The 72,089-nt window shown below is 42.1% G+C and overlaps 1 protein-coding gene across 1 annotated transcript; it reads right to left on the reverse strand.

Annotated features, from left to right (window-relative positions):
- Window positions 1-14,999: 14,999 nt before the first annotated feature.
- Window positions 15,000-47,038, reverse strand: LOC141098104 (5-hydroxytryptamine receptor 3A-like). The gene is made up of 9 exons (XM_073585673.1): window positions 46,943-47,038; window positions 44,864-44,908; window positions 41,486-41,595; window positions 25,928-26,097; window positions 24,617-24,774; window positions 23,564-23,774; window positions 21,098-21,328; window positions 17,463-17,698; window positions 15,000-15,122 (listed from the first exon to the last, which is right to left on the reverse strand). The coding sequence occupies exons 1-9, from the start codon at window positions 47,036-47,038 to the stop codon at window positions 15,000-15,002; spliced, it is 1,380 nt and encodes a 459-aa protein (XP_073441774.1).
- Window positions 47,039-72,089: the final 25,051 nt, after the last annotated feature.

Consider the following 72,089-nt stretch of genomic DNA (forward strand, 5'->3'; position numbering starts at 1 on the left):
AAAAATGCTACGTGTGAACATAGCCCAAGTGGTGGAGGAACATTTTTGTTTTGGGTTATTTATTTGGCCTTACATACAAATTATTACCCTGGAAAGGATGTTCCTTAACATATTTCCCAGGAAAATCCATTTTGGTTTCTTATTTATATGTTTTAGTGTGCGCCTGTAAAAGTGGCATAACACTCTGACAACATTGTTCACATCTGTGACCTGGGAGTCAGAAATGCTTCCAGGGTATTCCACATGATGTCCCCTTGTCATTTGAGCCATGTTCCCATCTATTTCAGACGTTTTTAGACCCTAAAAGGACACCCAGGGAGGATCGCTGCAAAAATGCTTGGTTTTCCCATAGACTTACATTGGTCTCGTTGTTGGGGTCGAGCACCCTAGCATTCCAATTTGCTCGAACCAAGCAACGAGCACCCGAGCATTTTAATGCTTATCCATCACTAATGATTATGGCATACAGACCATGAAAACCCAAAAGTCATTATCTCAGTAAATTAGAATAATTAACAAAAAACACCTGCAAAAGCTTAATAAGTGTTTAAAAAGGTCCACTAGTCTTTTTCAGTAGGCTCCACAATTATGGGGAACACGGCTGACTTGACAGATGTCCAGATGGCAGTCATTGATGCGCTCCACAAGGAGGGTAAGCCCCTCCTTTTTAACCACAAAAGGGTCATTGGTAATCGAATGTTTGAGTTTTTCTTGCAAGTATGTGTTGGATTTATTTGCAATTCACCTTCAAGTTTATCAGGTGTAAAAGAAAATGGTGAGACAAGAGCAAAGCCAAAATGTATGAAAGGCCATTGACCAGGAATCAGTACATTAATAAATGGAAGGGAATAATTTAAGGATCCCTGGTGGTCCAGCTGCTTGGACCCTACTGTTCCCAAGAACCTGACTGAAATATCCTGTTGCGATGGAGAAGGGCCTACTGGACTTCCAGAAAAAAACAAAATCAAAACTCAACTCTTGTTAATGGTGTAAGTCCCAGGCCGTGTTGGAATAGGACTTTTTGTGACACTATTCTGTTGTTTAATTGCATTGTCATCTCAATTAGTGCCAATGTAAGAAGAAATATCATTAATAACGTTTAATAGATTACTTGTTTAACTTCCCACCATCTCCTCCCCAAAGGAAGCTAGACCATAGAGGCAAATGTTTTTCTTCAAATACTTCTCCTTCCAAGGTTGTCTTCTACTGGACTTGTGGAGTCCTGTAAGGGACCCATTTTTGTTTTCGAAACTGAAACCAGATGAAGATAATCTGGGACTCTGATTGAGCCAGGAAAAATCCATAGTAACCTGAATTTAAATGCTAATTTTTATTTTACTCCCATCTCTACAGGATAATTGTTTCTAAGGTTGAAAAAAGACACAGGTCCATCAAGTCCAACAGATATTCCTAATGTGTTGATCCCCAAGGCAAATGCTGATTACTTTGTGTGCCACAACTGGGATTCCCCCTGGATCTCATGAGCAGGGGTCTAAATGCCCCACTGGAAAAGAGGCACATGCATTCATAGTGGTTTAACCTAAAATTCATAGGACCATATGTAAAATATCCAACTAGACCCTCAATTAGCTCGAGTATTTAATAGTAATGGTCATTTTATATGGGACAAAGGAACCTTTTGGGCTCATCTACGCTCCAAGACATGCCTGATACTACAACCACTGCACCCACTGTAGTTTCACCTGTGTGGTCATCACTCTATTCATTGTCTATATGTCACCAGCATTCCTTTCCAGTGGTGTGACCCCCAACACTTGGCAAGTTATCAATGATCCTGGTAAAAAGTGACAACCCGCCAAGATGTAAGTAAGCCTTTAATGACTTCATGGTAACATAAAGAAAATAAACATCCTGACCCACACAGCATATAGATGAAAGAAAATACCAAGAGACATATAGTATGACTTCAAGCATTTATGATTTAAGATGTAATTATGATCTTAAGTATCGAGAATTTAAACTGATTTTCAACCGTTCTTTTCCTACTAATGAGGATACAGTTATGTGGCCGGATGCATTCTGAACTTATTGTAAGCTTGTGCACTTGGTCTTTGGAGATGTTAATTTACATTACCGAAGTTTTTAGAACTTTCTATTTTGTGGTCTGTAGGACTGCATATAATGTGACGCATTAAAAATTCATGTCACAAGTGCAACAAAACATAGAGGAAATATTTCTAATTTGAAATGATTACGATAAATGATCAGATAATGAAATTCCCTAATATTGTAAGTCTTGAAAGTGGAATATTATTTACAAATAAACCCTTATCGTTTAATTGTTTGCTATCTTGGTTGCCTAAAATAATTTCTTTTAGATTCTAAGAAGGTGATGCACTCATGAAATTTCTTCTAAATTTACACTAGCAAAAATTTACATTAGCAAATATATTGAAAACTTTTCCTTAAGATAGATCATCAATATGAGAACCAAGGGGTCTGTCCTCCAGTCAGCATCTCCACCAATCTGCTGATATGATATTTGCTCCTGCACTTGCCTACTTTGGACATGTCACGACTCTATTGTCGGATGTCCCGGGACCAGGGGCTCCTTCCCTGTCCCTAAAGCTAGGGGCGCTCTAGCTCGCCCTGTTCCATGGATTACTTTTTTGCAGTTAGGGTTAGGATGGGGGCTAGGGTGAACGTTGGGGCTAGAATTAGGGTTGGGGTTAGAGCTAGGGTTAGGGTTGGGCTAGAGTTAGGTTTGGGGCCAGGGTTAAGGTTGGAGCTAGGATTAGGGCTGGGGTTAGAGCTAGGGTTAGGGTTGGGCTAGAGTTAGGGTTGGGGCCAGTGCTAAGGTTGGGGCTAGGGTTAGGGTTGTCTTAGGGTTGTGTTGGGGTTACGGTTGGGGTGGTATTGGGATTTGGAGTTAGGGTTGTGGTTTGGGTTATGGTTGTGGTTAGGGATGGGATTAGGGTTAGGGTTGGGATGAGGGTTAGGGGTAGGACTGTGTTAAGGTTGGAGATAGAATTTTGGGGTTTCCACTGTTTAGGTACATCACGGGGTCTCCAAACGCGATATGGCACCCGCCAATGATTCAAGCAAATTTTGCGTTCAAAAAGTCAAACAGTACTTTCTCCCTTCTGAGCCCTGCCATGCGCCAAAACATTGGCTTTCCCCCACATATGGGGTATCGGCATACTCTGGAGAAATTGCACAACAAATTTTGTGCTCCATTTTCTCCCGTTATCCTTGTGAAAGTATAAAAGTTTGGGTCTAAAGTAATTTTTTTGTGAAAAAACTAAACTGTCCATCTTTTCCTTCCACATTGCTTTAGGTCTCGTGAAGCACCTCAAAGGTTAATAAACATATTAATTGTGGTTTTCAGTAATTTGAGAGGTGCAGTTTTTAGAATGGTGTCACTTTTGGGTATTTTCCCAAACGCACTTCAAATGTGATGTGGTCCCTAAAAAAATGGTTTTTCAAATTTTGTTGTAAAAATGAGAAATTGTTTGTTAACTTTTAACTCTTACAATGGTCTAACCAAAAAAATATGTTTACAAAATTGTGCTGATGTAAAGCTGACATGTGGGAAATCTTATTTATTAACTATTTTGTGTGACACGACTCTCTGATTTAAGGGCACAAAAATTAAAAGTTTGAAAATTTCAAAGTTTTCAAAGATTTTGCCAAATTTCTGTTTTCTGTTTTTTTCATAAGTAAACCAAAGTCAGAGCAAAGAAATTTTACCACTAACATGAAGTGCAATTAACAAAAAAATGTTCTTAGAATCAGTGGGATCCATTGAAGCGTTCCAGAGCTATAACCTCATAAAGTGACAGTGGTCATAATTGTAAAAATTGGCTTGGTCATTAAGGTCAAAATTGCTTGGTCACTAATGGGTTAATGCATTTGCGATTTTGCAGATTAACCAGGAAACTATGCGGCCCCTAATATTCTTCTGTCTTCATTGCTGCATGCTGTCAGATGCCCAGCAAGCATCGTGCATTTGTTTTCTTCATTGTGGAAAATCATAGAATCATAGAATGTTAGAGTTGGAAGGGACCTCCTGGGTCATTAGGTCCAACCCCCTGCTCAAAGCAGGATTCACTAAATCATCCCAGACAGATGTCTATCCAACCTCTGTTTGAAGACTTCCATTGAAGGAGAACTCACCACCTCTCGTGGCAGCCTGTTCCACTCATTGATCACCCTAACTGTCAAAAAGTTTTTTCTAAAATCTAATCTGTGTCTTCTCCCATTCAGTTTTATCCCATTGCTTCTAGTCTTTCCGTGTGCAAATGAGAATAAAGATGATCCTTCTACAATGTGACAGGCCTTCAGATATTTGTAGACAGCTATTAAGTCTCCTCTGAATTTTCTCTTTTGCAAGCTAAACATTCCCAAATCCTGTAACTGTTCCTCATAGGACATGGTTTGCAGATCGGTCACCATTCTGGTCGCTCTTATCTGAACTTGCCCAGTTTATTGATGTCTTTTTTAAAATGTGGTGCCCAAAACTGGACCCAGTATTCCAGATGAGGTCTGACCAAAGAGAAGTAATAATGACTTCACGTGATCTAGACTGTATGCTTCTGTTAATACATCCCAGAATTGTATTTGCCTTTTTTGCAGCTGCATCACACTGTTGACTCATATTTAGTCTGTGATCTATTAGTATACCCAAGTATTTTTCACATGTGCTGTTGCTTAGCCCTATTCCTCCCATTCTGTATATGCTTTTTTCATTTTTGTTGCACAGATGTAGGTCTTTGCATTTTTCACTGTTAAAAACCATTCTGTTAGTTGTGGCCCACTGCTCCAGTTTATTTATATCTTTTTGAATCCTCTCTCTCTCTTCTCTAGTATTAGCTATCCCTCCTAGCTTGGTGTCATCAGCAAATTTAATCAGTTTACCCTCAATTCCTTCATCTAAATCATTGATAAAGATGTTGAACCATACAGGGCCCAGGACAGAGCCCTGTGTACCCTACTTGAGACATTCTTCCAACTGGATGTGCAGCCATTTACGACCACTCTTTGGGTCCGATCACTAAGCCAGTTATGAATCCACCTAACAGTTGCCTTGTCCATTCCTTACGTAGTCATTTTTTTTAATAAGGATTGTGTGAGATGCTTTGTCAAATGCTTTGCTGAAGTCAAGATATGATCAAAACAGGATAGATATAAAGCGATACTTCACTGTATTTGTAAAGTTTCTTTTTACGCAATAATATATAAAGCGTGAAGCAATGTTTGGATGGTTTGCATTTGCTGATGTTACTGAACAAAGCACCACCGTGCTGGTTGTAATGACACCTTTGTTTTAGGTTTGCTCGGGTGCTGTTATTATTTTATGTGAAGTGTTTGAGGTGTTAAAGACTTTGCAGTGTGAGACAGTTGTACAACCTTTTACTAACATTTTTGTGAAACCTGCTAATCTTTGTAAAGTCTATTTTAAGTGTTTGAGTATTCGCAGTTCAGCTTTAAAAGCCAAACAACTCCTAAAAAAAGTATTAACTTTCAATATGGCCACCATTGACCCATAAAGAAACTGGTGATGAATCCCATTATTTCTCTAGTTGTATCACCTTTGGACTATTCCTGTATTTTGCTTTATTTAAATTATTTATTCTTATTAGCTTTAAAGCAGAAATACAGATTTAGATAAATTACTAGTTAAGGTGATAATTGCAGACACCTTCGTAGGTAGTCTAAGATATGCTCTCCTGAACATATATTGCAGCCCTCCCAAACCCTGCAAATAGAGAGGGTATATCTAGGTCAGGACTGGCCATCTAGCATTTCTGGCAAATACTAAATGGGTCAGTCCTACATTGGCCCACAATACTTTCGATAGTAATGGTCTCTTAAGGATGCCGATACTGTGGAAAGCCATGGGCTTCCTGCTCTGCTGCTTACTAATGCAGGCAGTGGCTGGAGTGGAGGAGTGCATCACTGCTCAGCACGGGAGTGGGGTGAGGTGCGTTTTAGTTTAGTGTGATTATTTGACAGGCACAGATGGACTTTATTACTATAAAGTGGCGCAATCATTCTTAATAGGATCAACATGTAAGGGGGTGAAGAGTAAGAAGAGCCCAAAGGAGGTTACCTTCCCTGCTCCTTAATCAGAACCACTTAGTCAGACAGCAGGTTTGCAGGGGGAAGACTTTCTGCCCTGGACGTACTGGACCATGTGACTGTGAAAGGCAGAGAGGAACAGGAAGGGGAAGTGGACCGGAAGGTGTCCAGGCAGAGGGCGCGAAAGCAGAGCGCACCAGGGACTGAGGGGAGCATGCCAGAGGGAAAGCAAGCTGCAGCACCACGTTCCCAGAGAGAGAGTAGTCCCTGTCACAGCACTGAGACTGAGGCTGAGATACGAGCCATAGTGAGAGCTGTAGTTGAGTACGTGGATTCTGAAGCCTCCATGACCAGAGGAGACTTTCCCCCTGACAGTGCAGAGACAGTGACCCGTGTGCTCAGCCCCGGTGACCGCAGTGGCAAGCCGAGACCCCTGAGTGTGGCAAGTAGACTGTTCAGTGTGCGCAGCATCGTTACTGCAGAATGACTGTCAGACTAGCATACAGAGACTCAGAGCAGGAGAGACTCCATTCAGCAGCATCTTCCTTCTTCCTGCTTCCAGCTTCACCCTGAGTAGAGACTGCAGAGATTTAACCCTGGAGTTCCCAGTTTCTGGGAGACAGAGGAGAGACTATAAAGTCTTCAAGTGCCGCTGTTAACGGCACCAACGTTGGAATAAAGGACCCTTCAATCAAGACTTCACTGGACTGATAAGTTACAAGAATTCTCATTAACCATTTCTATTCTGCTTAACTGTTACACAACTTCACTTAGCCTTGTTGTGTACTGTTTTACCCTTTCTCTTTTAACCCCCACTGCTCTTACCTGCGTGGAGAATCTATCACCTGTAAATAAACCCTTTATCCCTTGGTCTGTCTCCGATCCGTGGCGACATACTTAGCACATTATTACATACAATGGGGGTCATAATTAACAAGACGCACAATGGGGGAGTGGAGCCATAAAGGGGGGCATTATTAAGAGGAGACACAATCTTCGTCATTACTAAGAGGAGATTCAATGAGGGTCATTCTTAAGACGAGTGTCACGGATGTGTCAGAGTGTGCAGACCCTTGCACTGCATCTGTCTGCAGAAGGTCTCAGTAGTTTGCTTTGCAGACTAGTCACCACCTCCCCCGGTGCTAATGGCCTTACCTGGACCTGGGTGTTTATAACACCCAACTTCCTGTTGGGAGTTGCGGGTGATATTTTTTATTTGCACTTTTCTGTTGAGGCTTGGAGCTGAAGCAGTCTACTAGCATCCTCTTTGTAGTACATCAGTGTTTCTCTCTGAGTTTACCCAAGCTAAGTGTCTCCCTTGTTTTGTTTATCCTAGATTTCTTTAGTGATAGTGGGGTTTCACCAGCATTTACTCCTTCCTTCCCTGAGCAGGGCTTACTGATAGGGTCTGACAGGGATTAGATATCCTGCTCGGCGATTTGTGCGGAATCTATTTAGGGTCTGTTAGGGAAGATAGGGTGATGTTACATCTGCCTAGGGGTCTCCACTCCCTGCTTCCCTAGTGTTGGGCCCCCCTTTCCCTTAGCTCTTTGTGTTGCACTTAGTCTGTGCCTGACAAGGAGACACAGTGGGTTCATTGTTAAGATGAGACAGCATGGGGGTCTTTATTAAGAGGAAACACAATGAGAGTCATTATTAAGAGGATATAAAATGAGGGTCATTGTTAAGAGGTGCCAAAATGGGTTGACTATTAAGAGGAGATACAATGGAGTCATTATTAACGTAAAGGCCCCGCTACACATGATGATGTCCCAGCGATCCCACCAACGATCCGACATGGATGGGATCGCTGGGACATCGTTAGGCTGATCTCTGGTGAGCTGACACATAGACAGCCCCTCCAGTGATCAGGACCAGCGAGCAAGCTGGTATCTAAGGTAAACAGCGGGTTTTAAGAGCCGCACGGCTCTTGGATACCCGCTGTTTACCCTGGAAACCAGCATGCACACTGGTATCTAAGGTAAACAGTGGGTTTCTAAGAGCGGTGCGGCTCTTAGATATCCGCTGTTTACCTTAGATACCAGCGTGTAGTGTCGCTGATTGCTGGTCTCTTGCTGCCACATGCAGCGATGCACGCTGGCCAGCGGGAGACCAACAATCAAAAAATGGCCCTGGACGATCCTGCACGATCAGGTATTCCCGGCAGGGGAGCCGGTCACTGATGTGTGTCACACACAACGATGTCGCTGGTGAGATCGCTGATACGTCACAAAATCAGCGATCTCGCTGTGTGTGATGGGGCCTTAAGGCACAATAGGGTCATTATTAAGAGGAGACACAATGGGGGATTCATTATTATAAGGAAGTGCAATGGGGATCATTATCATTATAAGCATGCACTGACCCTGGCTGATGCTGCAGGTAATTATGGAGGCAATTTTGCCATTAGATTGCTGGGGATTTACCCAGTAACTTGTTTAGCGCTCTAGACAACCAGATGTAAACACAAACCCATTCATTGCCACAGACTAGAAAGGAATTAAAGGCCCCATCGCACATAGCGATATCGTTATTGAGATCGCTGAAGTGTCACCGATTTTGTGATGCAACAGCAATCTTGCCAGCGATCTCGCTATTTGAGACAAATATAAAACAAAACCATATGGAACCAATTAATATATACCCCAATAGAGTCACCTAATTTGTGGTATTGACTCAAGGGGAATTGAAAATGGACACTCCAGGACAGTGTCCATTTTCATTTCCCCTTGAGTCAATACTACAAAGTAGGTGACTCTATTGGGGTATATATTAATTGGTTCCATATGGTTTTGTTTTATATGCTTGTTATCTGTGTTTTCACAGTTACCATTAAGGAACACATGGATTTCCGTGAATGCGAGAAAGCGTGGCAAACTGAGCTTGATAAAGTGTTTAATGAAGGATCTGGTACTAATACGGATTGTAAACTTGGTGACACTAGTACCTTGATTGTGAAATATAAAGAGCTACTTAACAAACGTACGCGGTTATGGTGGAATAAGGCATTCATGGATAAATACCTGGTCTGTGGCTTCATACCTAGAGGTTTACGGATACAGGTATTTCCATCTTTTAATATTAATGACAGTGACTTTGTCAATCAAAGGGAAGATGCTGCTTCCACATGCTCAAAGAAATATATGGAATTGTTGTCCAAATATAATGAAAAACAGCTTAAAGATTTGGATGTGGAATTGGATCTATACAGGATGAGATCAACAAAGGTCTCACATGTGAGATGGTAACTAAGGTTAGAATGGAGGTGGATGCATCCCTAAAGAAATGGGAAGCGGAGATTGCTCAGAGAAAAATGAAAAAATATCAGCGTGATTTAACTGATCGACAACCAAATCGTATGTATAGGTGGCAGGTTCGCCAAATAAATAACAAAAATCCCACACGAGGAAGGTCCACTTCAGTATCATCGGTTTCATCTATGGAAGAATCTACGAACTATGCAGATGGTGTTAGATCTTTATGGGATAAGAGGGATCATGTGAGGGACGGACGTTGGAAAAATGGAAAATCCATTAAAAGAAAAATGGTTAATTCACCTAAGGGTGATAAAAAGGCTCGTACAAACACATTAGAGGTAATTAACCTCTCCTCACATGTTCTCTCTGATCTTCATAAAAATGTGTTACAATTAGGTTTATCTTTCTCTCCAGTGAGTAATTTTGATTATTTTACAGCGGTAAAGGACCTTCACCTGTTTTCCCGAAAGATCATCCTTAGAAGATTACACTCACGTCATATGCCAGATCAGGGATTGTCAGTCTCAGAAGCTGAGGCAATACGTGCTCTGGAGGAGTTGGAGAATGAATCCATTACAGATTCTGTAAGTGTACCATTGCCCCCTATAGCGGCCAGATGTACCACGTTTCCCCCATTTTCATTATGTCCCCAAGTGGAGATTTTTACACGATTGGTGACAGAAGATCTTAAAACAATCACTAATTATAAAAAAGTGACAATTTGACTCCACAACAGAGAGAGGCCCTAAGTGAAATTGGAAGCTGGGACGACATAGTAATTAAACCAGCGGATAAGGGGGGAAACGTGGTGCTTTGGCCTGTAGATAAATATGAAAAGGAGGCTATGAGACAGTTGAGAAAAAAGGAAACTTAAGGGGGTTTTACACATAGCGATATCGCTAGTGATATCGCTATAACGTCACTGATTTTGTGACGTTATAGCGATATCACTAGCGATATCGCTATGTGTGATACTTACCTCTGACCGGCTCCCCCGCTGTCCATCGCTGATCACGCGAGAATGTCCGGCTCCATTTCTCGTCAGGTGCTTCCTGCTGGCGCCGACGAGCGACGTGTGGAGTCGGGCAGGAGGACGTCAGGATCGCTGTGTGTGAAAGGTGAGTATCGTGCGCTGCGTCGCTGCTGCATCGCTGTGAGGTCTGCCTGTGTGACAGCTCACTAGCTGTCATTTAGCGATGCACCAGCGATCCTGACCGGGTCGGATCGCTGGTCGGATCGCTGGTTCATCGCTAAATGTAAAGGGGGCTTTACTCTCAGCTGCCTAGTAGTCCTCTTAATACCTTCCAGAGCAAGTTAAACAATATCCTTTAAATGGCATATGAAAGAGGTATCATAACAAAAAAAGTACTGAATGAGTTATTGGTTCATGCGCCAATGATCCCTACTTTTTACCTTCTCCCCAAGGTCCACAAAGATCCTGTTACTCCTCCTGGACGTCCGATTGTGTCTGGCATGGGGGGGTTGTGTGACCCGATTTGTAAGTTTATTGAATATTATTTACATCCACAGGTCGAGACGTTGCCCTCCTATGTCAGAGACACAAATGACATCTTAAGAAGACTGGATGGTCTGTCTGTGGATGCGGATATGATTTTGGTGACAGCTGATGTCGAATCGCTGTATACCAGCATTCGTCACGTGGATGGAATGAGGGCTTCCAGATTTTTCTTTGAAACAAGTAATTTGGATCCAGACATGCGTGAGCTGGTTTTGGAGTTGTTGGAGTTCATTCTTACCCACAATTTCTTTACTTTTAAGGATAGATTTTTCTTACAGAGGCAGGGCACTGCAATGGGGGCGGCATGTGCGCCATCTTATGCTAATTTGTTTTTGGGTTATTGGGAATGAGAGATTTTCTCGGATGGCGCATATGCCGCTCCCCAAATTATAGGATGGTTTAGATATATTGATGATATCCTCTTCATTTGGCAAGGCCCTGTCTCTGAGTTACATGATTTTGTGGGTGGTCTGAACCGGAACGGCTTCAATATTCATCTCACGTATGCCTTTCACCATCGTCAAATTACGTTTCTTGATTTGATGGTTAAGATACAGGAAGATGGTCATATTTATACTGATTTATATAGAAAGGAGACTTCTGTGAATGCCCTCTTACATGCATCCTCGTCACATCCGTATTCCACGATTAGATCTATTCCAGTCTGACAATTTTTGCGTGCCAGGAGGATATGTTCAACTGATGCCTTATTTGAGGCACAAGCTGTGGACCTTGGGGAGAGATTCTCCCAAAGGGGGTATAGTGGGAGATGTATAAGGAGGGGATATTGGCGAGCTAAAAAATCTTTTAGGACATATCTCTTGGCAGACAGGTGGAACAAGTCCAAAACTAAAACCTATGGAGAGATAAGATATATATCAACCTATAATCATAGATGGGATATGATGAGATCCATTTTGAATAGACACTGGGCAGTTTTAAAAACTGATTCAGTTTTACGTGAATGTCTTCCAGAACGCCCCCTCATGACTGCATGGAGGTGCAATACCCTTAAAAATATGTTAGTGAAGAGTCATTACACTAGCAAGAATTCAGAGTTTTTGCAGGCCGGCAAACCCATTAATGGATTTTTTCCATGTGGGGGGTGCCTGGCATGCAAGAATCTTAGGAGGTCTGTATCATTCACTTTATCGGATGGGCGTCGAGAATTTAAAATCAGGGGGTATATTACCTGCAAAACCACGTATGTGGTGTATCATGCAGTATGTCCATGTGGGTTAATATATGTCGGACTCACTACCCGCGAACTACGTGTTCGTATACAGGAGCATGTGAGGGATATAATGGCCGCCCATGAAGTGGAGGATGTTAACAGTCTCAAACCCATTCCCAGACATTTTCGTCTGAAACATAAATGTGATCCGAATGGGTTACGAGCTTGGGGTATTGACAGAATCCGTGCGGGAAAAAGGGGGGGGTGACACCAAACGTGCGTTAGGTCAGAGGGAATGCCGGTGGATTACGGTCCTTGATACCGTAACACCGGCTGGACTCAATGAGCAGTTGAGTTTTAGCTCATTTTTATAATTAGTGTGTTGTTGTAGTCTTCTCATTTTTTATTTTGATTATTATTTTTATTTATTTATTATTTTTATTTATTATTGTTTTATATTATTATTTTTGCTAATTGTTGTTATTGTTTGTTTTCATGTTAGTTTTTATCTTGTTATTTGGATACCGCACATCTGTATGATGTTTGAGTGGGAAGATTTACAGGGATCCATGATGATATATCCTGGCTTCAAGGACATTACATCGAGACAGGAAGAATGGAAATTATTATATATATAAAAAAAATTTCACTCATGGTGAATTTTGTATGTTATATAAATTTTTAATGATTAAAATGTTTTTGAAGCACTGTATATTAATAATTGTACTGTGGATGATAATATGGAATGTATTCACATCTTTAGGTCATAAGTATATCACTTATATGCACTTTCGAGGCACTATTATATTGTTCACACATATACTATACTATATACTGTATATATATTTTAATATACACTTTGCTTTTACACTATCACTTTATTTGTCTTTATTTAAATTTGATTTCTCCCCTTATTCGGTGGCACTGCAGGATTATAGGCTCTTGTGCGCATGTCTGCAATCTGTGCCCATGGAGCATTGCCTAGGCGCGTCATGTGACGCTTGCATTCCAGTTACGTCACTGCGACATCTTCTGACACGCGACGCCATGCTGGTCGCCGGTGGTAATGCAATTTCCGGGGCATGGGACCGGACACATGCGCCAATCAAATGGGCACCTGCTGATAGGATATTTAAACATGGCCCCTCATGCAATACATCACCGCACCTTGAAAAAGAGGCGAAACGCGCGTCGGTGGCGGCGCTGCATTAGTCCTGGTGGAGTTCATTATGGGTAAGCACTATTGTGTGGGATAAGGGGGGTTTCTTCACAGTATGCGCACCTGGTTGTGACCTCCGTTTACTTTTGATTCCCTAATATATAGCCCATATCCACCATAAGAACTAAGCACTTTATTTGTAATCTTTAGGACTAAAGCAGCTTGTATTTCCTGATCCTTTTGTTGTAATTACGTTGTTATGTCAGTACTATTATATGTCTAATAAATTTGATATTTTTCTCCTTATATTGGACTTGTACTCCCTTTTCTTTGTGTAATATGCTATGTGAGACACGTAGCAGCGACCAGACCCCCGCTGCGATTTCGCTGATCATGCTTGAATGTCCTTGGCCATTTTTTGATCGCTGGTATCCCGCTGGCCAACACGCATCGCTGTGCTTGACACCGATGAGTGACCTCGTTAGCGACTCAGAAATCATGGACGCAGGCGGGATTCGTCAGAATTGCTCGTGTGTAACAAGGTCCCAACGGCCGCCGAGGTCGTTATACGGATCGATGGATCGTTGCTGCATCATTGGGTAAATCTGCCTGTTTGGCAGCTCACTAGCGACCATTTAGCAAAGCACCAGTGATCCTTACCAGGTTGTATCGTTGTGGGATCGCTGGAGCGTCGCTAAGTGTTACGGTACCCTTAAGGCCCCGTTACACATAACGATGTCCCAGCGATCCCACCAACGATCCAACATGGATGAGATCGCTGGGACATAGGCTGATCGCTGATGACCTGTCGCATAGACAGACTCACCAGCGATCAGAATCAGCAAGCAAGCTGGTATCTAGAGTAAACAGCGGGTATCCAAGAGCCGCGCGGCTCTTGGATACTCACTGCTTACCCTAGATACCAGCGTGCAGCGTCGCTGATCATTGGTCTCCCGCTGCCACACGCAGCGATGGGCGACCAACGATCAAAAGATCAAAAAATAGCCCAGGACGATCCTGCATGATCAGCGATACCTGGCAGGGGGGCCGGTCGCTGATGGATGTCACACACAGCGAGAGCGCTGGAGAGATTGCTGATGCGTCACAAAGTCAGCGATCTTGCTAGCGATCTCACTGTGTGTGACGGGGCCCTTACCCTTAAGGATTTATCCACAGAACTGGAAATAACCTGCTGATGAATGGGGTCCGATCCCAGGGGGGGACCCAGTGATCCCAAAAATGAGGCTCTGAAATGACTCATTGCAATGGAGTCCCATCAACAAAAAATGAATAAAGAGAGAGCTGAGCATGCAAGGCCAATCCTTTATACCAAGACAGCAGGAATATGGACCCCGTTCTTGTGATATACAGTGGGTACGGAAAGTATACAAACCATTTAAATTTTTCACTCTTTGTTTCAATGCAGCCATTCAGTTTTTCTTTTTTAATAAATTTGCAAAAATTTCTACATTTCTGTTTTTTTTCAATCAAGATGGGGTGCAGAGTGTACAATAATGAGAAAAAAATGAACTTTCTTGAATTTACCAAATGGCTGCAATGAAACAAAGAGTGAAAAATTTAAAGGGGTCTGAATACTTTCTGTACCCACTGTATGTGGTCCCACCACATGAAATAAAAGCTGTCAGTCATTTATGACTTGTTCTAATGACATGCACATACAGTATGCCTCAGATTGAATAACCCTTTTAAGAAAAAAGTTTTCACCTCTCTGATTTCTCAGACCAACCTTAAAGAGTTTTTACCCTACTTTTAAAACTTATTGTATAAGGGCTTGTAGTGGAGAAATATAAAATTGAGTAGTCGTGGGATTTTTTATTTGTTTTTTTTTTAATTCACCTTATCCCATGCAATCTTGTAGATAGCTACGTCAATCCACATAATAGTAGTTTTCACACTGAGAGCACAAATGATTTGCAACAGATTAACTATAGTTTGCAAATTAAACTTTTTCTTGAGAAAAAAAAGACAAACACTTACACGCATTTATTCATAAATCTTTTGTGTATAGCCAATGGTTTCACAAAGTTGCATATTCAATACCATACATGATTGCATTTTTTGAAATGGTTAATTCAATCTCAAAAAGACATGGTTTGCCTTATACTGGTAGACAATACATTTAGAAATGATTAATATTTATCATGAACTTCAGTTATTACATGAGCTCTGCTTACTATGTGAAAATTAGAAAAACTGGTGCAAATGCTTCTCCTCCTCCTGTCCTCTGTTTTCAAAATCAGAAATCCTGTGAAGCTGCATCCCTGTCTTCTCCCCCGTCATCCTCTACTCCCCCATCCCCTATTTTGAACTGAGATCTTAGAACATTTATGTAAAGCTTAAGAAAGAGAAATTAAATAGTTATTCCCTCAATCACATTTTTTTCACCAAGCACAGTAATTATGGTACTTAATGTTAATATAGTGGCTAATCACAACATAACTTTTCTTGTACCAGTTTTTCCTCTCTATCTTCCCCCTCCATGCATCTAGCTTCACTTAAAGGGAATCTGTCACCCCATTTTTGGCCTATAAGCTGCAGCCACCGCCATCAGGGGCTTATCTACAACATTCTGTAATGCTGTAGATAAGCCCCCAATGAAACCTGAAAGATAAGAAAAACAAGTTAGATTATACTCACCCGGGGTCCGGTCCGGTCCGATGGGTGTCGCCGTCTGGTCCAGCACCTCCCATCTTCATACAATAATATACTCCTCCCTGCTTCTCCCTCGGCTCCTGCGCAGGCATACATTATCTGCCCTGTTGAGGGCAGAGCAGAGTACTGCAGTGCACAGGCGCTGGGAAAGGTCCGAGAGGTACGGCGCCGGCGCACTGCAGCACTCCGCTCTGCCCTTGAACAGGGCAGATAAAGTACGCCTGTGCAGGAGTTGAGGGAGAAGTAAGGAAGAGGACATCATCGTATGAAGATGGGAGGCGCCGGATGGGACGGCAACACCCATCGGACCGGACAGAACGCCGGGGTGAGTATAATATAACTCTGTTTTCCTATCTTTCAGGTTACATCGGGGGCTTATCTACAGCATTATAGAATGCTATAGATAAGCCCCTGATGGCGGTGCCGGCAGCTGATAGGGCTAAAATGGGGTGACAGATTCCCTTTAACTGAAATGATGATCCTATTCTTACACTGCTAAAACTACCATTCCCAGCAGCACCCTGCTTCTCCTCAGTGCTACATACCTTTCCTCTTTCCTGTCTGTTAGTGTCTATCCCCACCTCTCTGAGTTGATGACTGACCTGCATCCATCACAGATATTTGGCATATTAAGCTAAACTAAGTATAGAATTCACAGTATTTTTACGTGCACTATATGCTTTTGTACACAACTTTGCAAGTCCAATTTTATTTTTGGCTATCTACAGCAGTATAGATGCCTGAATGTTTTTACATCATTGCTCTGTTAGCTGGTTTTTAGCAGAACTCAGCTGTCCTGCACTTTTCCACAGCGGCGCTTGTAGTAACTAGGCTCATCAGAACTTACACATGCAGTCCTGATCTGTGTTTGATGCCTGCAGCAGACACTTCAGTGATGTAAAACAGCAAATGCTGCCCTTTTGATACATATGAAAAGTGAGGATGAATGAACTCATGGAGATCAACATCCAACACTCCGGAGACACCATCACATGTTTCTCAACGCAGTGATTCTAGAGCAATGCCCCCATCCCTTATGGGAAATTAGATTATCTTCTGTCATAAGTATCAATTAAGCAGCTTTTTGCAGTTATGCATAACTGATCTGTCTGTTGCAGTTCAGCTCTGCACTAACCGGAAATTACAAGTTCTATTGTGGAGGAGTTCAGGAGAGTTGAGCTCTGATAGAAAGCAGTTAACAATGATATAAAAAAAACACATAGGCAGCTATACTAATGTAGATGGCAGAGGATAGAAAAAAAACATGGCAGAGTTGTGTACAGAAGCATACAGTGCTCAGAAACATAGAGTATGTTATAAAGGAGGAAGGCAGCACGGCAAGGGCACTGAAACTACAGGAGGATTGATCTAATGGCAACTGGAGGGGTGTCTCTTTTCTTTGGAGGCGGGTCATGTGTACAAACAGGGGTAATATTGAAACAAATGAAAAAATATATTATTTTTATTATTATAAAACCACAATGTTTTTTGTGAGGAAATAACCCTTTGAAAGATGTCACTTTCCATATTAATATACCTTACAAAGTTTCAGATACATGTACTATTGATACACATATGCACAAAATTATTAGTCAGGTTCAAATTTTAGACAACTATATGATTTGACCAACATATTACCAAGGTAACACTGTAAGTCACCACAGTTATCAAATACACCCAGAAAAGGAATTTATCAAGTACATATCCAATGAGGAGCCATTCATTGGACGTTCTGTGGTCATTGTGGTATTTAATATTCTGATGGATGGTCACTATCTCATTGAAGATGCTCTCCATAATCTCCGAGCGTTCATTAATTACAGCAGGTGTCTGTGCTGAGGGTTCACTAATCCAAGTAAATTTGTCCACTTTATCTGTGTAAATTAAATATAAGGTTACATAGTTTTCCAGTTATAGAGAAATACAGAATACACGCGTGAGACAAAACAATGGTCCAGCATTCGTGAAACTTAGCTTAGAAAGTAAGCTTTAGAGATCATTCAGGAAATGTGCAGTGCGTGTGTAAGGAAGCAGACAAGAGAAAAGACGAGTATGCTTAGTGTCTAACTGAGCATTTGTAGACGAACACCGCCATCTGCTGGTCAAAAGGGAAAGTAGAAAAAAGAATTATAGTACTAAGAACCCCAAGAGCGGAAATGCATGTTCCCATGGAAGAGAATGAAGATGACTCCAGGCCAGGCCGGAAAGGGGGGAGTTGGTGCCAGAGCCTGGACCACGCAGGACATGTGGCTTTGAAATGGGTTTACAGCCACCAATGACACATAAGGATCCAAGAGCGGTCAGAATCCAGAGAAGGCCTGAGCTGACAGAAAGATTTGTGGCCTGAGGTAAGAGGAAGACCCGTGACCCACGCCAGTAGAAGACAGTAAAAAGTGCCAGTAGAATGCTGTAATCAATGTCAGTAGAAGACTGTAAGCAGCACCAGTAGAAGACCATTAGCAACACCAGTAAAAGACCTTAAGCAACGCTGGTAGAAGACTGTAAGCAGCGCCAGTAAATGACTGTAAGCAGCGCCAGTAGAAGACCGTGACCAGATCTGAATAAGGCTCAGGAGACGATCCAGCGGATCCAGTGTGCACATGATTGATTTTTCAAATTGAACAACAGTCTGCATGGGAAAAATCGTAGCATATACCTCTTTGGTTGATTGGTTGACTAGACTTGTGTATGTAAATAGCAAGTACATCCTGCACCCGGCTAAAAATCAATTTTGCAAATGGGTTTCATCAAGAATTTTGCATTGTTTGTCTGTCTATTGCTGGCTGCAGAATCTCTATGACAGAAGTCTGACAGAAGAGTTTGTAACTCTGAACTCCTCTCAGCTGATTTATGACCACAGACCACATCAAAGTTGAATGTGCTGTGAAACAAAGAGCCTGTAAAAGCCAAATAGTACAAAATCTTTAATGAAACTCAATTGCAAAAATATTTTTTAGCCTCAAATGCATGTATTTAATAAAAAAATACGTTATCCTCAAAAGTGGATAACCCAACCCAATGTGTTGGATTCAATTTTCGTCTATTTTTTGTTGGGTGCATCCATTTTTACCAATGGTGTGGCAGCTGTTTTTCTTAAAAAACAAACAAACAAGATATCCATTTTGTAAGGGAGTTAGGGCACTTTCTTGGTTTTCATCATCTTATTACAAGGGTTTGTCTAATATAATAACCAAATATTCTTGTTTCCAACTTGGGTGTTAGTACAACCGCTTGTAAAAATTATGGAATTACCACAATTCGATTATGTTGTCTTTGCTGTCTGTAGCTCTCATTCTATCAGCACAGCTGAACGGTTTGTATCCAAGAAGTATCATTTCTCCTTGCGGAGAGTGACATGCTAAGCTTGTCAAGATGAGGATACTTAAAGCCGCAATGCTCCTCTGGGAAATATGCTAATTATGCAAATTGTCTCTTCAGAGAGGAAGAGGACTAGAACTCTAGTGCCACCTATTGGAAGTAGCAATCCTAAAAGTCAATGTTGACCCGTTAACGAGCCTTGTTACATGACTTAGGATAAAAGCCAAGCAAGAATCGCAACTTCAAAGATCAGACGCCTCTCTCACAGCCAAACCAGAACTCACACTTTGCACTGAAGGGGGGCAGTACCCCGAAACACAGTGTCTGCAAATTGAGATTCTGGCTTGGCTTTTATCCTGTCATGTAATAAGGCTCGTTAAAGGGTCCACATGGACTTTTAGGATTGCTACTTCCAATAGGTGGCACTAGAGTTCTAGTCCTCTTCCTCTCTGAAGAGACAATTTGCATAATTAGCTGAACGGTTTGTGCACACAATGTCTTTGTCAGGTGGATTCTGCTTGGAAACCGCCTGAAAATTCGCTAGAAAACAACAGCAAGAAATGAAGACAGTGCACAGCAATGTAAATATGATATTGCTATGCACATATTCCCCTCTTTTAGTCACTTTTTTTAACCAGTAGTTGGAAAGTGTAAAGTGGTTAAAAGAAGTAATATTTTCAGTGATTTGGTGAAAAGACACCGCCTGGAAAAACGACGGCAAAGCTACCAAAAAATTCAGTTCCGGAAAAAATCAGACGTTTCTCTCCTGAAGTGACAGCCTATAAAAATTCAGCGGTTTTGCCTGCCAAATGCAAACGTTGCAGGACAATGTCCTTACAAATGAATGTTGAGCTCTTTTTTCTTATTGACAGTTTGTTTGGTAAAGGGGATTGACTAGTGAAAACGAGTTATCACAAATCCACCATGTAGGTGATGACTTAAGACCCCGTCACACACAGAGTGCTGATTTTGTCACGCCACAACAATATCGCTGTGTGTGACGGGGATCAGCGACCGGCCCCCCTGCCGGGTATCGCTGATCGTGCACGATCATCCAGGGCCATTTTTTGATCGCTGGTCTCCCGCTGGCCAGCGCGCATCGTTGCGTGTGGCAGCGAGAGACCAACGATCAGCGACGCTGGACGCTGGTTTCCAATGTAAACAGCGGGTATCTAAGAGCCGCGTGGCTCTTAATTACCCGCTATTTACATTGGATACCAGCTTGCTCGCTGGTCCTGATCGCTGGAGGGGCTGTCTATGTGACAGCTCACCAGCGATCAGCTTAAGGATGTCCCAGCGATCCAATCCATGTCGGATCATTGGTGGGATTGCTGGGACATCGTTATGTGTAACGGGTCCTTTACTGCTCGGCCCGGGTCCCACCAATCAGATACACACTGATCAGAAAATTGGAGAATTTTGATCCTCGACAGGCACTTTTATCCCAGTTATAAAATGGATCAACAGGTCCACTCCATTCATTATCTATGGGGCAGCTGGAAAACGCATAGTTTAGTGCTCAGCATTCCCATAGGGAATGAAAGGGAGGCGGACCAGCTTGCAGAATGCTGCTCCGTTCTAACAGGGATAAAGGTATCCTGTTCAACAGATCAGTGCAGGTCCCAGCAGTCGTCCCCCCACTGATCAATAAGTTATGTGGATAGGTGATAACTTGTTTTCACCAGACAACTCCTTTCATCTTTGGATAATCTGGCTTCATTAAACACATCTTACACAACTAGAAATTCTCTCTTCTCCATTAGGGACATGCTATATATCATTTTTTTTATAAATATATAAGAAAAATTGTTTCAAATGTTATTTTCTTTAATTTTAAACAAATAGGATTACAGTATAGAGATGATGGCAATTATCATATACATGGAGGAGACAAATATATGAGGACCTTGTTTAACAATCACCTATTCCTCAAAGACGTTGAGTTAGGAACTCACCTCTACTAGTGTCCTCCATGCCTTGCAGCTCATCGGGAAGATTCCTTTTTTGCTTGATTTGCCTGTTTTTGTCTTTCATACAAACCAAGAAGCCTAACTTTTCCAGAACTAATGTTCTCATCCATTTCGGTACTTTTGTCTGGATATTTTTCTTACTGACTATTCGGACGATGAAGATATTTTCTGTAAAGCTGATCACAAGTAAAGCCATACAGACCAGGAAATAGCAATCTGAAGTGGAAAAAAATAATTATCCACCAAGGAAATAAGCATACCAATACTTATTTATTATGCTTTGCTTATATAGCGCCATCATGTTCCACAGCACTGTACAGATATCATTGTTACTGTCCCCATTGGTGCTCAGAATCTAGATTCCCTATTAGTATGTCTTTGGAGTGTGGGAGGAAACCGGAGAATCCAGAAGGAAACCCACGCAAACACGGGGAGAACGTACAAATGCCTCGCAGATGTTGTCATTGGTAGGATTTGAACCCTGATCCCAGAGCTGCAAAGCAACAATGGTAACCACCGAGCCAACAAATGGTGTTAACCACTGAGCCAACTTCATAGAATCATAGAATGTTAGAGTTGCAAGGGACCTCTAGGGTCATCGTGTCCAACCCCCTGCTCAATGCAGGAGACACTAAACCATCTCAGACAGATGTCTGTCCAGCCTCTATTTGAAGACTTCCATTGAAGTAGAACTCACCACCTCTCGTGGCAGTCTGTTCCACTCATTGATCACCCTCACTGCCAAAAAGTTTTTCCTAATATCCAATCGGTATCTTCTCCCTTTCAGTTTCATGCCATTGCTTCTCTTGTTTCCATGTGCAAATGAGAATAATGATGATCCCTCTACACTGTGACAGCCCTTCAGATATTTGGCTATTAAGTCTCCTCTTAGTCTTCTTTTTTCCAATCTACACATGCCCAGATCCTTTAACCATTCCTTGTAGGACATACTTTGCAGTCCACTCACCATCCTGGTAGCTCTTCTCTGAACTTGCTCCAGTTTTTCAATTTCTATTTTACAAAGTGGTGCCCAGAAGTGGACACAGTATTCCATATGATGTCTGACCAAGGAGGAGTAGAGGGGGATAATTACTTCACGTGATCTAGACTTTATGCTTTTCTTAATACATCCTGGAATGTATTTGTCTTTTTTGCTGTTGCATCACACTGTTGACTCATGTGCAGTCTGTGATCTATTAGTATACTCAAGTCTTTTTCACACCTGCTGTTGATTAGTTCTATTCCTCCCATTCTGTAGATGTAATTTTTGTCCTCTATGATATACTACATGTATCCTATATATTAATTGTTTTGTCTTTGAATAGGCAAGAAAAGTAGAGATAAACATTTTAGCTCCTGAAGTATACTAAAGTTTAACCATTGTTTTAATTTTTATTTTATAAATCAATGCTACAAATAAGTAAAAATAAGAAGCTTTGTAATATATCTTATCAGAGAAATCTGCCTCTTTCTACTCCTGGACTGATCATTCACTCTCAATTTAAGGGTGTAATCTGGATTTAGTGAGGACAAACATCCCCATTAGTGAGATATAAGATGACAGTTGGTGCTTGTAAAACTTAATGGAGGGAGGAGGTGAGAGGAACTAGAGGCAGGCACAGACATTCTGTTGCACGTTCTCCATAGAACATTATAAGCACTACTGCTATCTCCTATCTCAGTAATGGGAGAATCTGTAATCACTGAAATATGTATTTATAACCATGAAATGAGATTTTTGAGAATGATCAGTCAAGGAGGAGAAAAAAGTGGATTTCTCTGATAAGATATATGACAAAGTTGCTTATTTTCATATGTACTAATTATTTATGAATAAAACATAAAAAATAAAATGTTTGTACGATATCAAGAGGTTCTATTATCAGGGTCATTTATTGCATTTCAAAAGAATATCAATATTTTTGGAGCTCCTATGGAAATTAACTGAAAAGATGTGCATGCGCAGCTACTTCTCCACTTTTGACAGCACACTCTGGATTTTTGAGCTTGAGATACATGCATGTCCTACTGGTGGGACTTGTTTTTATTGAACCTTTATGGCATATTGATGAGATATTGATCATTTCAGATCCCTTAAAAAATGACTGGTGAGCGTTGCGCATGTGCACCCATCTCTCCATTTCTTTGCGTGCCAAGACCCCATTCTTGAGATATGGGTAAGTCCAACCATCCCGTCAATAACAGGGTCCAGATATGCTATAAGTGTCCCAGATAGTTACTCCTTTACTGTATATTTCTATAGGTTTATACTACTGATGGGCACAGACTGAAGAGCACCCTGAGCAAGAACAATATATGGGCTCTTTGCAGTCCAGTATCTCACCATAAAGCACAATTCCACCAGCTTTGGAAGTGATACCTTACCGCTTGGGCCACTGTGCGACTGCACAGGTTTCACCAATGATATGTATGCCCTTGGATCATTCATACCTATAATAGGAGTAGTGTGGGCTGAAGCCGGTAATGTGTCCGTAACAATGATAAGAAAGACCGAGTAACCCAGCAGGAGAGTGATCTTGAATGTAATCCTTTCTCCGCTCTCAATAGGGAGGTTGAATCCAATAATATCCAAAGCCATGAGAAAGATGCTGGGTATGATCAGGTTTACCAAATAGTACAAAGGATGTCTCTTAAAGATGATCTATGGAAAATAATTGAAGATGAAACAGTGATAAATGAAAAAAATTAAAGTGCTACTAAATCAACTTATGGCACCTTTAAAAAAAAATCTTTTCACAGGTCATAGAGACATGGGGGCTCAAATTTTGAGATCACCTTTAGGTCCTCTGGTGCTACCCAAGATAGAAAGAAAATAAGCATATATCCTGCTGTAAGGAAGTAAATAGTAATAGTACACAAAATAACACAGGGTAGGTGAGTTTTTAATTTTAGAGAATAGGACCATACCGATTGGGTACACCTTGATGTGGTGGTATGACTTTTACGCTTTTTTGATCAAAAACATTGTTTACTATTTACTTACTGACTACAGAGTATATGCTAATTTTGCATCTTGCATTTTGCTTCTATCTTAGGTTTTGTCTGATAAATGACCACGGCATGAACATGCTTCTAAATGTTGCATGCATATAAAATTATGCTCCGTTTCATTTCTTTGGTTCTTCTGTGACACTGAAGATCCTATATACTGTGTCTAAAACCAATTTTCAAATTTGATGTTAGAGAATCCAGGACTTTATTCCCTGTAGCTTTTCTCCATCTGAATAATAAATAATGTGTAATACTTTATTTTTACTGCGGGGGAGCTGTAGCAAAATTAAAAATTCATTGTCAAATCAAATTCTCCTACAGTTCACAACTGATCACTAGGTCACTCGATGTAGGGCATCCTGCCATCAGCATAAAAGAAAGAGGCCTTGTAATAAGGAAGGATTGATTATCCAACATATTTTCAGACTCATGGATTAGCCATAGATTATAATGTAACATATTATACAGATTACCTCTTCTGAGTTTACTCACATGGAAAGTTAACACTGCGAACTCGTCATCTTCGTCGGTCTCTAGTCTGTAGCTGGAATGTACTTTGACCAGTTCCCATTCTCCTTGAGTATAAAATATTAGCAGATCCTTCTCTGCATCATTTGCTGTCTTCCATGTGGACATATTGATGTGTTCGGCTGGTAACCAGAGAGGTGAGAACAAATCATGTTATCCACAATCAGACTTGTCTTTTTAAAGAAGCCCCTCAGCCCAAGTTCAAAGGTCCCCGACTCATCGAGGAATGTGATAGTTTTCTGGTGTAAAACTTAAAATGTCACAAACTTTTTGTACAATATGAAGTTGTTGTTATGACTTTTTGCATTTTTAACATCAATCCTCCAACGTGGAAGGTGCTGAGGTGGGACAGGGCATCTTGAAGCCCACCAGGTAAATTCTTCATAATTTGTACCATAAAGCTAGCTGGAGTAACATTTCTAGTGGAGATGTTTCTCCTTGGGGAGAGCGACATGTCAAGGAGAAACATTACCCCTTGGATCCTGGTCAGATGACTCTCACACAGCCAAACTAAATCTCACACTTTGCACTGATGAGGGGCAGTACCCCTAATCACAGTGTCTGCAAATTGAGATTTTGGCTTTTATCCTAAGACGTGTGACAAGGCTCGTTGGAGAGTCCATATTGACTTTTAGAATTGCCACTTTCAATAGGTAGCACTTGAGCTCTAGTCCTCTTCCTCTCTGAAAAGACAATTTGCATTTCTAGTGGAGGCACACACCAAATTTATTAAGAGGCATATGTCTTTTAATTTGAAGCTTCTCTCTCCAGCGCACCTTTCATTCGGAGCCTGCATGCAAAACGCCAGATCGATTATTGTGTAATATTTGCACCCCCTTTATCTATACCCATAAATATTACTAAGGCTGATTGATAACTGTTAAAGGTATTGTCTACTATATCTTTATTTAAGCAAATGTGCTGAGGACATGACTTTAAGGCACTCACTAATGTATACGTATTACAAGTTCTCCTCCTTCCTCACAGACTTCACTTTTCTTTTGTTCTCACAATGGTCGCTGATGGAGGAGCATGTGACCAGACCTGTCCATCAGCTTCCTCCAATAGAGAAATATTGCATATGGTGAAAGCTGGTTTTCTATTGGAGGAGGCTGACGGGACAGGTATGGTCACATGTTCCTCCACCAGCAGCCATTGTGAGGACAGGAGAGCGGTGCAGTCTGTGAGGAAGCAGGGGTACCTGTAAGGCTAGGGTCACACCAGCGTCTATTCTCTGGGATGACACATGCATTCAAGGAAAAGTTTGGGACTTACTTGTGTGCAGTTGGCTGCGAAAGCTCAAAGTGCTGTTGTGGACGTCAAAAGGGAAGAAGTATGTGCGGAACATGCACATGGTGGATAACTTGTTTGTTTTTTGATATTTTACCAATCCTGTGTTTTTGATGTAGACAAAACTATGTCGTAAGGATTTTCCCGAATCCAAACTTGGGAAAGAAAAACACCTCACCGTGATTACAATATTGGCCAGATATTTGAAGGTCCTCAGGTTTTATATAGACCTGTCCATAGGTTTGCATAAAGACACAATAAGTGAGCATCACACTATGTACTGTAGAATGTGGTGGATGTGGTGGTGGGTAACGTTTTTCTGTTAGTTGTAGCCATTCACAGCACAGTACCACCTCAAGGTTGTGCATCACTATGATATCTGATAATGTCCAATTAATGGAGTCACTTAGGTACCAGCAATAGTTTATGGTAGTTACTAGAGTTGAGCGAAACGGGTCGAAAAAATTCAAAAGTCGCCGACTTTTGGCAAAGTCGGGTTTCATGAAACGAAACCCGACCCTAGGATGAGGTCGGCCACGAGGTCGGCGACTTACGCGCCAAAGTCGCGTTTCAAAAGTTTGTTTTGCGCTCTTTTTCAGCCAATCAGGATCCACGGACACTGTGGGCAACGTGATGACCTAGGCACGGGTCACCACCATCTTTCAGAAGGGCATGCAAGTGATTGGCTTGCTTTGGTGGGCGTCACAGGGGGCATAAAAGGGCGTGCACGCCGACCGCCATCTTACTTCTGCCGATCTTAGTATAGGGAGAGGTCGCTGCTGATTCTGTAGGGAGAGCGTTAGGCAGGGAAGAAGACAAAAAAACTGCTTCTGCTGCTAGCGATTTGGCCTGCACAACACACAAGTCACTGTGTGTGCAGTGCAAGGGGAGGCTATATTGTGGTGTATCAGTGGTGTTGGTTGTTGGGCTGCCTTTTAAGGCTTCCTGACACGCTGGCATTGCTGTTTACCCACTGCTCCGCAAACTGCTTTTTTAAAAGCAATCCAATCTCCCTTATCCTATAGTCACTTTTGTCACAGCTGTGCCATCGAGCCTGTCACATAGCGCTCAGATATCAGTGGGCCTCACACAATCCACAAGTGTCCAGTGTCCAAAAGTGTGCGCAGAGATTCAAAATCTCCATTATTCTCTCGTCACTTTGGTCACAGGCAGCTGTGCCATCGAGCGTGTCACATAGCGCTCAGATATCAGTGGGCCTCACACAATCCACAAGTGTCCAGTGTCCAAAAGTGTGCGCAGAGATTCAAAATCTCCATTATCCTCTCGTCACTTTGGTCACAGGCAGCTGTGCCATCGAGCGTGTCACATAGCGCTCAGATATCAGTGGGCCTCACACAATCCACAAGTGTCCAGTGTCCAAAAGTGTGCGCAGAGATTCAAAATCTCCATTATCCTCTCGTCACTTTGGTCACAGGCAGCTGTGCCATCGAGCGTGTCACATAGCGCTCAGATATCAGTGGGCCTCACACAATCCACAAGTGTCCAGTGTCCAAAAGTGTGCGCAGAGATTCAAAATCTCCATTATCCTCTCGTCACTTTGGTCACAGGCAGCTGTGCCATCGAGCGTGTCACATAGCGCTCAGATATCAGTGGGCCTCACACAATCCACAAGTGTCCAGTGTCCAAAAGTGTGCGCAGAGATTCAAAATCTCCATTATCCTCTCGTCACTTTGGTCACAGGCAGCTGTGCCATCGAGCCTGTCACATAGCGCTCAGATATCAGTGGGCCTCACACAATCCACAAGTGTCCAGTGTCCAAAAGTGTGCGCAGAGATTCAAAATCTCCATTATCCTCTCGTCACTTTTGTCACAGGCAGCTGTGCCATCGAGCCTGTCACATAGCGCTCAGATATCAGTGGGCCTCACACAATCCACAAGTGTCCAGTGTCCAAAAGTGTGCGCAGAGATTCAAAATCTCCATTATCCTCTCGTCACTTTGGTCACAGCTGTGCCATCGAGCCTGTCACATAGCGCTCAGATATCAGTGGGTCTCACACAATCCACAAGTGTCCAGTGTCCAAAAGTGTGCGCAGAGATTCAAAATCTCCATTATCCTCTCGTCACTTTGGTCACAGGCAGCTGTGCCATCGAGCGTGTCACATAGCGCTCAGATATCAGTGGGTCTCACACAATCCACAAGTGTCCAGTGTCCAAAAGTGTGCGCAGAGATTCAAAATCTCCATTATCCTCTCGTCACTTTGGTCACAGGCAGCTGTGCCATCGAGCGTGTCACATAGCGCTCAGATATCAGTGGGCCTCACACAATCCACAAGTGTCCAGTGTCCAAAAGTGTGCGCAGAGATTCAAAATCTCCATTATCCTCTCGTCACTTTGGTCACAGGCAGCTGTGCCATCGAGCGTGTCACATAGCGCTCAGATATCAGTGGGCCTCACACAATCCACAAGTGTCCAGTGTCCAAAAGTGTGCGCAGAGATTCAAAATCTCCATTATCCTCTCGTCACTTTGGTCACAGGCAGCTGTGCCATCGAGCGTGTCACATAGCGCTCAGATATCAGTGGGCCTCACACAATCCACAAGTGTCCAGTGTCCAAAAGTGTGCGCAGAGATTCAAAATCTCCATTATCCTCTCGTCACTTTGGTCACAGGCAGCTGTGCCATCGAGCGTGTCACATAGCGCTCAGATATCAGTGGGCCTCACACAATCCACAAGTGTCCAGTGTCCAAAAGTGTGCGCAGAGATTCAAAATCTCCATTATCCTCTCGTCACTTTGGTCACAGTCAGCTGTGCCATCGAGCCTGTCACATAGCGCTCAGATATCAGTGGGCCTCACACAATCCACAAGTGTCCAGTGTCCAAAAGTGTGCGCAGAGATTCAAAATCTCCATTATCCTCTCGTCACTTTGGTCACAGGCAGCTGTGCCATCGAGCGTGTCACATAGCGCTCAGATATCAGTGGGCCTCACACAATCCACAAGTGTCCAGTGTCCAAAAGTGTGCGCAGAGATTCAAAATCTCCATTATCCTCTCGTCACTTTGGTCACAGGCAGCTGTGCCATCGAGCGTGTCACATAGCGCTCAGATATCAGTGGGCCTCACACAATCCACAAGTGTCCAGTGTCCAAAAGTGTGCGCAGAGATTCAAAATCTCCATTATCCTCTCGTCACTTTGGTCACAGGCAGCTGTGCCATCGAGCCTGTCACATAGCGCTCAGATATCAGTGGGCCTCACACAATCCACAAGTGTCCAGTGTCCAAAAGTGTGCGCAGAGATTCAAAATCTCCATTATCCTCTTGTCACTTTTGTCACAGGCAGCTGTGCCATCGAGCCTGTCACATAGCGCTCAGATATCAGTGGGCCTCACACAATCCACAAGTGTCCAGTGTCCAAAAGTGTGCGCAGAGATTCAAAATCTCCATTATCCTCTCGTCACTTTGGTCACAGCTGTGCCATCGAGCGTGTCACATAGCGCTCAGATATCAGTGGGCCTCACACAATCCACAAGTGTCCAGTGTCCAAAAGTGTGCGCAGAGATTCAAAATCTCCATTATCCTCTCGTCACTTTGGTCACAGGCAGCTGTGCCATCGAGCGTGTCACATAGCGCTCAGATATCAGTGGGCCTCACACAATCCACAAGTGTCCAGTGTCCAAAAGTGTGCGCAGAGATTCAAAATCTCCATTATCCTCTCGTCACTTTGGTCACAGGCAGCTGTGCCATCGAGCGTGTCACATAGCGCTCAGATATCAGTGGGCCTCACACAATCCACAAGTGTCCAGTGTCCAAAAGTGTGCGCAGAGATTCAAAATCTCCATTATCCTCTCGTCACTTTGGTCACAGGCAGCTGTGCCATCGAGCGTGTCACATAGCGCTCAGATATCAGTGGGCCTCACACAATCCACAAGTGTCCAGTGTCCAAAAGTGTGCGCAGAGATTCAAAATCTCCATTATCCTCTCGTCACTTTGGTCACAGGCAGCTGTGCCATCGAGCGTGTCACATAGCGCTCAGATATCAGTGGGCCTCACACAATCCACAAGTGTCCAGTGTCCAAAAGTGTGCGCAGAGATTCAAAATCTCCATTATCCTCTCGTCACTTTGGTCACAGGCAGCTGTGCCATCGAGCGTGTCACATAGCGCTCAGATATCAGTGGGCCTCACACAATCCACAAGTGTCCAGTGTCCAAAAGTGTGCGCAGAGATTCAAAATCTCCATTATCCTCTCGTCACTTTGGTCACAGGCAGCTGTGCCATCGAGCGTGTCACATAGCGCTCAGATATCAGTGGGCCTCACACAATCCACAAGTGTCCAGTGTCCAAAAGTGTGCGCAGAGATTCAAAATCTCCATTATCCTCTCGTCACTTTGGTCACAGGCAGCTGTGCCATCAAGCCTGTCACATAGCGCTCAGATATCAGTGGGCCTCACACAATCCACAAGTGTCCAGTGTCCAAAAGTGTGCGCAGAGATTCAAAATCTCCATTATCCTCTCGTCACTTTGGTCACAGGCAGCTGTGCCATCGAGCCTGTCACATAGCGCTCAGATATCAGTGGGCCTCACACAATCCACAAGTGTCCAGTGTCCAAAAGTGTGCGCAGAGATTCAAAATCTCCATTATCCTCTCGTCACTTTGGTCACAGGCAGCTGTGCCATCGAGCCTGTCACATAGCGCTCAGATATCAGTGGGCCTCACACAATCCAAAAGTGTCCACTGTCCACAAGTGTGTGCAGAAATTCTAAATCTCCCCTGTCCTATAGACACCTTGTACCTTGTTTTACATTACTATATAGTTTGTTGGATTTTGTCTACATTTCTACCAAAAATGAGGAAGGCTGGTGGAAGAGGCCGTGGAATTGGGCGGGGGTTGGCAGCTGGTAATGATGGTGTTGGTGGTGGATCTGATGGTAGTGGCAAGAGCAAAATAGGACCGAATGCAGGAGGTGCTGACCCTGCGTCATCGTCTGGCTACATAAGGCCTCGAACGCTTAGTTTTCTAGGAGTTGGCAAACCGCTTTTAAAGGCAGAGCATCAGGAAAAAGTTTTGTCTTACATTGCTGACTCAGCCTCCAGCTCTATCGCCTCCTCTTCTTCAGTTGTAAAAAGTAAAAGCACTGAGTCGTCATTGGAGGCTCATGTTCATGAACCACACCTTTCCTTGTGTCCTTCACCCCAACCAAGATTGAAGGATGACGCAGGCCATACTACTGATTACTCCATGGAGCTGTTTTCACATACCATGCCTGGATTATCAAGTCAAATGGTGAATTACCCAGGCCAAGATGAATCTGACATGGAGTGCACTGATGCACAGCCGCTGATGGATGATTCTGCTGGTACATTCACTCAGAGCACTACATTGTCCTCGCAGTGTACAGAGCCAGATTTTGACCCTGATGAGACTCAGGTGCCCCTTCCCGCACACTATACCACCATACACGGTGACACAGAGAAAGGTGCACATGACATAGAAGAGGAGGTGATGGATGACCCAGTTGTTGACCCAGATTGGCATCCATTGGGGGGAAGAGGGTGCTGCTTCCAATAGCTCAGATGAGGAGCATCCACAGCAGACATCGACATCGCAACAGCTGTTATCTGGCAGGCCCGGAGCACTCCAAAGACAGGTTCCAAACATCAAAAGAGTTGCTGGACAGCTTGTCCAGAGGGTCAAAAGATCACAGCGTGCTAGGCCGCAAAATGTCTGCCAAAGTAGGAAGAGTGCAGTGTGGCACTTTTTTGAACAAAATCCTCATGATCAGGCCAAGGTTATCTGTAAGAAGTGCGCAAAGACCTTTAGCCGAGGGAAAAATCTGAAAAATTTGAATACCAGTTGCATGCTTAGACATTTAACCAGCATGCACTTGCAAGCGTGGACACAACACCAAACCTCAAGTGCCACATGTGCAACTGATCACAACGAAGGTAGTCAGCAACGCTACATTGTTTCCCCCACTGTAAGCCCACCGGTTAGCACAGCAGCAAATGTTGAGGTGTCGTTGCAAGGCCACAGCAGTCAGGGAATCCCACTGTTATATCAACGAAAGACTGATTCTAGGCCATCAGAAAGAACACCAACTCCATCACCATCATCAACCCTCTCTCAGTCCGCCCTGTCCACCGCTACTTCCACCATATGCAGCTCTCAAGTCCAGCTCACCCTCCCAGACACTATGAGTAGGTCAAGAAAGTACTCAGTCTCTCATCCGCGTACACTGGGTTTGAACGCCCACATTGCCAAACTAATCTCGTTTGAGATGATGCCCTTTCGGTTGGTGGAAAGCACAGCTTTCCGCGAACTCATGGCCTATGCAGTACCACGCTATGACCTACCCACTCGCCACTTCTTCTCTCGCAAAGCCATCCCAGCCCTCCACCATCATGTGAAAGACCGCATTGTCCATGCACTCAAGCAGTCATTGAGCGGAAAGGTGCACCTCACAACTGATGCATGGTCCAGTCGGCATGGCCAGGGCCGTTACGTGTCCATCACTGCGCACTGGGTTAATGTGGTGGATGCAGGGTCCACAGGGGACAGCGGTGGTGGGACAGTGCTGCCTAGCCCATGGTATAGGAAACAGTTGGCTGTAGGCGTTCGACCCTCCTCCTCCTCCTCCAGAAGCGAAAGCTCGTCCACAGAGCGCAGTCGTACGAGCACTCCATCTGCAGCTGCCACTGTTGCACACGATGTGTCCCCCTATCGAGCAGCTAGTGGAAAGCGTCAGCAGGCTGTGTTGCAGATGATGTGTTTGGGCGACAGACACACCGCCGAGGTGCTGGCCGAGTACTTGAAGCGACAAACTGAGTCATGGCTGGGCAGTGTACATCTTGAGGCAGGCAAGGTAGTTAGTGATAACGGCCGTAATTTTGTGGCAGCCATAGCCCTTTCAAAACTCAGCCACATACCTTGCTTGGCTCACACCTTGAACCTGGTGGTGCAGTGCTTCCTCAAAAATTATCAGCCCTGCTCCAGAAGGTGAAAAGACTGTGCGCGCACATCTGACGGTCGCCTGTACACTCCGTTTGTATGCAGAAGCTGCAGCGATTGCTCCACCTTCCCAACCACCGCCTCATTATCGACATTGCACATGGTGGAGCGGCTGTGCGAGCAGAGGCAGGCCATAATGCATTTGTGGGAGGATACACGGCCAGGCACTTTGAGAGCAGACATGAAGTTGACAGGCGTGCAGTGGTCGAAGCTGAAAGACCTTTGTAAAGTCCTTCAGTGTTTTGAGGAATGCACACGGCTGGTAAGCGCAGACGACGCCATCCTAAGCATGAGCATCCCACTTATGCGTCTGCTCATGCAAACTTTGACGCACCTTAAGGAGCAGGCGTCTGCAGCCAATGTTGATGAGGAGGAAGAGGAGGAGGGAATCCTTGATGACATTCAGCCATTGTCTGCTCAGGGACCTCTCCTGGACGAGGTGGAGGAAGAAGAGGAGGAGAAGGAGGATGATGGGGATGATTACTTAGGGGAGGAGGATGCATCTCGTGGGGCAAGTGAAAATGTTGGCGTGGCAAGGTCTGGTACAGGGTTTGTGCGTGACTGGAGGGATGTGGATTTGCCAGAAAGTGCTCCTCCACCCAGCACTCGCAGTGCATCATTGACACCGGGAACATTGGCCCACATGTCAGATTATGCCTTGCGGATCCTAGAAAGGGACCCCCGCATTGCCAAAATGATGAACGATGACGACTACTGGTTGGCCAGCATCCTGGATCCACGCTATAAAGGCAAATTACAAAACATCATGCCACAGGAGAACCTTGACCTAATATTGTCTAATAAACAAGCAACTCTGGTAAATCAGTTGCTTGAGGCATTCCCAGCACACAGCAGCGGTGATGGTTCTCACACGAGCCGTACGGGCCGGGGGCAGCTTGGCAGAGGTGTTCGTGGTGCACACAGCAGAAGTGGCGTTGGAGACAGGGGTTTCATGACAATGTTGTGGACTGATTTTTCAAATACCGCTCACACAACTGGTAATACTGCATCGATGGAAAGTGACAGGAGACAGCAGTTGTCAACTATGGTTACAAACTACTTTTCCTCCGATATCGATGTTCTCCCACACAGGTCATTCCCCTTTGACTATTGGGCCGCTAAACTGGACACCTGGCCTGAATTGGCCCAATATGCCTTACAGGAGCTCGCTTGCCCAGCTGCAAGTGTGCTATCGGAAAGAGTCTTCAGTGCAGCTGGATCAATCCTGACAGAAAAAAGGACCCGTCTGTCAACCCAAAATGTGGATGATCTAACCTTCATTAAAATGAACCACGCATGGGTTTCCAAGGATTTTGTCCCACCTTCCCCTGATGACACATAGGGTGACAGAAAAATGGCTTGCTTTGGTCCACCTCTTCCTGGTACTTCACCTATTTCGCCTTTTGCATCAGCTGAATGTCCAACATCAACATATGCCACTTTCTAAAACTCCCTAACTGTGCTGCCTCCCCCCCCATGGCCGGGGTCACCACCTACCGCACAACACCGTGCGAGTGCCGTTGCCCTGGACAGGTGGGTAGGCCGACTCTTGGGCGCGGGCACTGGCACAGGGTCCCTCATAGTGCAATCAAGTGTCTCTGACGGTGGTGGTGCACACCCGCCGTCAGACACACCGCTGTACTATGAGGGGCCCAGTGCCAGTACCGACGCCCACGAGTGGGCCCCCCTTGCTTGGGCAGGACCCCAGCATTTGCAATCTTTACCTCTCCCTGCTCCTCCGCTGTGTAATCTGGGCCGTCAAATCCATACTGTGCCTGACACCGTCTGAGCCTGCCTCCTGAGACATATATTTTGAATGTGTACGCTATCCATACATGTTATCCGGGGATACGGTACCCTTTCTAACCTTTGTGCAATCACGTGCAATCCATACTGTGCCTGACACCGTCTGAGCCTGCCTCCTGAGACATATATTTTGAATGTATACGCTATCCATACATGTTATCCAGGGATACGGTACCCTTTCTAACCTTTTGTGCAATCACGTGCAATCCATACTGGGCCTGACACCGTCTGAGCCTGCCTCCTGAGACATATATTTTGAATGTGTACGCTATCCATACATGTTATCCAGGGATACGGTACCCTTTCTAACCTTTGTGCAATCACGTGCAATCCATACTGGGCCTAACACCGTCTGAGCCTGCCTCCTGAGACATATATTTTGAATGTGTACGCTATCCATACATGTTATCCGGGGATACGGTACCCTTTCTAACCTTTGTGCAATCACGTGCAATCCATACTGGGCCTAACACCGTCTGAGCCTGCCTCCTGAGACATATATTTTGAATGTGTACGCTATCCATACATGTTATCCGGGGATACGGTACCCTTTCTAACCTTTGTGCAATCACGTGCAATCCATACTGGGCCTAACACCGTCTGAGCCTGCCTCCTGAGACATATATTTTGAATGTGTACGCTATCCATACATGTTATCCAGGGATACGGTACCCTTTCTAACCTTTGTGCAATCACGTGCAATCCATACTGGGCCTGACACCGTCTGAGCCTGCCTCCTGAGACATATATTTTGAATGTGTATGCTATCCATACATGTTATCCAGGGATACGGTACCCTTTCTAACCTTTGTGCAATCACGTGCAATCCATACTGGGCCTGACACCGTCTGAGCCTGCCTCCTGAGACATATATTTTGAATGTGTACGCTATCCATACATGTTATCCATGGATACGGTACCCTTTCTAACCTTTGTGCAATCACGTGCAATCCATACTGGGCCTAACACCGTCTGAGCCTGCCTCCTGAGACATATTTTTTGAATGTGTACGCTATCCATACATGTTATCCGGGGATACGGTACCCTTTCTAACCTTTGTGCAATCACGTGCAATCCATACTGGGCCTAACACCGTCTGAGCCTGCCTCCTGAGACATATATTTTGAATGTGTACGCTATCCATACATGTTATCCGGGGATACGGTACCCTTTCTAACCTTTGTGCAATCACGTGCAATCCATACTGGGCCTTTCACCGTCTGAGCCTGCCTCCTGAGACATATATTTTGAATGTGTACGCTATCCATACATGTTATCCAGGGATACGGTACCCTTTCTAACCTTTGTGCAATCACGTGCAATCCATACTGTGCCTGACACCGTCTGAGCCTGCCTCCTGAGACATATATTTTGAATGTGTACGCTATCCATGCATGTTATCCAGGGATACGGTACCCTTTCTAACCTTTGTGCAATCACGTGCAATCCATACTGGGCCTGACACCGTCTGAGCCTGCCTCCTGAGACATATATTTTGAATGTGTACGCTATCCATACATGTTATCCAGGGATACGGTACCCTTTCTAACCTTTGTGCAATCACGTGCAATCCATACTGGGCCTAACACCGTCTGAGCCTGCCTCCTGAGACATATATTTTGAATGTGTACGCTATCCATACATGTTATCCGGGGATACGGTACCCTTTCTAACCTTTGTGCAATCACGTGCAATCCATACTGGGCCTAACACCGTCTGAGCCTGCCTCCTGATACATATATTTTGAATGTGTACGCTATCCATACATGTTATCCGGGGATACGGTACCCTTTCTAACCTTTGTGCAATCACGTGCAATCCATACTGGGCCTAACACCGTCTGAGCCTGCCTCCTGAGACATATATTTTGAATGTGTACGCTATCCATACATGTTATCCAGGGATACGGTACCCTTTCTAACCTTTGTGCAATCACGTGCAATCCATACTGTGCCTGACACCGTCTGAGCCTGCCTCCTGAGACATACATTTTGAATGTGTACGCTATCCATACATGTTATCCAGGGATACGGTACCCTTTCTAACCTTTGTGCAATCACGTGCAATCCATACTGGGCCTAACACCGTCTGAGCCTGCCTCCTGAGACATATATTTTGAATGTGTACGCTATCCATACATGTTATCCGGGGATACGGTACCCTTTCTAACCTTTGTGCAATCACGTGCAATCCATACTGGGCCTAACACAGTCTGAGCCTGCCTCCTGAGACATATATTTTGAATGTGTACGCTATCCATACATGTTATCCGGGGATACGGTACCCTTTCTAACCTTTGTGCAATCACGTGCAATCCATACTGTACCTGACACCGTCTGAGCCTGCCTCCTGAGACATATATTTTGAATGTGTACGCTATCCATACATGTTATCCAGGGATACGGTACCCTTTCTAACCTTTGTGCAATCACGTGCAATCCATACTGGGCCTAACACCGTCTGAGCCTGCCTCCTGAGACATATATTTTGAATGTGTACGCTATACATACATGTTATCCAGGGATACGGTACCCTTTCTAACCTTTGTGCAATCACGTGCAATCCATACTGGGCCTGACACCGTCTGAGCCTGCCTCCTGAGACATATATTTTGAATGTGTACGCTATCCATACATGTTATCCAGGGATACGGTACCCTTTCTAACCTTTGTGCAATCACGTGCAATCCATACTGGGCGTGAGAACGGCTGGCGAGCTGTTAAGCAAGCTATAGCACCTGTCCAGACAAGTACAGGGATTCCCTAGCGAGGAGACTTATTTGATTGTTTTCAATGTTGGGACAGCAATTTTTGGGGAGCAGTATACTCTGGAGAATGATAGATGGGGCCCACCATACACTGGAACATTCCAAAGGTGGACATCAGACACTGGAGCAGCATTTACAGGGCCCATTATACACTAGAGCATTAGAAATGGGGCCCATTATGTTTGGAGCATTATTTGGGCCCATAAGACAGTAGAGCTTCATCCATGGGGACCAACATATACTGTAGAATTATGTGGAGCTCATCATATACTGTTTCAAACATTATATGGGACCAATGATTCTGTATGGAGAAATAGATGGGCCTCGTCATGAGATGTAAAAAGTGAGGTATTTTTCATTGTACTATACCGCTATTTATCTGCCGTATCGGAGCATGATGAGTTGTGGTATGTGTTAAAGGGGCGCTCTTTCGCCCAGGGCACATGAAAACCTGCAGCCAGCCCTCCCCCCCCACAACTTTAGCCAAATAACCCCCATTTTTCAGTGCGTAACTTGTATTATGAAGTTAATTAAGGTTGACAAGCTTAAGTAAGAAGAATTGATGCTTTTGGCATTCAAATGGGCACTGTAGGTGTGTTTCCTGTCCTCCTCTCACTGCCGACTTTTATTCCCCATTGACTTACATTGGGTTTCGTGTTTCGGGACGACCCCGACTTTTCCCTATAATCGGACGATCTTGCTCGACCCGACTTTTGGAAAAGCGACCCTAAACGCGACCCTAAAAAACCAAAAGTCGCTCAACTCTAGTAGTTACATATGAAACTTATATCTTCAAATTGTATTTCAGCATAAACTTAAAGGGGTTGTCCAGGACTTCGATATTGATGACCTGCCGTAATGAAAACTTAATCAGACACTTGGAGGAACCGTACACCGAAGGGAAGAAAAAATGCTTCAATTCATGATTCTTACCGCATTATGTGAGCTATAATGAAGAGAAGAATCGGACAAGGACTATAATCTATGGGGATCCACTTGTTTATATGGAGAAGTCTGGAGTCATGAATGGTCTTTGGATAAAGTAGACTCAGCAGTGAACTGACTCTTCTATCGCACCATGTTGTCTATACAGGAGTCTGTTTACTACTCAGTATACATTTGGAGAAGACCATCCCTGGCTTCTCCATACAAACAATTGATTCTCCCTAGACTATAGTTCTGTGCCTGACGAAGGGTACATCACCTGAAAGGTTGCAAGTATTCAAGCATTTTCTTTGTTCTCTGGTGTGCAGTTCCTAATAGTGTATGATTAATATTGAAGAATTCAAAAGCAAAGTGGTCTCCTTTTTTGGAAAAAGCACCCACCTCCTTCTTTGTACCAACTAAGGGTTAACCAACCTGAACCTAGTTCATCTGCCCTTAGGCAAGATCATCAATCAAATCACTGGAGGTCAGACAAGTGCAGGATGCCCTGTTAATTAGGCTCACAGTTGTACAGACCCAGAACATCACAGCTCTGTACGCAGAGTAGTGGTCATTCCCAGGTACTCCAGCTCATATCCTATTGAAGTATATGTGATCTGAGATGCAGTACCTAAGGACGGCCACGACACAAATTAGGGCGCTGTGGCGTTCTGACTCCATACACTGTATATATCTAACCACTGATCGCAATGGTTCCTGGGTGTTTAACCTCCATTGGCCTGATATTGATCACCTATCTTAAGGGTAGGTCATTAATATCAAAATCCTGGACAACCTCTAGAAGAGGTACTCCTATTTTATGCAAAAAAAGCTTTATCATTGGATAATAAAAAATGTCACCCATACTTTCACAACTGCCAATTGTTTTATTCACTGTGGTCATGGGACTTGGCCGCATCATGTCATCCAAGCCTAAGCTCAGTCCTAAACACGAGACGTCAGTACTGATATCCCTTTACTATCTCAGGGTGGTGCATCGTGCCCATTATACCACAGCTTGATGCACCCATGTGAGCGATGCACTGAATGCTGGGAAAGGTAGTTTCAGAACGAAGCCCAAACTACTCACCTACCCCCCTCCTCCCTCAATATTAGCCATGATATGTTAGCAAAGAGCAGAAAAAAACCCTTTTTAATTAATTAACAAAGCACAAATGTAATCCACACTCAAAAAAAACACTGCAAAAACGCTGCAAAAGTGCATTTTCAGTGTAGCATTTTTACTGCCAGGAAAGGTTTTGGCTGCAGGAAAAAACATATACAGTCATATGTAAAAGTTTGGGCACCCCTATTAATGTTAACATTTTTTCTTTATAACAATTTTGGTTTTTGCAACAGCTATTTCAGTTTCATATATCTAATAACTGATGGACTCAGTTATATTTCTGGATTCAAATGAGGTTTATTGTACTAACAGAAAATGTGCAATCTGCATTTAAACAAAATTTGACCGGTGCAAAAGTATGGGCACCCTTATCATTTTCTTGATTTGAACACTCCTAACTACTTTTTACTGACTTCCTGAAGCACTAAATTGGTTTTGTAACCTCATTGAGCTTTGAACTTCATAGCCAGGTGTATCAAATCATGAGAAAAGGTATTTCAAGTGGCCACTTGCAAGTAGTTCTCCTATTTGATTCTCCTATGAAGAGTGGCATCATGGGCTCCTCAAAACAACTCTCAAATGATCTGAAAACAAAGATTATTCAACATAGCTTTTCAGGGGAAGGATACAAAAAGTTGTTTCAGAGATTTAACCTGTCAGTTTCCACTGTGAGGAACATAGTAAGGAAATGGAAGAACATAGGTACAGTTCTTGTTAAGCCCAGAAGTGGCAGGCCAAGAAAAATATCAGAAAGACAGAGAAGAAGAATGGTGAGAACAGTCAAGGACAATCCACAGACCACCTCCAAAGACCTGCAGCATCATCTTGCTGCAGATGGTGTCACTGTGCATCGGTCAACAATACAGCGCACTTTGCACAAGGAGAAGCTGTATGGGAGAGTGATGCGAAAGAAGCCGTTTCTGCAAGCACGCCACAAACAGAGTCGCCTGAGGTATGCAAAAGCACATTTGGACAAGCCAGTTACATTTTGGAAGAAGGTCCTGTGGACTGATGAAACAAAGATTGAGTTGTTTCGTCATACAAAAAGGCGTTATGCATGCGCTGTATTGTTGACCGATGCACAGTGACACCATCTGCAGCAAGATGATGCTGCAGGTCTTTGGAGGTGGTCTGTGGATTGTCCTTGACTGTTCTCACCATTCTTCTTCTCTGCCTTTCTGATATTTTTCTTGGCCTGCCACTTCTGGGCTTAACAAGAACTGTACCTGTGTTCTTCCATTTCCTTACTATGTTCCTCACAGTGGAAACTGACAGGTTAAATCTCTGAGACAACTTTTTGTATCCTTCCCCTGAAAAGCTATGTTGAATAATCTTTGTTTTCAGATCATTTGAGAGTTGTTTTGAGGAGCCCATGATGCCACTCTTCATAGGAGAATCAAATAGGAGAACTACTTGCAAGTGGCCACTTGAAATACCTTTTCTCATGATTTGATACACCTGGCTATGAAGTTCAAAGCTCAATGAGGTTACAAAACCAATTTAGTGCTTCAGGAAGTCAGTAAAAAATAGTTGGGAGTGTTCAAATCAAGAAAATGATAAGGGTGCCCATACTTTTGCACCGGTCAAATTTTGTTTAAATGCAGATTGCACATTTTCTGTTAGTACAATAAACCTCATTTGAATCCAGAAATATAACTGAGTCCATCAGTTATTAGATATATGAAACTGAAATAGCTGTTGCAAAAACCAAAATTGTTATAAAGAAAAAAGGTTAACATTAATAGGGGTGCCCAAACTTTTACATATGACTGTAAAGCATATTCTTACAATACAGATGAATTTCTCTTTAGACATTTAAGATTAGAGATCTAAGAAACAATCTCAACATCTTCCTTGATAAATCGAGCTGAAATGTGACCTACAATAAATCATACCTTCCCTACATTTCTTTGTTCTGTTTCTTTGTGTATAAAGAATTCCAGAACAATACTCACAATTCACTGATCATTATATCTGGGACCCAGATGTTCTCACTAGGAATGGGGATAATAGTCATATTGTCAAAGTCCCTTGGATTCCACTGGAGAAATTCATCTTTCCAGTACTGAAAATAGAACACAAAATATACATGTGTACGAGGAAAGTAACACAATGTGTAACAGTTTGTGCTCTGATTATAAATAACTTTCAATCACTAACAATTTAAAGTCATCATTAAATTTACAAGGACTGTTAGGGCTTTCTACAGGGTGGGCCATTTATATGGATACACCTAAATAAAATGGGAATGGCTAGTGATATCAACTTCCTGTTTGTGGCACATTAGTATATGGGAGGGGGGAAACTTTTCAAGTTGGGTGCTGACCAAGGCGGCCATTTTGAAGTTGGCCATTTTGAATCCAACTTTATTTTTTCCAATGGGAAGAGGGTCATGTGACGCATCAAACTTATTGAGAATTTCACAAGAAAAACAATAGCATGCTTGGTTTTAACGTAGCTTTATTCTTTCAAGAGTTATCTACACATTTAACACCACTTATAAAATGTGTTGAAAGTGCTGCCCATTGTGTTGTATTGTCTATGCAACCCTCTTCTCCCACTCTTGACACACTGATAGCAACACCGCAGAAGAAATGCTAGTCTAAGGGGGTCAGATTCCTTGTAGGAGTGGTCGGACCGGTCACCCATAATGTGGTGGTGCAGCATCTTGCTGGAAAACTCAGGGAACGTGCCATCTTCAGTGCATAAAGAGGGCAACACATCATCATGTAGCAATTTCAGATATCCAGTGGCATTGAGGTTTCCATTGATGAAGAATGGCCCCACTATCTTTGTACCCCATATACCACACCATACCATCTATTATGTGTGTCAGGTCCAAGCATTCCTACATGAACAGTTTCCTGGAAAGTGGATGGGTCGCTGTGGGCAAGTTGAATAGCCACTAAGGTCTCCCGGTCTGACCCCCTTAGACTTTTATCCTTGGGGTCTTCTGAAGGCAATTGTCTATGCTGTGAAGATACAAGATGTGCAGCATCTGAAACAACGGATGCTGGAATCCTGTGCTAGCATTTCTTCTGCAGTATTGCTATCAGTGTGTCAAGAGTGGGAGAAGAGGGTTGCATTGACAATCCAACACAATGGGTAGCACTTTGAACACATTTGATAAGTTGTCATAAACTTATAAATAACTCATGAAAGAATAAAGTTACGTTAAAGCCAAGCACACCATTGTTTTTCTTGTGAAATTCTCAATAAGTTTGATGTGTCACATGACCCTCTTCCCATTGGAAAAAATAAAGTTGGATCCAAAATGGCCACCATGGTCACCACTCATCTTGAAAAGTTCCCCCCTCCCATATACTAATGTGCCACAAATGGGAAGTTGATATCACCAACCATTCCCATTTTATTTCGATGTATCCATATAAATGGCCCACCCTGTAGTCTTAAAGGTAGTCTGCCAGCAAAATTTCACATCCCAAACTATATATGCACACAGTTCTTTCAAAGACAAGTGCATAAATACCTTTACATGGCCAGTCTGTTCCTTCTTTACTGAGAAATCAACATTTGAATTGATATGCAAATGAGACCGAAGGACTATGGTAGATCTGAAGCCTCTGTCACTCCAGCTCTATTCCCTGCACCCAGAGTCATATTGGCATAATTTAGCCAATTTATGTATACCCAGCAGCTGCAATAAGGCCAATTTTACTTTATTTGTCGGTTATATATGGAGATGGCTACTCTTAGTAAGCACCTGCACACCTGTTTTCTTCTTGAAAGTGATGGTCAATCTTTGATGTTTGTACACATAGGCTCTCTGATCACTCCACTCCTCAGCCTCAGGTATTTTTAATTACAGCAGGATCCTACCTTCCTATATAAATATAGTCTTTAGCCTAAGACTATCCCAGTAATGAGAATTTCCTCATCATGGCTGCCGGCTACACATGAATTGGCCAATTTATGCACTAAGTATTCTCAATTTTTCCAATTTTTTGCAGCAGTAATGAAATTCAAATTTCATATATTTCATATATTTCTTATTTACATGCTATAATGCAACAGAGTGCTACTTTATTTATTGGTTATATATGGAGATGTCTACTCTTAGTAAGCACCTATACACACCTGTTTTCTGTTTGGAAGTGACAGTCAGTCTTTGATGTTTGTATACATAGACTTTCTTAATGAGTACTCCACCCCTGAGCCCCTGGAGGTTTTAATCATAGCAGGATCCTACCTTTCCATATAAATGTAGTATTCAGTTTAAGAGAGGATTTACATTAGGCAGGTTCCCAGCAACAATAATTGCCTTATTGTGGCTGCCGGGTACAAATGAATTGGCTAATTTATGAGTTAAGTATTCTCAATTTTTCCAATTTTCTAGTGCAGTAATTCATAATTCATATATTTCATGTTTTCATGCTGTAACGCTACAGATTGCAACTCTATTTGTCGGTTATATATGGAGATGGCTACTCTTAGTAAGCACCTGTGCACACCTGTTTTCTGTTTGGAAGTGACGGTTAGTCTTTTGTTGTTCAGGATTGGTGGGAGTCCTGGCAGTTGAATACCCATCAGTGAGGGTGTGGTGTCATAATCCAGCCATTATTCCAGTTAAACCTTTTGTATACACGTTTAAATGCAATAAAATCTATTTGCGATAAGTGCTGAGAACGCTCCTGGCTCATATGCCACATGTACACATAGGGCACGAAGCATTATTCCATTTGCCCTTTTTGGCCTACTTTTGGTGGTTTTCCACCGTTTTTTATTTGTGATTAATTCTTTTAATTTGCACTTTTTTCTAATGTCACTTTTTTACGTTAATCTGTTTTTACTTTGCCATTGTGGCCAGGATTTGGAGTTCCCAGATGTGTTCCTGATTCATCATTGTGGTTTTTCAAAAAGTCTCACATTTTTTTTGTCTATATGGTCCCCCTCAGAGTAATTTTATGTATACCTGAAAAATTCTCCCTCTCCCTCATCCCTCCGTATTTTGTGTGACTTTTTTTACTAAATGTCCGGCTTTTTGCTGTAAAATTACCTAAATGAGAACTTGATTATACAATTGGCACAAAAGTGAGGCAGCAATGTATTAGGCGTAATAAGAGCTGTAGTCATTCGTTTTTTCCTTCGTGAAATTTACATTGCTGGTGGTGAAATGTCATCTATAACTGGAAAAAAAAACCAAGAAGACCACCAAAAGACCTAGAGGTGGGACACCACTTATCAGAAAGATTTGGCACAACCTATGGATAAGCATTAAAAAATATTAAAAAAAAAACTACTTTAAACCATTCCAACATTCAGAAAACTTTAATTTAGAAAAAGATGATTGAGATCTGTATACATTTTCTTACCCGATTATACAAGAAGTAGGTGGTCAGCAGCTGATTTTTCTCATCCTATGAATTGAAACATATTGAAAATTTGTGATAAACATTGTATATTTTTAGCAGTGCAAAATTGTTGGAGTATATTGAAAATGACCTACAACATCTGTTTCCTCCATATATCTCCGAACTAAGCTCTCAATATCTTCCACATGTATTCTCTGGTCCTCCCAAGACCTCCTTCTCTCCTCCACAGTGTATGTTCCTCACCCAATTGCCTCCAAGACTTCTCCTGATATCCCCCATTCTCTGGAATTCTGTGCCCCAACATGTCCAATTATCCACCACACTTGGAACATTCAGACTGAACTTGAAAACCCATCTCTTTCAGAAATCTTACAGCTTGCCGTGATGCCTTTGCCACCTCACCACCACTGGAGCTATCATGTCACCACCACCGGAGCTGCTGCAACCTCCCAACCTACTGTCTCCTTTCAATTACCCTACAGACTGTAAGCCCCGGTGGGCAGGGTCCTCCTCTCTCCTCTGTTCCAGTCTGTCATTGTTAGTTTGATTATTGTAATTTATATTTGTATTTTATGTTACCTCTTCTTATGTACAACAACATGGAATTGACAGTGCTCTAAAACTAAATGTGCAAATTGCCTCTTCAGAGAGAAAGAGGACTTTAACTCTATAGTGCCACCTAAAACTAAATAATAATAATTGAGGACAAAATATATAAAAATCACTGTAATCAGTACACATAATACAGGAATACAGTGATATTTCTGAAAGATTGGCAACATCCATTGGTTGCATGTCCAAAGCCTTCAATCAGCTTGCAAATACTTTTTTCATACAGCTAAAAATTGGATATCAGTCCGTATTGCAATTTCATTGGGAGATACCTTTTTGTGCATAACTATGGTGAGCAGTCCTTAAGTAGCTTCAGGGGTCTTATGGTACTCTTTGCCCATCCTCTCATACCGTTGGAGGTCTCAGATTTGCTACTCTTTGTCATGGTGTTGCTTCACCTATTCATAATGTCCCGGAGACCATGTGAACATCTAGATATTTCAGGTTTTTAATACGGTTTACCAGCTTCTGGACTGCTTAGCAAGATCAAGAAACAAAGAGAATACAATATAAGAAACTTTTGGGTGGAAAGAAGGAGAGGGAAGTTTAAGAGGGTAATTTGGGAATGAATATAGTTGAGAATAAGGTTAGTCTGTGGCCCACCTTGTGAATAGATGTAAGGATCATTGTTAGAGGTCAAAGTAGAAAAAATACTATCAATTTTGAGTTAGCTGAATGGCATATGTCAATGGGGATGTTGAAGTCACCCATAATGATGGTGGAATGTCAGTTGAAAGGAAAATTAGGTGCGAGGTGAAGTGGTGGATAGGACAGGACCTAGTGTTCAGTAGATGATAGCCACCTGGACATTGGAAGGTGAGTAGATAAGGATATTGACGACGTTAACAAAAGCAAACATTGAGTATAGAAGTAGAGTTTGGGTAAAGGAATTGTCCTTTGATACAAGAATGCCTCCTGCATCATTTTTGCTGCCTGGACAGGAAGTGTTACTGAACTGCAAATCAGGAGTGCTGTAGAAGTGGCTTTGTCAAAAGATGTCAATCATATTTCTGTTAGAGCCAAGAAGGAAAGGTTGACAGAAGTCAGCAGGTCATGATGACAGTAGGGAAGTTTGTTGAAGATGGAACAGGGTATTCCCAAAAGTTCCAAAAGAGTTTGTAGATGTTTATTAGTGATGGTGGGGTGTTATGAAATTGGGAATTATAAGGTGCTAGGAACCAGAGTCAGGTTTAGAAGATACTGCATGTCCCTGGCAGATAGGAGATATGGTGAGAGGGATAGTATGTTTACATCAAAGAGGACATGAGATGGTTTCTTGCACTTGGAGAGGAAGATTACAATATTTGCAGCTCTACTAAAGTTGTTAAGTAGTTGAGTAGAAGGGAGGAAAGTAGAAAGGAATAATTGTTTTCTCCACATAGGAGGTTTGGGAAAATAAAACAGCTTTGTATAGATACACAAAATATATCTGTCAGGTTGCAGCAACATACTCATACACATACTCACCACAGAGAGAATAGCATAAATAGTGATATCTATGTGGATATTAGTGACATTTTTCCAGTCCTGAACTGGCCTCACTTTGGCTTCATACCCATTCATGAGGGAGTGTAGAAGACGCACTTCAGTTGACATTGATTGCTTAGAGTTAGATGTTTCTTGGGTTCCTTAATCAGAAACATGATTATTTGCAAATATATTATTATACTAATTTACAAGTACAACAAATCTTACAACATTTTTATGCAATAAATGAATTATTCACACTTAGACGAGGGTCAGAATACCGTAGTTTCTCATCTGAGACAATTGGGACAATTATGCTAATCACACACTTAAACCCTGATTAGAGTATGATTATAGTGTGATCCGATTTTCTTGGATGAGGAGAAGATGGGAAAAAAATTCTCCATCTTCTCTATTCTGTCATTCAAGGAAAATCAGACTGGATTGAGATGTCATCCGAGTGCAGTTCATTTTTTTTTTTTTCATTAATTTATTGACTTGCATGACCGAGCGTGATCCGAATGTCAGATGCAAATTCTGCATGCAGTGATTTTTTCCCTCGCACATGTGCGCGTCCTCATAGAATAACATTGGTTTGTCGGAGCACTCTCAGACTGAAAATACGGCTTTGTGCATAGACTCTAAGGGTATGTCAATTTGGGACAGAAGAAATTGGTTATGACTTTTACTGTAAATTCCACTGTAAATCCAAGACAAAATCTGCATGTTCACAGATTTTTTGTGAATTTCACCCATTGCATATCAAAGTATAAAATCCATGAAAAAGTTCTACAAAAATAATCGACAGGATGCAAGTTCAAATTCCATCCTTCGTGTCAGTTTACCCACCAATCTATTTCTGAAGTGTATGGCTGCAAATTTTTTTAAAAAATGTATCAATTTTTCAGCTCACTTCAGATTTTCTGCCTAAAAATCCAATATTTAGCCATTTTTTTCTAGTAATGGAAAAACACTTTACCCGTAAATAAAAATTCTGCCATATTCAACCTGCCAACTAACTTCGAGTTTCTAAGATTTCTTCATTTTTCATGGCTTCCTTCTTCAGATCCAATCTTGTGGACGATGATTCAGAAATAAGTATTCATAAAAGTACAAATAAAATCAGCGATCATCTGTGGTCATCATCTTTAAAACCAGCATAAGCCAAGTTACAGCCTTGAACACCTTTGGAGCAGACATTTTTCTTTTCATTTAAGCGAATGTACTTTTGTGTCAAAATTATTTTTGCAATTAGGATTTTGCACCAGTTACTTCTACAGCCTTTACGCATCACAATACATTGGCTGCAGAATGACTTAACTATGAATCCGTCAATGTGCTTGCTCTGTTTGTAGCTCTTATCTTTTTTTTTCTGAACTCCTCTTTGCTCATTTTATGACCACATCAAAGTTGAGCTGAACTTTGGGGTGGTCATAAATCAGCTTGGAAGATGGTTTAGGAGACATAAAGCCACACATTCTGTTTCAAAACAGCTCACTAATAAGTTCACTGATAACTCATCCTGTAATTTGCTATTTACAGTTATACATACAGGCTGTAGAAGTTAAACAGTCCAGATTTTTTTAATGAAACCTAGTTGTAAAAAATCTTTTTATCCAAAAGTGCATAATGTGATCTAGAGCCAGAGTAGATGCTATGTGGACCTCCTCCAGTGTTCCACAATTTTGATAAATCCCAATCGAGTCTATTATCGGGTATCTACAATGTATTCACCTGAGCAGAGAAGAATTAGGAAGAACATGCTGTTCTGTATCCAGTGCAAAGCCATTGCTGTACCAGTCTATCAATTATATCTGGTGCAATTAGCTTCTAGTAGGAGCAAAGTTTCCCTAGTTTCATGAAAATATAAATCTTCTATCCTTCACCAATGGACTAATGGATGCAAAAAAAAATCTAAGAAGTCGTAAATCTCAGTATGTTGGTCCATTATAGAAGAAGTGAGTCCTGAACCGAGAGACAAAGAATATTACCACTTAGGGGCTTCCATCCCGCCCCCCACTTTTAAGATTCCACCAATCCTTTTTAAGATTGTAACACAAATTTTTAGTACATATTATGGTCTGATGTAATGGCTTTAGGACCATTAGTACGTTCGTGGTCAACTTTCTACTATTTATGTAAGCACATCGGCTTATAGGCACATAGTTCGTACAGAAGGCTAAAGAATCAAAGTGATAGTAAAATTATTTTTTCCTGGGAGCTTTTTCATTTAAAAAAAAGTTGAATCGGACGAATCAAATCAATCAATAATAATATTTCAGAATATCACGATACAAGACAAAACATCATCCACTGCTGGGATGATGAGGTGTCCATCAACAACTGGGTACTTCCCAGAACTGAAGACAAAGGACAAATTATACAAAGTATTTTAAGTCAATTTTCTTATAATCAAGTAAAACTTTCTGCTACTTTAATATTTGCTTATTTTCCTTTATTTATTATTTCCTTTCTATTGTGTAAAGTATCACAGTAATTCATATCTTTTTAATTCATATATCATACATTATATCAGGATAAACAAAATCATTTTGTTAGACGTACCGTCGTAAAAATGTCTAAATGTTAACCCATATAAGAAATACATAAAATAAGTGGATTTCTCTGAAAACATAAACTTTTCTTATTTTCACGGGTACTATTGAGTTATAAAAAGAAATTAAAACAATGGATACTCTTTCAAAATAGTTACAAGCATAAAACAGTAATAAGTCATCTTCTCTTTTCTTCAAAGCATCTCCACCCTCCATGAGTAAAAAAAAGCTATAATCTGCGTACAGTGCATGCGAGTGTATGGGTGGAGGAAAATTGCTGTCACATTCCTACTCCTGAAGAAGCATATAGCATGACGTGTATTATGTAGTGTGAATAATTTATTGCGTCTTTTGTATATATCGTGTCAGGTGAATTGTATTGTATAGAATGTGATATGTATTGATAGTACAATGTAATATGCATAGTGTGTAGCAGTTTTATAGATAATGTATAGTAATGTAATGCAATGCCTGATTGAGATAGCTTTTATAATGTTTGCATAGAACTGTGTGAAAGCTTAAGTCTGCCCAGCAACAGACTGCAGGGTCAGAAAAAGTTAGTTAGGACTAGCTCTCAGCAGGAGAGGCTATGTGGGAAGACAGTGGGGAACTTCATGTTAACTAGTCAGTTGGAGTTTAGAGTGTAACATGAGCAGTGCTGCTGTTGTGGTGATCCACAGTAAGAGGAGACCAAAGGACAGGGATAGCAAGATCCAAAAGAAGGAGTGACTGATTAGTCACAATGACCTTCTGGAGGAGGCATGCGTGGATAGGCCACCAAGTCATGAACCCCGAGCTTGCAACGACGAATGTAGCTGCTCAAAACGGTACTGAGTTCATGGTGCTCCTAAGCCATAGATCCAGGGCGCCAGTAGTAGAAGAACTAGGAAATGAAATGCTGAGTGAGTAGAGAGACTTGCTGATTAGGACTGTGGCATTCAGGCTGGGTTGTGGCGATGTAGGACAAAACAGTATGTCTGCAGATCCCTGGAGTAGAACTACAGAGAAAGGAGACAGTGTGAGGAAAAATGCTCTATGCCATAAAGGAAACAAACTTTGTGCCCGCTATCCCTTGTATATATCCTTTGCCAAGTTGCCATTCCGTAAAGACTCTGTGTTTGAACGACAGTCTCCTTTATTTAACTGAAGAACCTATGGTCCTGGCCAGCCTGCACCACTTGCTACATGCAGCCTGCATCGGCGTGATGCCCTCAAAGTACAAGTTCACATGCCCTGCCAGGACCCACACTTTCACATAGTGCAGCGGGGTGTACAAGAAGATGAGTGGCTCATTCTCAGCTACCTTCTCGCACCACACTTCATCAGCATTAAGCTTTTTTTATATATATAGGTATATGAATTAGACACCTGTTTGTATTACCATTTGGTATGGTAGTCGTGGCTGTTTGTGGACCAAAAATACAGTTTAAAACAACAAGTCTGCAGTAATGCTATGTGACTGTGGACTTGTGAATCTTCCCAGCACATACACGACACGCTGTGAGGATTCTTCAGTATCACCACCTGAAATGGCCGTCACGTGACCACGACTAGACTGTTTCCGGCCTTGCACAACACACTTGCAATGGGTGCACCAGAAACGGTCTATTTAGATTATGGCCAGGAGTACGTGACCACTGTACCTGACGGTGACACCGGAGAATCCTCAAAGCGCATAGTGTCTCACTTAGAGTGACTGCAGACACGCATAGTGTCTCACGTAAAGTGACTGCAGACATGTCGGTTTAGACCTTTAAAGGGTTATCCATGCTTGGGGTTCCTGTCTGCAGTCACTCTATGTGACTTCAGACTTGCGAATCATCACATGGCGTGCACTGTGCACTGTCAGAATTCTCTGGGGTCAAAGTCAGAAGTGGGTGGTCAAAAGGACTGTATGTATGTGACTTGCATACTTCCAGACAGATTTCAACTAGATGTGTTTGGCCTCACTGAATTCACTTGTATTGAGTGAGGCTGTGCACCTTTGGTTGGTACATGATTGTTTGTATGTAAATCACATACTTGCAGACCAGAGAAACCTGACAGTGCACAGTGCACACAATGTGAGGATTCTCAGGTCTGCATGCAGCCACGCTACATGACTTGAACCTGAAGTCCGGACAACCTACTTTAACAGAAACCATGACTGTGAAAAGAGCCTAATGCAGAAACATGAATCTTGTCTTCAGCAGCTAAAAGATATATTTGATACATCTAAATGAAATAACAAAAACTCATTGAAACAAAACCTAAACCGAAAAGATTCCATCCCGAGATATGTATAAATAGTTTATGTGATGTGAAGTTGTTTTTGTACTGAGAAACCAAGAAACCCATTTCTACTAATGCACTGGAGAAAACTGTAGACGAGAGGTCTATATACATTACTTATGTAGACATCCATTATATTTATCTTCTGCTTCTAAGTGTTAATGTTCTCTCATTTTATGTTAATTGCACTTCCTCCTAAGACATTTTTTCTATTTGGATTCCTGTGTAAGAAAACCTGCTGGAATCCATATTTAAAGAGCAATCATCATTTTATTTGTATATTTTTTTCATAAATCAATAATACACCTGAAAATAAGTTGAGGATCCAAGAAAAGCACTTCTGAGCATCCGCGCTGCTTTAGTGATAAGAATTCTTCAGAAATCCATATAAATCTTTCAAGTTCTTTATTATATGTACTACAGAAAACTACGCGTTTCGAGGTGACAAACCGCACCTCTTCTTCAGGTTACAGTACAGAGTACTTGTTTTCTCTTACACCTGAAAATAAGACATTGTGTAATATACATTATCAGAGAGATCTGCTTCCATCTCCATTTGACTGATTATTTCCAAAATTCCCAATTTACTGTAAACTGTATCTTAAGATATTGGAGATAGGTCATATTGATGAAAAGGCAATATGTAAAGAAACACATACATGCAGAAAATATATATATATACAGCTCTGGCAAAAATTAAGACCACCACATCAGAACCCTGTCATGGGCAGCCCATTCTCCAGACCTGAACCCCATTGAAAACCTGTGGAATGTAATCAAGAGGAAGATGATAGTCACAAGCCATCAAACAAAGAAGAACTGCTTACATTTTTGCACCAGAAGCAATATGAAAGACTGGTGGCAAGCATGCCAAGACGTAATAGAAAGGTGGCATCAACCCCCAACTATTACTCCATAGAGGCTAAGTGCCGGGAATTTCTGAGGCGGTTAGGGGCAGATGTTTGTAGCCGGGGGGGGGGCAATAACCATGGTCAAACCATGGTCCCTTCCGAGGCTATGAATATCTGTCCCCAGTCTCTGGTTTTCCCTCTCTGGTGCAGAAAATTGCGCCGGAGCCCACAACATTTTTTTCCCCGAAAAGATTATTTTATTAAATACACACATGTCCCATAATTTGCACACACACTGTGCTAATTATATTGGTCACTGACATCTATATATCAAACTATTATGCATGTGTTTACTGTATGTAAACCATGTCTTCTATCCTGTCGGCTCCAGCATTGATTTTACAGAAGCCGACAAATGAATTAATGGCTAATCTTCTATCTATATCTCTATGCAATATATATATATATATACTGTATATACTGTATATATATATGTATATACAGTACAGACCAAAAGTTTGGACACACCTTCTCATTCAAAGAGTTTTCTTTATTTTCATGACTATGAAAATTGTAGATTCACTCTGAAGGCATCAAAACTATGAATTAACACATGTGGAATTATGTAATTAACAAAAAAGTGTGAAACAACTGACAATATGTCTTATATTCTAGGTTCTTCAAAGTAGCCACCTTTTGCTTTGATTACTGCTTTGCACATTCTTGGCATTCTGTTGATGAACTTCAAGAGGTAGTCACCAGAAATGGTCTTCCAGCAGTCTTGAAGGAGTTCCCAGATACGCTTAGCACTTGTTGGCCCTTTTGCCTTCACTCTGCGGTCCAGCTCACCCCAAACCATCTCGATTGGGTTCAGGTCTGGTGACTGTGGAGGCCAGGTCATCAGGTGTAGCACCCCATCACTCTCATTCTTGGTCAAATAGCCCTTACACAGCCTGGAGGTGTGTTTGGGGTCATTGTCCTGTTGAAAAATAAATGATGGTCCAACTAAACGCAAACTGGATGGAATAGCATGCCGCTGCAAGATGCTGTGGTAGCCATGCTGGTTCAGTATGCCTTAAATTTTGAATAAATCCCCAATAGTGTCACCAGCAAAGCACCCACACACCATCACACCTCCTACTCCTCCTCCATGCTTCACGGTGGGAACCAGGCATGTAGAGTCCATCCGTTCACCTTTTCTCGTCGCACAAAGACACGGTGGTTGTAACCAAAGATCTCAAATTTGGACTCATCAGACCAAAGCACAGATTTCCACTGGTCTAATGTTCATTCCTTGTGTTCTTTAGCTCAAACAAGCCTCTTCTGCTTGTTGCCTGTCCTTAGCAGTGGTTTCCTAGCAGCTATTTTACCATGAAGGCCTGCTGCACAAAGTCTCCTCTTAACAATTGTTGTAGAGATGTGTCTGCTGCTAGAACTTTGTGTGGCATTGACCTGGTCTCTAATCTGAGCTGCTGTTAACCTGCGATTTCTGAGGCTGGTGACTCGGATGAACTTATCCTCCACAGCAGAGGTGACTCTTGGTCTTCCTTTCCTGGGGTGGTCCTCATGTGAGCCAGTTTCTTTGCAGCGCTTGATGTTTTTTGCCACTGCACTTGGGGACACTTTCAAAGTTTTCCCAATTTGTCAGACTGTCTGACCTTCATTTCTTAAAGTAATGATGGCCACTGGTTTTTCTTTACTTAGCTGCTTTTTTCTTGCCATAATACAAATTCTATCAGTCTATTCAGTAGGACTATCAGCTGTATATCCACCAGACTTCTGCACAACACAGCTGATGGTCCCAACCCCATTTATAAGGCAAGAAATCCCACTTATTAAACCTGACAGGGCACACCTGTGAAATGAAAACTATTTCCGGTGACTACCTCTTGAAGCTCATCAAGAGAATGCCAAGAGTGTGCAAAGCAGTAATCAAAGCAAAAGGTGGCTACTTTGAAGAACCTAGAATATAAAACATATTTTCAGTTGTTTCACACTTTTTCGTTAATTATATAATTCCACATGTGTTAATTCATAGTTTTGATGCCTTCAGAGTGAATCTACAATTTTCATAGTCATGAAAATAAAGAAAACTCTTTGAATGAGAAGGTGTGTCCAAACTTTTGGTCTGTACTGTATATATATATATATATATATATATATACACTCACTGGCCACTTTATTAGGTACACCTGTCCAACTGTGTGTTAAGACTTAATTTCTAATCTGCCAATCACATGGCGGCAACTCAGTGCATTTAGGCATGTAGACATGGTCAAGACAATCTCCTGCAGTTCAAACCGAGCATCAGTATGGGGAAGAAAGGTGATTTGAGTGCCTTTGAATGTGGCATGATTGTTGGTGCCAGAAGGGCTGGTCTGAGTATTTCAGAAACTGCTGATCTACTGGGATTTTCACGCACAACCATCTCTAGGGTTTACAGAGAATGGTCCGAAAAAGAAAAAAAATCCAGTGAGCGGCAGTTCTGTGGCCGGAAATGCCTTGTTGATGCCAGAGGTCAGAGGAGAATGGGCAGACTGGTTCGAGCTGATAGAAAGGCAACAGTGACTCAAATTGCCACCCGTTACAACCAAGGTAGGCAGAAGAGCATCTCTGAACGCACAGTGCGTCGAACTTTGAGGCAGATGGGCTACAGCAGCAGAAGACCACACCGGGTACCACTCCTCTCAGCTAAGAACAGGAAACTGAGGCTACAATTTGCACAAGCTCATCGAAATTGGACAGTAGAAGATTGGAAAAACGTTGCCTGGTCTGATGAGTCTCGATTTCTGCTGCGACATTCGGATGGTAGGGTCAGAATTTGGCGTAAACAACATGAAAGCATGGATCCATCCTGCCTTGTATCAACGGTTCAGGCTGGTGGTGGTGGTGTCATGGTGTGGGGAATTTTTTCTTGGCACTCTTTGGGCCCCTTGGTACCAATTGAGCATCGTTGCAACGCCACAGCCTACCTGAGTATTGTTGCTGACCATGTCCATCCCTTTATGACCACAATGTACCCAACATCTGATGGCTACTTTCAGCAGGATAATGCGCCATGTCATAAAGCTCGAATCATCTCAGATTGGTTTCTTGAACATGACAATGAGTTCACTGTACTCAAATGGCCTCCTCAGTCACCAGATCTCAATCCAATAGAGCATCTTTGGGATGTGGTGGAACGGGAGATTCGCATCAGGGATGTGCAGCCGACAAATCTGCGCCAACTGTGTGATGCCATCATGTCAATATGGTCCAAAATCTCTGAGGAATGCTTCCAGCACCTTGTTGAATCTCTGACACGAAGAATTGAGGCAGTTCTGAAGGCAAAAGGGGGTCCAACCCGTTACTAGCATGGTGTACCTAATAAAGTGGCCAGTGAGTGTATATATACTGCTCAAAAAAATTAAGGGAACACTTAAAGAACAGAATATAACTCCAAGTAAATCAAACTTCTGTGAAATCAAACTGTCCACTTAGGAAGCAACACTGATTGACAATCAATTTCACATGCTGTTGTGCAAATTTGTGTGGGTTGCAGAGTCCATCTCATGCTACCATGAGTGTGAAAGAACAACCAACATTCAAAAATGACCAAAACATCAGCCAGAAAGCATTGGTACTGAGATGTGGTCTGTGGTCCCCACCTGCAGAACCACTCCTTTATTGAGGGTGTCTTGATAATTGCCAATAATTTCCATCTGTTGTCTATTCCATTTGCACAACAGCTTGTGAAACTGATTGTCAATCAGTGTTGCTTCCTAAGTGGACAGTTTGATTCCACAAAAGTTTGATTTAAATATTCTGTTGTTTAAGTGTTCCCTTTATATTTTTTGAGCAGCGTATATATTTATTTGTCCCTGACATACATATATACTGTATATATTCACCTATTCTATGTGTATATATGAAATCTATCTTTTCTATGCTTACCTGTCAACGTGTTTTTACAAAAGCCGTATATGAATTCCCGGCCTTTCAAAGGACACCGGTGCGTAAAAATCGCACAGCACTCGCATGGTACGATTGCTGTGTGAGTGCTGTGCGATTTTTTATTGCACCCATTGACTTCTATTGTGGGATGTGATCTGTTTTCTGATTACAATCGCAGCATGCTGCAATTTTTTTCCAGCCCAATTGTGATCCGATCCGAGCTGGAAAAAAAAAACGCAGATGAGCACACAATCATAGATTAACATTGGTCCGAGTTCAATCCGATTTTTTATCGGATTGAATTTGTCCGATTTCACCGCAAGTGGGAATGAGCCCTAAGTCTCGGAAACGTCTGAAAAAAATCGTCTGCATGGAAAGTTACCCTAAAGGTGTTAAAATAAGTCTCCTGTCTGGTCCCAGTAGTCTAAATCTCCAAGACACAAAGCATTAGAGATATTAACTACCGTCCATTCTTCAGGGTAAGACAAGCTCTCGTGTCTTATAATTACAATGTACTTTTGTAAATGTTTTACTTAATTATTTGTGCATTATTTGACTGATATACAGTTTACCACAAATGCACTTAATGGTGGAACCGTTCAATTAGCAGGGCGTGGAGCTTTCATTCCACATAATAAATAATTGTATCACTGCCAACACTTAGATACATTAGGTCACAATTTACAATACCTATTACCCCATAACCTGTAAACAATAAATAAATTACCCTCTGTTATATCTTTATAGCTAAAGTCAACAGATGGTTTTCAAATCAATAAACGTAATAAAAATGTTAAATATAATTCTTGATTTAATTAGCAAAATGAATATCCCTGAAACAGTCTCAGTAAACTTCCTTTCACACCAGCAAATAAACTTCCTGTAATGAACTCCGATAGGCAGTATTTTACTGTCATTCTCACATAGTAATGATCAGGAGCAGGGGTTATACAAATTATTTAGATGATTATCGTCTTGTGGAAAAGACGTTACAGAGGATGTTTCAATGGGATAAATGGGTAAAATTGGAAATTGCTCCTGAGAATTGATCTTGAGGAAACCCCTTTAAAGAGAACCTGTCTGTCACTTGCTCAAAAAATATTGACATATATGCCCTGCAAAATCCCCTGATTCTGCTGTTCTTTTTCATTTTGTACTGTGTCACCCCATTGCAGAAATATTCACATTTTTTTATTCTGGTGTGCACTATGTGAAATCTCTGCTTGTAGCCCAACTAGGCGATTCTTCAGAGTGTTCTTTGGAGGGAGGGGCTATCACCCCTCTTCCCAGATGCTGACAATCACAGTTCAGCTGCTGATCTAGTAGACTAACACTCTCCAGCTGTAATTGGCAGCATCTGGGAGGGAGGAGTGAAAGTACACCCCCCCAGAGAAGACTCTGAAAAATGCCTTGCAGAGATTTCACATATCGCACTTCAAAAGTAACAAATATCCATATCTTAGCAATGGAATGACATAACGTAAAATGGAAGAGCAGCACAAACAGGGGAGCTCAGGGATTTTTACAAGGTATCTCACTCTATTTTTTGCACTTGTTCTCTTTAAAAGGATTTACCTATCAAGGATAAGGGAATAAATGTTTGATTTCTGGTTCCTCATCAACCAGCAGTTAGTTAGTCCACTCCATTCCATTCTGGGATGGTGAGGAGGAACAGAGGATTGGGACCCCAGTTCTAGTGATTCCCAAAGGTGAAATGTCAAGCAATCACACCTGTGTCTATTACACTGGAGATATGTCCTCTTTGTAGCTCTCTCTGCTCAATCTAAGTTATGGAGGTCCAAAGTGAGGAATTAACTTTACTCTATTACCACAGCATATCCTAATAGCGAACGTAAAAATTGGGTGTCTGAGCCACTTTAAAATGTGCTTTGTAGTTTCTACATACAAACTGAGCACCAACGCGTATCGCTTCATGACTTCACCTACAAAATGTTGTGAGAAAGTTAATAATCAGCTAAAATGACCAATAATGGCTGCAAACAAGTCCATGAAAAAGGTATGTGAATGATATAAAACAGATTTGTGTGTGTTAGTATGTTACTCATTGGAAAAATCCTCTTCTGAAAAATGAATGAATGCAAGGAGAGAATCAATGTTTTAAAGAAGGGAAAAGAGGCATGAGGAGAAAGTGGGAGAGGAAAAAAATCACTAAGGAAGGTGGCCAAGTAAAGTTAGAAATTTTAAGCTAACATTTATTTTCTCCGCTTTTTCTTGTTCTGTATGTGATATAAAGTGTGAAGAAGTACGGTCAATAAACGAGTGACCAAGTGGATCATTTTGATCTATCAAACTTCACTTTAAATGTATGGTGTGGCTCTAATTTTATGGGGACTTTACACCCACGCAAACTACTGGCATATGTTGTCCTTGGAGGGATCTGAACGCAGGACCCAAGACATAATTAATTTTCCCAACTTTGATCACCCGAGCAACATCACATCATATTTACATCCCCCAAAAATCTCTTGGGAGCTGCTTTAAGTTTGGTTTGCTTTTCCTCCTCTTTTGATCTTGATCCTATCCAGGCTTATGACCCCGACTTCTTCTAAATCTTTGATCCCTTGCCCTAACCTTTACATTGGCTTGCTTGGCTCTGATGGACCTTCTGACTTGATCCCAACTATTTCCCTATTTGCTATGTCTCCTGATTTTGACCTGGCTACTTTTACAACTTCTGCCTTTGGCTAGCAACTACTCTGTAGATACAACTTGGGGTGCCCGATTGTAACTCTAAATCCAGTTTAGATGTTAAAGAGTGAAGGTCACAGTACTTTTGGGACCTACAAAGCAGAGTAACTTGTGCCAAAGTAACCTTTTAGAGTTAACAGAAGTACAGTATGCAAATCCTTTATAAATAATTAACTATACAGAATAAATATTACACATAATGAATGACAAATATTGATTAAACAGCAAAACTTTAATATATATGTATGTGGAACAGTGTCAGAAAAACACAAGGTTATGAAAAAACAAGATATGAAGGTTCTGAGAGAAGCCGATATTAGATGGTATTATATAGTTAACCTTTCTGCAGCTTTAGACACTGTTGACCACCACCTCCTACTCTCTATGCTCCAATCAATCGGCATAAAGGACACTGTTCTCTCCACATTCTCCTCCTATTTTTCTGACCGCTCCTTCAGTGTATCGTTCGCTGGCTCCACTTCTTCTCCTCTCCCTCTCACTGTTGGCCCCCTTCTCTTCTCTCTCTACACGGCCCCAATTGGGCAGACCATCAGCAGATTTGGCTTTCAGTACCATCTTTATGCTGATGACACACAACTATACACATCATCCCCTGCCCTTACCCCCGTGGTACTACAGAACACCAGTCTGACCGCAGTCTCCAACATCATGTCCGCTCTCTATCTGTAAATCAACCTTTCCAAAACTGAACTTCTTCTGCTCCCACCGTCTACTGGCCTCCCTATTTCTGACATCTCCCTCTCTGTGGGTGACACCATAATAACACCCCAGCAGCAGGCGCGCTGTCTGAGTGTTATGTTTGACACCAATCTCTCCTTCACATCCCATATACAATCTCTTGCCCGCTCTTGCTTTTTACACCTAAAGAACAACTCTAGAGTCCTCCCCTTTCTCAACATGGAAACAACAAAAACCCTCACTGGTGCCCTGATCCACTCCTACTACTCCAACTACTGTAATGCTCTATTAATTGGCTTCCCCCTCACTTGGCATTCCCCTCTCCAGTCCAACCTTATTGTGGTAGCCAGGGTGGCCTATCTGGCTAATTGGTACTCGGACTGGCTGGTGACCAGCTCATGCAGCCTTTATCTGTCTCCCACTCCCTCAAGATGGCTGGAACATCATTGTAAACAAGCCCCTGTACTTTGTGTCTCCCCCACTTCATTGTAGATTGTAAGCTCTTACAGGCAGGGTCATCATTACTTTTGCTCTAATTATTGTATTACTTTGAATGTTGTTACTTACTGTATGACTTGTATGTTAACTGTTGAATTGTAAAGCGCTGCGGAATATGTTGGCGCTATATAAATAAAGATTATTATTATATACAGGTCATGAACAAAAGAACAATGGAAACAGCTATTTTATGTGAATATATGTAATTAAAGTTTAAACAATATGCCCTCTTCTAGAAATTATTTCACATCAGTTAATAAAAAGAGTTGGAATGAAGTGCCCTTGATTAGATCTGATTAGGGTGCTGCTAATTTGAACTGTGTCCTGAGTGTCTCCACCTCCATGACTAATTACCATACAATGCATGAGCATTAAACTTCTTTTTTTACCATATTCAGACATCTTTTTGGGCTACTATGGACTCCATAAGACAGTGAAAAAGCAGAAAGATCAGATGGTGTTGGCAGTTTGAGGGAAGAAGTATTTGAAAGGTTTCCTCAGTCATATTTTTGTCCAGTTTACAAAGTGAATTTTCAAATATTAATATTATGTAATTTTTATTAAATAGATGAGGAGCCTCACTTTCAGAACTATAATCAACTTGTAGAATCAGAGACCATCCTAAAACATTGTTTCTTTAGGTGGAGAAACCTCAATAACCATGCATGCTGCAGATAGACAATCGATTTGAATGAGAAGTGTGTAATGCTTAATTGAACCTGTAGGGGTACTACAGTAAAACTGGAGATTTGCTACCAGTTTCTCCAGTTTCTTAGCTTCTTATAGCTCCTAATAGCTTACCATTTGGGTAAGACACCACGTGACCCTTCTAACAAAAGAATTGTCAAAAATGGACAATGATCTTAAAGAGAACTTGTCAAAAACTTCAACCCCCCAAAAAAACAATTAGTGAAGTATAAAGCCCTTTAAAGATAAACCAGTTGATCCCTTTATAATCCCCAAATCACATTTTGAAGTTCCATATACATGAATCTGACAATGCATTGGGGAGGGACGATGCATTTACAGCTCCTCAGCCCCATGCTGTATTCCCTGCCTAACGCCATCCTCCCCTGGCTGATTGACAGTTCACTGGCTTTGATATAAGGCCAATGACCTATCAATCAGACAAAAGAGGGTAGTGTCAAGCAGGGAGCAAAGCGTGAAGCTGACGAACTGGAAGTGCATCATCACGCCCCAATGCACTTCCAGATTTATGTATACAGATTTTGAAAATGAGATTTCTCACTGCATAAGCAGTACTTTAGGGTCATAAGGTGTGCGATTGACTAATCCTTTAAAGGGTTATACAGTCATATAAATGGATTGAATGGCATAATTATTTTTGGCAAGTTCCTTTTAAATATATGGTTCAATAATTAGTGATCAGTTCCATCAAAAACATTATATTCTCCTTCCTCTAGATCAACGTTATGAATTTGCTACATTTTTACCATTGATATGATTTATATGACTATATGATTTGACCAGCAAATAGTTATGCTGACAATAAAAACTAAGACAATTAGCAGATAGGCCCAGAAAAGACTTATCCAGAACATGTCCAATCAGTATCCATTCCTTGTTAGATTCCTGATCTCTTCTGCCTTTAATGTACTTCCGGATTGTAACGATCTCATTGAAGATTTTCTCCAGAACATCTTGGCGTGCTTCCATAACTCCAGGTGGCTGAGCGGTGGGATCTCTGCTTTTAGGATATTTATCCGGTTTATCTGTGTCAATGAAAGCAAAATGCATTATACTGTAGATGATTCATTCTTTCTTTAAAGGGATTTTACAACTTCATATGTTGATTACTAAAACTGGAAAAAACAGTGACCAAGGACTGGCCATAGGAGGTAGAGCTTTGGAAACAGCAGAGCATGGAATGTAATAAATGCATAGCTCATCTGCAACCTCACCACCTGTCCCCACTGTTTGATCAATGTTTCACATTATTGTGGGATGCACATACATTATTCTCATGTGTATGTGTACACAGTATTTAATAAAAAAAATAATAGAATCAGGATAGAAATAATCTATGGTCCTCCCGTACAGTAATCCCAAGTATGGTTCCACTTGGCAGTCTCAGCTGCAATCATCTCTGCAAACTCCTGTTTGTTTCTACAATCTTTTTACTTCTTGGCTCAAACCTGTAAATAACTCTTTGCCTGCTGTAAATGTTACAGATTTTTCTCTGTTTTTGTTCACTTTTCTAACCCTCCTACATCAGTGTATCGTTTTTTAAAAAGTAGCCTGCTTGTTCATATCTGCTGCTAATGGTTGACTCTTTGCCTATTAACCATCCATCTGCTGTAAGCATTATGACGCTGCTGCAAATCCTGAACTGACTATACATCTTCAGTTCCAGTACATCACTCCTGTCTCTGAGTCTTCTAGTGTTCCCTGCTCTGCTTGTTTGTCTGCTTTCCTAGTTTTTACTGATCCAAGTGCCATCCAGAATGTCTTGCCCACTATGTCATCGTCTTTGGTCCGTGTCACCTCACCAGGTGAGATCATAACACTTTGTATGAGTAAAAGATATGAAGAATATGTTGTGATCTGAACTATGGCCAATCAATAAAAGTGTGGTGTCGGAGCCCACAACAGACTGCACGCAAACAGCCCAAACACAATTTGGGGTCTGAGTAGACCAAATCACCGTATGCAACACAAGACACGGTCAAGATGGCTTAAATTTTGCCAAATGAAACACATAATGTGCACTTGTGCCCAATGTGAATGAGCACACAAACGCCTACAAAGATGGCAGTGATGTCCATTTCCTCTAGACATGACTGAGCTAAGGGCCCCGTCACACAGAGCGACTCAACAGCGATCCCGACAACAATATCAACGTGTCAGGATCGCTGGTGAGTCGCTACATGATCGCTGGTGAGCTGTCAAACAGACAGCTTCATCAGCGATCAGCACCACGGCGTCGCTGTGTACTTGCTGATGCAGGGAGCTGACGCATGTCCCTTAGAAACCTGATGTGTACCTTAGTTACCAGCTGATCGCTGGTCTCCCGCCTGTCATACGCAGCAATGCGTGCTGGCCAGCGGGAGACCAGCGATCAAAGAAATGTCCAGGGCTTTCCATCAGCAATCAGCGATCCCGGCAGGGGGGCCGGTCGCTGATAGGTGTCACACACAGCGATCTCGCTGGTGAGATCGCTGTTGCATCACAAAACTTGTGACTCAGCAGCGATCTCGCTAGTGAGATCGCTATGTGTGATGGGGCCCTAAGCCTCATTTGGTTGTTTTCACATGGTTGTGTAAATTCAGCATTAATGAATGAGGCATCACACATGAGCTTAAACGAGTTGTCCACTGCTAGGACAATGGGAGGCCTTGATGAACGAGTACCCACTCCACTGGAGTATAAGTGTTTTATTTTAAAGAGGGCTCAGATTGAGAAGGGGTTGTCCTGGTAGTGAAACAACACTAAAAAATGAGGGTTTTTTTGAAAACCCAACCCCTTCTCTTGCTTTGTAAGCTAAACGTAAGTTTGATTTGCTTATCACACAAAATGCAAATTTATATTACTCACCACTACTAGCAGAGCTCATCTCTTGTGTTTCAGTGAACTTTCCATGGGGCTCAATATCACAATGCTTGTTCTTCATGCTTATCAGCTTGCTTATCCTTTCCAAAACCAGCTTCCTCACCCATGTCGGTACCTTACAGGCGCTATTTTTGTTACTCACTATATGAGAAATGAGAATACTTTCTGCCAAACTAATCCCAAGCAGAGCCATGCAGACGACAAAATATATATCTGAAATAAACAACATAAAATCAATAAAAGAAAACTTATGGTTAGAGTTGAGCGACTTTGGTTGGATCGGGTTTCATGAAGCAAAATTTGTTTCAGATGAAACTGGTCCGACTAGGGCAAAAAAAGTCTGAGTTTCGTCCGATACTCGACCCCAATGCAAGTCAATGGGAAATAAAAGTCGGCATTGAGCGGATGACATTCATCCACTCAGTGCCGACTTTTATTTCCCATTGACTTGCATTGGGGTCGGGTATCGGACGAAACTCAGACTTTTTTTGCCCTAGTCGGACCAGTTTCATCTGAAACAAATTTTGCTTCATGAAACCCGATCCGACCAAAGTCGCTCAACTCTACTTATGGTATTTTAGTAGGTTAGTCCAAATCCAATTGCGACTGAATTTTTGTTTTTGCATATTTACATACTAATAACCATCAATCTTAAAGAGCTCTTGTCACTTACCATAAATATGCAACTTTCTATGACTAGGTGTAGACTCCACTGTTGTCCTGAATCTAGCGATATATACCCTGATTACTTTAATAAACAGTATTATTTCCTTTAGCCATTGTGTATGTGAACCTGTTAATTCTTAAATCTTTAAATCTACTGTAAAATGCCAAGAAACATACAGCATATAATTAAATTACCAATATATATATAATGATATACAACTTTGGCCATACCTATTATTGGTATTGTGCGTGATGAAGCCGGTAATGTGTCCATAACTATGATGAGGAGCACAGAATAACCAAGCAACAGAGTGATCTTGAAGGAAATCCTTTCTCCGCTCTCATTACGGAGGTAGAATCCAATGATATCCAAAATAATAATAATAATAATAATAATAATAATCTTTATTTATATAGCGCCAACATATTCCGCAGCGCTTTACAGTTTAACAGTTTCAAAACACAAGTCATAAGTAACAACGCTAACAATACAATAATTAAAGCAAAATAAGACGACCCTGCTCGTGAGAGCTTACAATCTACAATGAGGTGAGGGAGATACAGAGTACAGGTGTGTATTTACAATGGTGTATTTACAATGAAGGTCCAGCCATCTTGCGGGAGTGAAGGATGGATGGAGAATGAGATAGTGAATGGGCTACACACGCACACTTACACAGAGAATGACTTTGATTAGTGAATGTGATAGGCCGCTCTGAACAGGTGTGTTTTGAGGGAGCACCTAAAACTATGCAAATTGTGGATAGTCCTGATTTATTGGGGTAGAGCATTCCAGAGGATAGGAGCAGCACGGGAGAAGTCTTGGAGTCAGGAGTGGGAGGTACGGATTAGTGCAGAGGTTAGTCGAAAGTCGTTTGCAGAGCGCAGCGATCGGCTAGGCCGATAGACAGAAATGAGAGAAGAGATGTAAGGGGGTGCCGCACTGTGGAGAGCTTTGTGGGTGAGAACAAGTACTTTGAATTGGATCCTATAATGAATGGGCAGCCAATGTAAGGACTGGCGAAGAGCGGACATGTCCGAGTACCGATTACCCAGATGGACGATCCTGGCCGCTGCATTAAGTATGGACTGAAATCATGAGAAACAGGCTGGGCACAATTAAGTTCACAACATAGTATAGCGAAAGTCTCTTAAAGATAATCTATGGAAAAATAATTGAGAAAGACTTCCCACATCATTCAAAGAAAATGTATTTCTAATGTTTGCGTTTAAAGGTACACTAAGCCAAAAAATAACACCTTTCAAACTTCTTGTGAATTTTTGAAAATTTTTTCAAGGATGAAATGTATAATTTTTCACATCTATGAATACAAATAAATAATAATTCAGTTTTTTTTATATACTGGCAGCTAGCGGCCAAAAAGACTAACTTACAGACCTGCTGCATGTGTATTTCAATGGAGGAGACTGATGGATAAATCTGCTGTAAGGGGGTGAGATAGAATTACCTCCTTGTTTCCCTTCCTTTAATTGTTCTCAGTGTATTGATGTTTACATATGCTAATGTTGGTAATGTCTATGTTTCTATGTCTATGTTAATATTTGTGGTACTGCTACATAGTAATATCTATTATGGCTCACATTTATTTGTGGTACTGCCACATTCATACATGTGTTACTATTCTTTGTATAACTATATTATATTATGCTGTGTGCCTTCAGTGTAATACTGTATGTAATATAATGTGATGATGTGTACTAATGCTCATGTACAGTTTTAGGAAAGTTAAGTGCCTCCTTTTGGGACATTAGAGGAGGGGCTGCCAGGTGGTAAGACAGGAGTTTCTAGGAAGTTAGATCAGACAGGGCCAGGCTGCCCAAGTGTCCACATGGGCTATAGGCCTGGACAGCTCGGCAGCTACGTAACGTTAAATCGCTGCAGTCCACGTTATCCACAGCCACTGTGCATCCTAACAGTGGGCCAGAACAGGGAAGGAAAGAGGTGGCGACACATCGCCTTTGGTGGATGCCTATAGGGCAGGAGTCGGTAGGACAGAGGAGATGAAGGAAGTTGGAGCTTCGACGAGATCGGTACAGGCGGGCCAGATGCTTTACCGGAGGCAACCAAACCTGATGACTGATGATTTCAAGTCTGGGGCGAAACAGGCAGAAGGAATTGTCATCACGGCGAGGTTAGGCCAGGAAGTAACTGGGGAGCAGTCTTGTACGGTTCGGTCTGGGCATGTACTGCACAGAAGTGACAGCAAAGCAGGGAAAGATGAGGGAACGAGTGAATTCCATGATGTACCAACTGTTGATGTAACATGTGAATTATTCTGTAAAGAGAATGTTAAAGTTATCTTGGACTGTGTCTCCATTGCTGTGGGTTGCCTGACAGAGGGACCGTCGTTGCCTGGGAAGTGCCCGGGGGAATCTGGATTTGGAAATGCAGGTACGCTGAAGAGAAGAATACAGGTTTCTGTAGGGGAATGACTGGACATAGATGTCTCAGCAATTCAGGTCACAACTACAGTCCTGTCCTCACATTACACTGCTCATCTGTCAGAGTAGAAAGAGAGATGGCTTACTGCTCAATGTGTATGTCTATATTCCGCTTTAGGCAGGTTCAGATCTAATCTGCCCGATTCTTGTTTACCCCAATGTCTGCTATTGGGGAAAGTTTACAATGTACTTACACACTCAATTGGATATTTATCTAAGGTGCATGGCTATCCTAAGAGACACGGGATGCTCTGGATTGCTTTCACAGAAGGCCCACTGTCCGAAGGAGCGAACCAGAGGCAGGAAGAGTTGCAAAACAGGATCAAGCCCAAGAGGTCATGGCAGTAACAGTTACATAAAATAGGAAGATAGTCAAAATTCAAGGTCAGAAAAGAGGAGGAATCAGTAAACCAGCAGATGCAAGGACTGGAGGAGAAATCAGGTAGCAAATCTGGCAGTGGAAGTCAGAGACACAGGGGTTTAAATAGCAGGCAGCCTAGCCCAAGGATCTCAGAAAGGAGTAATCAAGAAGTCAGACAATTAACACCATAGCTGCCTGATCTAGTGGCATCAAAAGTAACAGGAAATAAACAGGACCGATGCTGTCACTCATCACTTGCAACAAAGGGGCGGCACCGCCTAGTGTCCGAAGTAGGACCAAAAAGGACAGGAAGTGGCACAGGTGTTACAGTAGGGTATACTGACCTATCACTTAGGGTGTTTGAAATGTTCATGAAAGCCATGGGGCTTCTTCAACACATACTGTTCATAGTTAACATAGTCATGCACTGCATAATATCAAATGACGTCCATGACATTGGAGAAAAGCCAACTCACATGGATCGCCAGCACTGCATATTTCTTTTCTTCGTCAGTCTCCACTCTAACTGGAAGACATATGGGAAAGTTCCCATTCCCCTGGATAGAACATCGTTTTCAGTTCCAATCTCAAATTGTCTGCTGCTACCCATGCTGACAAATTAATATGTTCAACTAGAAACAAGAGAGAGAGAAAAGGCTCAAAGGTCCATTAACATTATTAACTTAAAGGTCCAATATTGTTTACATCCTGAACTTCCTGCTAGCTCTTGAGTACATTTCCTAAGAGGAAGAGTTGTATGTGTCCTACAGGTTACACACTCTCACCCTCAGTGCCCATCCACTATACATACAAAGCACCATCCTGAGACTAATATATAGTCTCAAGATGATTAAATGCTAGGTCAGTTTCTTAATGTTTATCTTTAGTATGTGCTATTCTGACATTCTCCTGCAGTCAGTAGTGTTACAGGTCATGATATTGGCACCACACAGATTCAGTGTATTGCAGTAGCGAGTCAGACAATGTATTCATGCATTATTTTATAATCCAGCACTCTGGAGCACTCAAAAACATCCCTTCTGGCTACAGTCACAAGCTGATAAGTAGGGATGGGCAGATCCATGGATGTTTGGGTCTGTCAGGATCGGCTAAACTTTATAAAAAAAAATTTTGGTTAGGGTACCAGAATGGTACCCGAACTTGATACCAAACACAGACCACATCCAGCAGTTTCCATGGTGTCATTTGTGTGACAGCGTGGGAAATAACAACTCTAACCGGCAGTAACTTTACTAAAATCACAGCCGATCACAGCCTGAGGTGGATGAGACAGAAGAAGGGAAACAATGCCCGAATAATTAGTTAGTTCCTAGCCCTACAGGATTTTAGTTTTCAGGTGGTGCTTAGGTCTGGAAAACAACATGGGAATGCAGATGCCCTATCAAGGGTCTATTGTATGTTGGCATAAGGTGTCAAGCCCCCCAATTTGGGCAGAGGATTTTACGAGCAACTGAAAGAGCTGGGTGTGATCAACTGATCACTTACCCCCAGTACAGGTCTTGGAATTTCCAATTTAAGACAGCTGGTGCTCTCTCACTTGGTCTGTGTCTGTACAAGGTGAGGAGCTATTGTATTTGCTGCTCAGACCCTGCTGGAGACCGAGAGTGAAGATTTATCGTTTAAACGTGTGAGCCTGTGCTTTGTATGGACTGGTTATTTTCCATTTTTGTTCTGTTATATCTTTTTGTACCCAGAAGAGGCTGTTTTATTTTGTTAACCAAACTGTTTATTGACATTTAATAAACCACACATTTGTTTGAACTGACAAACTTAATCCCTATGTGTGAATCAGTGTCAGCCACATAGCAAATCTCTCACACTATGCACAAGCGCCCACTGGTGAATACTCTCATCAGCGTCACATGCTCCCACTGCTATCAGCAATACCAAGCGTACCATAGATGAATGTAGTAGTCATCAGCAGACACCTGACCGGCAGTCACCTTTTCATCGCCAATCACAGCTGCTGGGTCACATACTGTCATCTGTGACTGCGTGGGAGTCGCGATACCCAGCAGGTTGTTCCCTCCTTTAATCTCATGGGACTGGGTGCCAGTTTGACAGCCGATGATTCCATCTGGACTACAAACTATGTGAAGAAGTTGGATGCCACCAACACTGACTGTTCACAGAGAACCAGTTTCAGCTTCTGGAATGCCATCTCAGCTTCCAGGGACCACTTAGCCATAGCTGACTGTCCCTTTAAGGAGATCTGTCTGATGGGCTGCTATCAGGGCAAATTTAAAGACAAATCTTTGATAGTAGCCCATGATGCCTAGAAATTCCCTGACCTACTTCTTTGAGAAGGACTGCGGCTCTGGGTCGCCTCCACCTTCATTATTTGTGGTTTTATTTCACCTCTACTTACCACGAAGCACAGATACTTGGTTTCCTCTATCCCCCTAGCACATTTCTGTTTGTTGATGTTAAAGTCTGCCTTCCTTAGGGTGTCAAGTATTGTCTAAACTTTGCAAAGATGACTTCCCCAGTCCTGACTAAATATGACAATGTCATCTATGTAGGCTGCTGCATAATTTTTATGGAATTGTAAGATCCTGTCCATTGCTCTCTGAAAAGTGGCCGGAGCTCCCTGTAACCCAAATAGCATCCTGACATATTGATAACATCTGTCTGCCGTTGAGAAGGCCGTCTTTTCCTAGAACTTTTTAATTTGCAAGTATCCTTTTGTGAGGTCCAGGGTGATAATGTCTTACCCTCTCAATGAGCTCAACTATGGCTTGCTGGCCAATCTCAGCTATGCCAATACTTGGCATGGTTGTGATGGGGCTGGAAGTGCCATGGTTGTGATGGGGCTGTAAGTGGCAAAACAGGAAAAGCTTGTTGATTGTCTGTGCTGCACCCTTTCAGCAAGCTTTGTTCAGGCTGACGAACCTGAACACTAACATGGACTTCCTTGAGAAGTCCGTTCAGGTTTGCCCATCTCTACTGATAACATTGCTTTTTCTGTGTGGAGCCTGTAATGTTCGCTAACTGCTCAGTCCTGTGAAACTAGCCAATGATTGCAGGCCACAACACTAGAGATCAGAGATCACTGTAGATCTACTGGCTGAACAAAGCACAGATGTGAAAACTCTACTCTGTACTTTCAGTTGACTGTAGCAGGAAGTTGTAGGTCACAACAAGAGGTGGCAGCTCAGGAACAGAGCAGAATTTTAACAGCATATAAATTAAGAAGTTTCTTAATTTCTGAAAGGCTTTACAATTCTTTAAGAATCTGTGTGCCTGGAAAACCAATTTAAAAATCAGCAGTACAGAGCAATATGTTATGACAGTTCTCTAAATCAGAGTATTGTAATTGATAAAAGACGTACTTGTGTGAAGCTGACTGTAAAAACTCAAAGTACAATTGTGAGCATCAAAAGGGAAAAAGAAAATGTTGACCATGCACATGAATGATTGTCGGAGGGCCTCCTGATATTTTATGAGTCCAGTGCTATCAATGTAGACAAAGCTACTCCCTAATAATTTTCCAGAATCCACACTGCAGGAAGAGCAAAAAAATATTTTCAGTGCATATAGTTCATTGACTACAAATGCATAATGGTCAACAACCCTCAAATGTCCAGGAATCTCCCAGAAAATGTAGACATTTATCTCTCAAATGAAATGGATCCCTATGTCCTTTCCCAGTGGGCTAAATACTCACCGGTTCCCATTTATGTAACTCACTTCACTCCTGGGTGCCATCGCAGATATATTCTGATACTTGCTCCAGTACCAGAACGTTAACTGCAGCAGCGAATGGGAATGAAGATGATTACAAGGTGAAGAAATTGGGAGGTTAAATCTTCAGGGTCTTTTATGGGGTCAGTATTTCCTTAAGGAGTTTGACATTTTTGTTCACTTTGTTCTATACATGTTCAATAAGTTGTACAATATCAAGCAGGTGAAATCCGCACTCACAGTTCAGCAATCTGTATATCTGGAAACCATACGCTCTCAGTAGGAATGGAAATAATAGTCATATTATCAAAGTCCATTGGATTCCATTGCAGAAATTCATCTCTCCAGTAAAACATAAAGACAAAACACCATAGTAGTATAATGCAAAGAACACTTTACACAACATAGTACTAAACATCATGCAAGGGCTTTCTATATTCCAACAAGGTAAGAAAGCATGCTGCTCCACAGAACTGCATGTTAATTCTAGCAGTCCATAAGTTATTAGCTTTGGTATGTTGTGTTAACCACACATAGTACCCGCCTGTAGTGTTTTCTGCCCTGCTACATTTCTCTGACTTTTAATTCTACCATATACTGTCTTCATATATATGAGTGTAAGTTGTATGATGATAAAAAGGAACATACTGTATTTGTACTGTATACGTATGTGTGTAATGTGTGTACTGTATATATTTATGTGTATATATATATACAGTATATACAGTATATATACTAGATGGTGGCCCGATTCTAATGCATCGGGTATTCTAGAATATGTTAAATTCCGCGCCAATATTGCTTATTGGCTGCCGGGCGCGACCAGTCAGAAAAGCGTGGTTCAAATCCCACGGCAATTCGCAGGC

Source organism: Dendrobates tinctorius, unplaced genomic scaffold (genome assembly GCF_039654945.1).
Source record: "Dendrobates tinctorius isolate UK_male_01 unplaced genomic scaffold, ASM3965494v1 ptg000086l, whole genome shotgun sequence".
Lineage (NCBI taxonomy): Eukaryota > Metazoa > Chordata > Amphibia > Anura > Dendrobatidae > Dendrobates > Dendrobates tinctorius.

Coding starts and splice junctions, on each gene's coding strand:
- LOC141098104 (XM_073585673.1), bottom strand. CDS start 47,038: ATGAATGGGTATGAAGCCAAAGTGAGGCCAGTTCAGGACTGGAAAAAT. Junction 44,909..46,942: donor TTTATGCTATTCTCTCTGTG/GTGAGTATGTGT, acceptor TTCAATTCATAG/GATGAGAAAAATCAGCTGCT. Junction 23,775..24,616: donor TCGCAGTGTTAACTTTCCAT/GTGAGTAAACTC, acceptor TATTTTCCATAG/ATCATCTTTAAGAGACATCC.